At 41.5% G+C, this 57,635-nt stretch overlaps 1 protein-coding gene across 1 annotated transcript; it reads left to right on the forward strand.

The window, feature by feature from the left end:
* The first annotated feature begins 14,376 nt into the window (after positions 1-14,376).
* On the forward strand, positions 14,377-45,379 carry LOC121551289 (formin-binding protein 1-like). The gene is made up of 17 exons (XM_041863861.2): positions 14,377-14,651; positions 16,951-17,066; positions 19,267-19,323; positions 20,075-20,222; positions 25,554-25,616; positions 25,714-25,818; positions 29,048-29,062; positions 32,745-32,873; positions 36,408-36,554; positions 39,867-40,055; positions 40,578-40,760; positions 41,157-41,171; positions 41,435-41,544; positions 41,687-41,819; positions 42,117-42,244; positions 42,567-42,703; positions 43,100-45,379. Exons 1-17 carry the CDS (start codon positions 14,622-14,624, stop codon positions 43,276-43,278), a joined length of 1,884 nt encoding a protein of 627 aa, XP_041719795.2. The 5' UTR covers positions 14,377-14,621; the 3' UTR covers positions 43,279-45,379.
* Positions 45,380-57,635: the final 12,256 nt, after the last annotated feature.

Genomic DNA, 57,635 nt, shown 5'->3' on the forward strand with positions numbered 1-57,635 from the left:
TGCATTGTTTAAAGCCCTGTTCCTACATTCCTTTTAGAGTTGGCCGCTTTCAGGCTTTTCATAATAATAATATGCCATTTAGCAGACGCTTTTATCCAAAGCGAATTATGGTCATGTGCGCATACATTTTTACGTATAGGTGGTCCCGGGGATCGAATCCACTATCCTAGCGTTACAAGCGCCATGCTCTACCAATTGAGCTACAGAGGACCACAATGGAGGAAGTGGATTAGTTATTTTCAAGGAAGCAAAACTCCAACACCATGACAACCCAGATATCATAGGAAACTTTTGTAGCCTCCTCTGTGCAATGGCCCATTATGGTTAGTGTACACCAGGGTTCTCCAACCCTGTTCCTGGAGAGTTACCCTCCTGTAGGTTTTCACTCCAACCACCATTGTAACTAACCTAATGCAGCTGATCAACCAGCTAATTATTAGAATCAGGTGCGCTAGATTGGGGTTGGAGTGAAAACCTACAGGACGTTAGCTCTCCAGGATCAGGATAGGAGAGCCCTGGTGTACACCCAATGGAGTGAATTTGAGTGCCAACAAAATTGTATTTGAATTCCAATAATAATTAATTTAAATGTAATGTTTTTTTATTTGTATTTGTAATGCACAAATTTCATCATTGAATTCATACATTGAAATTGTATTTCATGGTTTGAAACAGAATTTAATGAATATTTTATTAAGTTTTCAAATTAAGTTTCAATGTATTTGAATATTCAAATTAAATATTTTATATATTCAGTTTCACTATGGTATTCAAGTTTATGAAAGTTTCATATATTCAATTTCTCAGATGCCACATTGGCTTCAGAAACCTCCAGAAGCTTTTGTTTACCACAGTGTTCTCCTCTACTTTTCCTGGCTGGCAAAGTGCCAGGATGCAGAGTCGAAGCCATGGCAGGGCCGGGCTGGTCAGCGACCCTGCCAGATTGAACACTGGCTCACCCAATCAAGCTGGCTTAAAATATATTTAGAAACATTTAAAATGAAATAAATGAATTTGATGTGTTGTTTGTATTATCTCCTGACTAATCAGAAATGTTGAAAAAGGCAGTCAGAGGTTCCTGAGATCTAATTGGTTATATTGCAATCATATTGGAACCACTACTAAATATGGTACCACTACGAATATGTGAGTGTTCCCCACTACAGTGATCAATGGAAAATCGCAGTGTTTATCATGGAAGTGGAATGGACAGTATTATTGGCTGGAATACAGTTGGCTGGGACGCTGTTTACTGTCAAATGTGTAGACATTTCCCAGAGGTCACTATGGAAGGCTAATTTGTTAGAGACAGATATAAGGATTGGAAGCACCTTCACAAGGCATACTTCAAGCACCAGGCTAGCAAACCCCATTATTTTGCACTGGATACATTTGAAGGCTACAGAGCAAGCCATAGCAATCAAAGCCAGGGTAATGTTTTAAATCAATTTAACTGCAAGCTCATGGATTATTAATTTGTAGAGAGGATTCGTGATCACGTCAAGGTGATTCTGGGAATGTTTATGCTATGCACTAAACAGGACATAGCACTATGTGAACATAGGGACAGTGAAGAGGCCCTTAATAAGATCACCTTTTTTGAGTTTTTTAAATTCATATCCAAATATGATCAAAACATTCTTAATAGTCTGACTGAGCTGCAATCCCGGTTCCAGGAGGTTCAATATGGAATAATGAGAGCAGTAGAGGCCTGTCTGCCAGTGCCTAGGACTTTTGCACGGAAATAATCACTGCTGGCCCCATGTGATCACTATCATATCTTTGTTGAGGATTCTGAATTAACCCTGTTTATTCAGCAACTGCTGGAAAGTGGGGGGGATGTCAGGAATTCCCATCCCTTATTGAAGTTTTGGACAGCTGCAGCCCTGACATTTTCCCTAATATCAATAGACTACTAAGGGCCATCATCACCTTTCCTATGACTTCATGTAGTTTTGAGAGACTCTTCTCCACTACAGGCCGTATCAAAAACATTGATCAGGTCTTGCATGCTGACTGCACGTCTCAACAATCTAGCCTTGTTGTCCTCTGAAAGCTAACTCAGTGACTCTTTGGACTATGACACAAGAAAGGTATGCCTGAATACTACTTATTTATGATTTAGCCTAATGTTTTCATGCCTGCCTAAGTAGGCCAGGCCTATATGTGTTTGATGTAAAGTGAGCTACTGTATTTATGCCTGCTGTGATATTATATTGTATAATGATTTCAGGTTTTCATGTCTGCCTTGGTAGGCCAGGCTTAGGTTTGCTGATTCAAGTGAGCTAGTGTATTCATACCCTCCATGGTATTATGTGTAATGATTTCATGTTTTCATGCCTGAATGTTTGCTTATTCAAAGTGAGCCTTTCATTTCATACTGTACCTGCCGTACAGTTGAAGATATAGGCCTAAAGTGTTTGTATTGTATTGTGTGTGGCTGTTTTCATATGGCAAAAAGTGTGCCATATGAAAACACTTTCAGGGCTTTCTATTGTACCTTGCTTCTTTGTGCAATAAGCTGTTTGCGCATATTCCAATCCAGTACCAAGCTGGTGTCCGGCCGATGTGCTGACCCTGGTCCTGAATCCACCTGTTGTGCCTGTATTGTAGATCGCTCCTTTGAGTGGGGAATCTGATCTGATAATATGTCGATTTTTTTTATTAGGTGGACTGTCGGACTGAACATCCATTGTCTGTATTTTGTGACGTCTGCTGCTGTAGAGCTTTTCCCTGTAAGTTTAAAGCGTTATACTGGCACCACAGTTGCAAGCTTAATAATGTAATTTTGCTTTACAGCAGAGATGCTGTAATATACTTTACTTTACTATTTCCCTAACTGTAGAACATATTACAGCATCCCTGCTGTAAATTTACAGGGATGGTGTAATTACAGTATTAAGATGGCAACTCTGGTGCCAGGATAATGCTGTAAATGTACAGTGCAATTCTCCCTGAACTCTAAATGTAAGAAAAACAATAAATGTGTACTTAAAATACATTTATTCAAATTGGTAACATTAACAACAAATTAACAACATAATTGACAATAGAAGTAACAAGAAGTTAACATATGTAACCAAAAAAGAGCATAATTACAACACTAATTTAAAAACGATATTGTTAAAATTGGGTTTGGGTAAAGGGGGTTCAGAGGCGGTTATGATTTGTCAACTCTTCTTACCCTTAGGGAAGCATAGAAAACTAAAGAACAGAAGAAAAGACAGAGAGCACCAGGGCTGTTACTCTGTGGGTAAAAAGACAGGTGACAAGGGACATATGGTGTTGTGTGTGTGTGTGTGTGTGTGTGTGTGTACTTACCTCACTAGAGGTCTTCATTCAAACTCAGTGAGCTCTTGGAAGAACGAGGCAACCCTCTGAATGGCACACACACAGTGCATTCGGAAAGTATTCAGACCCCTTGACTTTTTCCACATTTTGTTACGTTACAGCCTTATTCTAAAATTGATTAAATTGTTGTTTCCCCCCTCATCACTCTACACACAATACCCCATAATGACAAAGTAAAAACAGATTTTAAATACTGAAATATCACATTTACATAAGTATTCAGTACCTTTACTCAGTACTTTGTTGAAGCACCTTTTACAGCGATTACAGCCTCGTTTCTTCTTGGGTATGAAGCTACAAGCTTGGCACACCTGTATTTGGGGAGTTTCTCCCATTCTTCTCTGCAGATCCTCTCAAGCTCTGTCAGGTTGGATAAGGAGCGTCGCTGCACAGCTATTTTCAGGTCTCGCCAGAGATGTTCGATCGGGTTCAAGTCCAGGCTCTGGCTGGGCCAACCAAGGACATTCAGAGACTTGTCCCGAAGCCACTCCTGCGTTGTCTTGGCTGTGTGCTTAGGGTCGTTGTCGTGTTGGAAGGTGAACCTTCGCCCCAGCCTGAGGTCCTGAGTGCTTTGGAGCAGGTTTTCATCAAGGATTTCTCTGTACTTTGCTCCGTTCATCTTTCCCTCGATCCTGACTAGTCTCCCAGTTCCTGCCGCTGAAAACATCCCCACAGCATGATGCTGCCAACACCATGCTTCACCATAGGCATGGTGCCAGGTTTCCTCCAGATGTCACGCTTGGCATTCAGGCCAAAGAGTCCAATCTTGGTTTCATCAGACCAGAGAATCTTGTTTCTCATGGTCTGAGAGACCTTTAGGCAAACTCCAAGAGGGCTGTCATGTGCCTTTTACTGAGGAGTGGCTTCTGTCTGGCCACTCTACCATAAAGGCCTGATTGGTGGAGTGCTGCAGAGATGGCTGTCCTTCTGGAAGGTTCTCCCATCTCCACAGAGGAACTCTGGAGCTCTGTCAGAGTGACCATCGGGTTCTTGGTCACCTCCCTGACTAAGGCCCTTCTCCCCCGATTGCTCAGTTTGGCTGGGCGGCCAGCTCTAGGAAGAATGTTGGTGGTTCCAAACACAATCCTGTCTCAGAGCTCTACGGACAATTCCTTCAACCTCATGGCTTGGTTTTTGCTCTGACATGCACTGTCAACTGTGGGACCTTATATAGACAGGTGTGTGCCTTTCCAAATCATGTCCAATCAATTAAATGTACCACAGGTGGACTCCAATCAAGTTGTAGAAACATCTCAAGGATGATCAATGGAAACAGGATGCACCTGAGCTCAATTTCGAGTCTCATAGCAAAGGGTCTGAATGCTTATGTAAATAAGGTATTTCTGTTTTTTATTTGTAATAGATTTTCACACAAAAAAATAAACCTGTTTTCGCTTTGTTATTATGGGGTATTGTGTGAAGATTGATGAGGAAAAATGAATAATTTAATCAACTTTAGAATAAGGCTGTAACGTAACAAAATGTGGAAAAAGTCAAGGGGTCTGAAAACTTTCCCAATGGACTGTACACAATCCATGTCTCAAGGCTTATAAATCCTTTCACCTGTCTCCTCCCCTTCATCTACACTGATTATATGACATCAATAAAGGATCATAGCTTTCACCTGGATTCACCTGGTCAGTCTATTTCATGGAAAGAGCAGGTATTCATAATGTTTTGTACACTCAGTGTATATCCAATATATACTGAACAAAAATATAAATGCAACAATTTCCAAGATTTTACTGAGTTACAGTTCATATAAGGAAATCAGTCAATTGAAATAAATTCATTAGGCCCTAATCTATGGTTTTCACATGACCGGGAATACAGATATGCATCTGTTGGTCACAGATACCTTAAAAGAAAAAGGTAGGGGCATGGATCAGAAAAGCAGTCAGTATCTGGTGTCACCACCATTTGCCTCATGCAGCGCGACACATCTCCTTTGCATAGAGTTGATCAGGCTGTTGACTCTGGCCTGTGGAATGTTGTCCCACTCCTCTTCAAAGGCTATGCGAAGTTGCTGGGTATTGGCGGGAACTGGAACAGGCTGTCGTACACATCGATCCAGAGCATAATATAATATAATATAATAATATGCAGGCCATTTCAGCTTCCAGGAATTGTATACAGATCCTTGCGACATGGGGCTGTGCATTATCATGCTGAAACATGAGGTGATGGCGGCGGATGAGTGGCAAGACAATGGGCCTCAGGATCTCGTCACAGTGTCTCTGTGCATTCAAATTGCCATCGATAAAATGCAATTGTGGTTATTGTCCGTAGCTTATGTCTGCCCATACCATAACCCTACCACCACAATGGGCCGCTCGGTTCACAACGTTGACATCAGCAAACTGCTCACCCACACAACACCATACACGTGGTTTGCGGTTGTGAGGCTGGTTAGATGTACTGCCAAATTTTCTAAAACGACATTGTGTCTTATGGTAGAGAAATTAACATTCAATTCTCTAGCAACAGCTCAGTTGACATTCCTGCAGTCAGCATGCCAATTGCACGTTCCATCAAATCTTGAGACATCTATGGCATTGTGTTGTGTGACAAAACTGCACATTTTAGAGTGGCCTTTTATTGTCCCCAGCACAAGGTGCACCTGTGTAATGATCATGCTGTTTAATCAGCTTCTTGATGTGCCACACCTGTCAGGTGGATGGATTATCTTGGCAAAGGAGAAATGCTCACTAACAGGGATGTAAACAATTTTGTGCACAAAATTTGAGAGAAATACGTTTTTTTGTGTGTATGGAAAATTTCTGGGATCTTTTAGTTCTGCTCATGAAACACTTTACATGTTGCGTTTATATTTTTGTTCAGTCTCAGTTTATTTAATCAATTGAAGAACAAATTCAAATAATACAGCTAGATACACCTACTTCACACCCTAGCTAACTAATAAAACATTGTATTAGCCTACACAATAACACAGATTATTTTACCAGACTCACAACATTTTCCTTTCTTTCTGTGCCACCACGTTTGCATACTACTGGTAAAGTGAACAGGTTTAGCAAATACTGTAACATTAGTACTGTAACATCTTACTACACAACATACACTTAGTATTACTTTCTTAGCTACAGTATACATATCTCCCTGACATATTACTTAATTTATGCTCACTTGAATAGGAAAGTGGCGCGGCGGTTCTTTGTGGACAAATTTTGTAATCAAAGAAAGAGGCCGGGTTTACAATTCCGAGTTGGATGACTGTTCAAAACGTATTTTCCCAGTCGGAGCTCGTTTTTTCCCAACTTCCCAGTTGCATTGCTTGCAGTTAGCCACTGTCACCGATTCCTTCCAAACCTCTCATTGTCAAATTTGCGATTTCGACAACTTGTTGTGTAATGTTTATGACCAATGATGAGCACCGATACGTTTTATCTATAATTCCTCTTCATTATTTATCTTCATATGACAAGGATTTGCCAATAGATTGGACTTGATTCATGGTGATGACTGCTAGCTAAGATTTTGAAAGTAAGATGTTGAAATTATCAGTCCAATCAAAGCTACTGTACATATAACATGATTTGACGTCAATGACCTTAAGCCTTCTGGTAAGGGCACTTCTAATGTAACTCTATGGCAGCACCCAAGGGGCTTGAATTTTTTAGCTCTACCCTTAGACTTGGCGGTGACGTAGTGTCCCCGTGAGTGACAGAACACTGCTCCATATTTTCTGCTGGCTTGCCCCACCACCACAGATAGCACTGAGCTAGGCTGAAACACCTGCATTTTGGAGATGCCTTATTCAAGAAAAAAAAAAAGAGACCGTTTTTGTATGCGGCTTTATTAACTCTATTAAATATATATATTTTTACATTGTTTGCAAACTGATATGTGACACGTATTAATGCCAAAATAACATGTTTTTTTGTTGTTGTTTTTGCAAAACGTGGGGCTCAAAACAGGTTGAATGACGGGTCGCCACTGCTGGTAAGGTTGAACGCCTCCTCTCCTACTCAGCCTCCTGAAAAAAGCTTCTCCCAAGCGGGTGTGACACCTACTCCCACTGCCTGCTGCACTGCTGCTTGGATCCCACCCGGCGATCTGCTCCCCGTCGTCTGCCCTGGTCTTTCTCCCCCTGTCTGGTACAGGTACCCCCGCCACACTCCCCCCTCTCTCCAGAGCTTTCACTCGCCTCCAGCACACACACACATACACACACCGCAGACTTTGGACTGATCTGAATTTTATGTAGGCTAATTAACTTGTAAGGTTTATTATGTGAGCTTTACTCAGAATGAACTAGTATAGGCCTACTATTTATTTATTTTATCTCAGACTTTTATAGCCTACTGGACTCATAGAGAGCTACTCTTTCAAGTTATTTTGTTGGGGTGAGTGACTCTTGAACTTACAATGGTTAGCCCCAAGCTGTTTTATTTTTTTTATTGTGCTTTATATGCTATTTGCTATGAACTTGCTCGTTTACCCGACCGTGGGACAGACTGTTTGTTCCCACACTCGTGATTCTGACTCTGTTGGTTACACAGACTCTTGGCCTCCCATCCTATTCTAACCACATCTCGCCAGCTTTGTATTCATGCAACCTGATGACATTTCTGTACAATATGATCTTGTTGACATCTGATGCACATTCAAATGTAATAAAAAATCTACACTGCAGAGCTTTCCCTGTCCTCTGATTGTGGTCCTCTGTAGCTCAGCTGGTAGAGCACGGCGCTTGAAACGCAAAGGTAGTGGGTTCGATCCCCGGGACCACCCATACACAAAAATGTATGCACGCATGACTGTAAGTCGCTTTGGATAAAAGCGTCTGCTAAATGGCATATTATTATTATTATATTATTATTATTATATTACTGGTGATGATATCTGGAAACGTGCATGTGCACCCTGGCCCGTCTACTGTTGCTAGCCGCAATTCTGACTTGTGCTCTGATTTCTGCTTCACTGATTTCTGCTCTTGTAAAAGTCTGTTTTTTCTGCACGTTAACACTAGAAGCTTATTACCTCAAATTGATCAATTGAAAGTGTGGGTTCACAGCTCCAATCCATATGTGTTGGTCATTACTGAGACGTGGTTAAGAAAGAGTGTTCTGAACACTGACGTTAACCTTTCTGGTTATAACCTTTTTCGGCAAGACAGATCTTCCAAAGGTGGTGGAGTGGCAATCTTTACCAAGGAACACATTCAGTGCTTGGTTGTCTCCACCAAGTCTTTCCCCAAACAATTTGATTTGCTGATTTTAAGCATTGAGCTTTCAGATAGCTTTTTGTGTTATCGTCCACCATCAGTACCGGCCTGTACCCTACCTGCCCTAAACTCTCTCCTGGCCCCTTACACTGAGTCTGAATTTGTCCTGCTAGGTGACCTAAACTGGGACATGCTTAAACCACCTGACCAAGTCTTAAAACAATGGGACTCCCTAAATCTCTCTTAGATTATTACCTATCCCACAAGGTATGACTCCAAACACACAGAAAAGGCTACTCTCCTTGATTATCCTCACAAACAATCCTGATAGGAATCAGTCTGGTGTTTTCTGTAATGACCTTAGTGATCACTGTTTTACAGCCTGTGTTCGTAATGGCTGCTCAGTAAAACGACCGGTCCTGATTTGTCATAGACGCTTGCTAAAAATGTTTAATGAGCAAGCCTTCCTTCATGACCTGGCCTCTTTTTAAATTGGTATAGAATCAGCTTGATCCCCTCTGATTGGACCTTCTTCTTTTTATATTTTCAGTGGTATTGTTAACCAGCACGCCCCCATAAAGAAAATGAGAATTAAAAACAAGTTCAGCCCCTGGTTCGACCGTGATCTGGCAGAGTTACTCCACCTCAAGAACACCATTTGGTGAAAGGCTCGGCACACAAATACTCGTAATTCAGGCAAATTAGAAAAAAGTGCACTCAGGCTATCCGGAAGGCTAAAGTTAGTTACTTTAAGGAACAGTTCTCTCTCTGTGGGTCTAACCCCAAGAAGTTCTGGAAAACGGTGAAAGACCTGGAGAATAAACACTTCTCCTCACAGCTGCCCATGTCCCTTAATGTTGATGATGTGGTTGTTACTGACAAGGAGCGTACGGCTGAGCTCTTTAATCACCACTTCATTAAGTCAGGATTCCTATTTGACTCAGCCATGCCTCCTTGCCCGTCCAACATTTCCTCATCTCCCAGCCCTTCTAATGTGACTAGCCTTGATGCTCCTCCCTCTTTTTCCCCTGCCCCGCTACAACGTTTCTCCCTGCAGGCAGTCACTGAGTCTGAGGTGCTAAAGGAGCTCCTTAAACTTGACCCCAAAAAACATCTGGCTCAGATGGTTTAGATCCTTTCTTCTTTAAGGTTGCAGCCCCTATCATCACCAAGCCTATCTCTCACCTTTTTAACCTGTCTCTCCTCTCTGGGGAGGTTCCCCTTGCTTGTAAGGCAGCCACAGTGCGTCCTTTATTTAAAGGGGGAGCTCAAGCTGATCCTAACTGTCATAGGCCAATTTCTTTCTTGCCCTGTTTATCAAAAGTGTTGGAAAAACCTGTCACTAATCAACTGACTGGCATTCTTGATGTCTATAGCATTATCTCTGGTATGCAATCTGGTTTCTGCTCAGGCTATGGATGTGTCAATGCAACCTTAAAGGTCCTAAATAATGTCACCATTGCCCTTGATTCTAAGCAATGTTGTGCTGCTATTTTTATTGACTTGGCCAAAGCTTTTGATACGGTAGACCATTCCATTCTTGTGGGTCGGCTAAGGAGTATTGGTGTCTCTGAGGGGTCTTTGGCCTGGTTTGCTAACTACCTCTCTCAAAGAGTGCAGTGTATAAAGTCAGAACATCTGCTGTCTCAGCCACTGCCTGTCACCAAGGGAGTACCCCAAGGCTCGATCCTAGGCCCCACACTCTTCTCAATTTATATTAACAACATAGCTCAGATAGTAGGAAGCTCTCTCATCCATTTATATGCAGATGATACAGTCTTATACTCAGCTGGCCCCTCCCCAGATTTTGTGTTAAACGCTCTACAACAAAACCTTTCCAACAAGCTTTCTCTGTCCTTAACCTTGTTCTGAACACCTCCAAAACTAAGTTAATGTGGTTCGGTAAGAAAAATGCCCCTCTCCACACCGGTGTGATTACTAGCTCTGAGGGTTTAGAGCTTGAGGTAGTCACCTCATACAAGTACTTGGGAGTATGGCTAGATGGTACACTGTCCTTCTCACAGCATATATCCAAGCTGCAGGCTAAGGTTAAATCTAGACTTGGTTTCCTCTATCGTAATCGCTCCTGTTTCACCCCAGCTGCCAAACTAACCCTGATTCAGATCACCATCCTACCCATGCTAGAATACAGAGACGTAATTCATAGATTGGAAGGTAAGGGTGCTCTCAAGCGGCTAGATGTTCTTTACAATTTGGCCATTAGAGTTTCCACCAATGCTCTTTAAAGGACACATCACTGCTCTCTATTCTCCTCTGTAAACTGGCCATCTCTGTATACCCGATGCAAGACCCACTGTTTGATGCTTATTTATAAAACCCTCTTAGGCCTCACTCCTCCCTATCTGAGATACCTACTGCAATCCTGATTCGCCACATACAACACCCGTTCTGCCAGTCACATTCTGTTAAAGGTCCCCAAAGCACACGACTGGAATGAGCTGCAAAATACACTAAAACTGGACAGTTTTATCTCCATCTCTACATTCAAAGACTCAATCATGGACACTTATTGACACTTGTGGCTGCCCCATGTGATGTATTGTTGTCTCTACCTTTTTGCCCTTGGCGCTATTGTCTGTGCCTAACAATGTTTGTACCACGTTTGTGCTGCTACCATGTTGTGCTGCTGCCATGTTGTGTCACTAATGTGTTGTTGTCATGTTGTGTTGCTACCATGCTGTGCTGTCATGCATTGCTGCCATGCTGTGTTGTTGTCTTAGGTCTCTCTTTATGAAGTGTTGTGGTGTCTCTGTTGTTGTGATGTGTGTTTTGTCCTACTTTTTATTTTTTACCCCAGCCCCAGTCCCCGCATGAAGCCTTTTGCCTCTTGGTAGGCTGTTATTGTAAATAAGAATTGTTCTTAACTGACTTGCCTAGTTAAATAAATGTTAAATAAAATTACACATATACCATGTCTCTCCTGTTCTATTGGTTTTCATATCAACTTTCTTTCGTTGTCCAGAAGCCAAAGGCACAATCCTAGTCATTTTAGCAACCCATCCTAGTTGTTGCATCTTTAGATTCACCCTCTTTCTAAGCTTCTAACTGAGATGTTCATCTCTGTCATATACCACTGGCATCAATCAGGTGAGCTGTTTAGAATGGTGTTTTCCCGCGAATTGCATTTTAGCAAATGTTTGAAAATTACGTTTTTTGGCTGCTCCATTACAGGAGTTGGATGTTCTGTTAAGATGAATTACCATAATGTAAATGTGATTTCTGTCATTCTGAGCACCTTGGGTGGAAGCCCTAATGCAGGGTTCTTCAATTCCGGTCCTGGAGGGCCGAAACACCTCTGTTTTTCATCCTCTCCTTCTAATCAGGGGCTAATTCAGACCTGGGACACCAGGTGAGTGCAATTAACTACCAGGTAGAAATAAAAAAACAGAAGTGTTTCGGCCCTCCAGGACCGGAATTGAAGAACCCTGCCCTAATGGGTTACACACCCAATGCATATGGATCCGGTTGTGTAGTTGCGCACTTGTGCTGCCTACGTAATAATAACGGGCTTGTTTGTCAAGGGACATTTGTGGTGTTTTTTGTTCACATTTATCCTGTGTAATGTGTTAATTATGCAACGTGATTGCACTTATTTTTACTTAAATATGTCGGGGTATTTTATGCTGTATTTTTGTTGGAAAATGTTGGCCCAGCAACTTTTACTTATGCCCAGCCACACAGCAATTTCTGCCTACGACGATGGGTTATTGTCTCTGGTTTTGAATCTGAATTTAAAGAACTGAATGCAGTATTCATTCAATTCAGTTTCAAATAATGAAATACAAGTTTAATTTATGAATTCAATTATTCAATTTGTGCATTACAAATACAAAAATGTAAACGATAATACCATTTCTGTTGGCACTGAAATCGCTCCATATACACCCCCTTACCTTGAATGTATTGCTATAATTTGCAATTCAGAAAACCATTCTGGCACTGTATATGTAGTGGTCGTATATTCATGGGTGCCAAAGGAAGCCAGCCTTCCCGAAATATTTTATCAATAAAAATTATGAAATAATTAATGTTTCGTCTTTCTATGTTTTCAAAATGTTCTGTCAATTCGGAAGTGGCTGAATCTCACCGGAGAAATCATCCGAGCGAGGGAAACAGCGTCCCTCTGTCTCTGTATGTGTATGTGTAGCCCATGTATCTGATGCTGTATGGACCATGCATGTTGCCTTGCGCCATAGCATTTGATTGATTGATGCCAGCAAGCATTTGGCCTCCCTAGACATTTTTTTATATTTATTTTATTTAACCTTTATTTAACTAGGTTAAATAAAATAAATATTGGATTGGTGTGAAGACAAATCCAAACTTTTGTTTTACTTGCACACTCACACGCACACACACACACACACACACACACACACACACACAGACAGAAATCAGTACCATGGGCAGCCAAATGATATTTACCTAACTTGATAGGACTAAATTGTTTTAGGTATCTTTAAGTTTGTTTTCAGTGTATTAAACTAAGCATATACAGTATAGCCTTGTTGATTTGATGTGTAAATATTGAAGTTGAACTGGTGCTGGAATAGCGGAGTCAGTGCTGCTGTTGTCTTTGTGCTGACTTTTGGTAACTCGATTGTTCTAAATCAGTAGTTGTTTAGTAAACTGTTGAAAACATTTAACTTGCTTGACCATGCTGCAGGTGATATAACTGTTTGTTATTTGCAGTATTTGCATTGTGTACTTCACCGGACAGATGTTGCTCTCCGGTTTTGTAATGAAGCAAACGTATGTGTACTTGAATTTATTCTGCCACTGTGTGAATTGTCATTTTGTTGTCACGGCCTTATTGTATATCAAGGTGGCGTATGAATTAATGGGTTATAGAGCAAACAACGCAATTATTACAACATAGGTTGTAATATGGCTTTTTTACTGGCTTGGCTTTGCTTCCTCACTGATTTTACCCACACACCGCTACTGTGTATGTGACTGTTTTCCCAGGTGATGTCATACCTGAGTTAGTTTCTGAGAAGATACAAGATGTCTTGAAGCAGATTGTGAGGCCGTTTGCATTAAATAAGATAGGTCATTGATTGTGCCTAAAATGCAATTAATGTAGGCTAAAACTGATTTACAGGTAAATACAACACCCAAGTTAGTTTTGGGGGGGTTCAGATGTAGGTCTACTACACATGTCTGATCATTATTATTTCTTTATTGTATAATTGATCAGCTCAACCTCTGAATGACCTCTCAACTGGCCAAACATGCACTCCACAGGGCATCAAGCCTTGAAGAGTCAACATAACAAGCACAACATAATTCAAAGCGCATGTGTTTCATGAGCTGACATAGTGACAGTAAACATGTTGGTTATTTCAGTTGTTTTATTAGATGGAGTACTGTATAGTAAGCTTATCCAGATAAAGTTATTACCTTATCAATTCAACAGTTTTATTACATTAACCAAGTGATTTATCACATTATCCCGTTTTATTACATTACCCTATAAAATAAAACCATCACAGTAAGTTATTACAGTATCCATTGTTAATACGTTGTTATAGCCTACCAGTTGAAGGGCTACAGCATAGATATACATGTATGTTGGCCTTATCATATGTTTATTATTTATAATTATGTTCTACTGTATTTAGTTATATCGTCTACAATTTACAAAGCTGCAACTTTTGGAGTGCCTTACTGGAATTGAACCCTTAATAGTTTCACGTTTAAATGTACTGTGCAAACAAATATCCACAGTTTTGAGTATCACAAAGCCTATCCTTTCACTGTCCATCACAAAAAGCGCTCTAGACTCTACCGGTGAGCAGGGGCTCTAGCAAAGATTCCTCAGTGACAGCGCGCGTGCTGTCATCGGGCTAGGCGGGTGATGCCCCACATGTAGGAGCAGCAATCAACCTAATATCTGTGGGCAAAACAACGTTTGTTATGACTGAATGCGTCGGTGAAAAGCTACACAAACCTTGGGGGATCTTATGACATACGTTTGTACTCAGATATAGGCCTGAATAATATCATTGGACGCATGCATAGAAATCGTGGATAATTTGGAAGAAATTGCACTGAAACGATGAGTTGTAGATGGGGGACGGAGCTGTGGGTAAGTAGAACCGCGAAAGCACGACCGAGTGATAACGGCGCAAATATATTCGTGAATGAAACCTGTTTTAACCATTGCTTTAATTTGATGGACAACCTTTGATCTGTTCCGATACAAACGACATGTGGATGTCATTGTCTTGCAACAAGGTAGCGAGCTTAAAGCTACTGCTGCCATGATGCTTTTCTGCGCATGCATGCAGCCTTTATTATCGGAGGTATGGTGGCGGATTCTATACTGGATCGACTGTTAGGCTACACGGTTGGATACAGCATCAGATTTTACAGTCACGAATTAATATAGCCTACTTTTGTTTTTAACCTCAAGATCTATCCCGCCATACAGCCTACGTTAGAAGCAATAGGCTAGTTGTTTTCAATATCCTACCCTATTAGCCTATTACAATCACTAAGCCATTGCAAATGGGGTCCATACTGTGCACATACAGTAAATGCTACAGCTACATAGCGACTCTAGTAACGTTTAATTTGAAACATTGCCCCAGAGAGCGGTATTGTAGGCTACGCATTTGGGAATGCGTTTCCCCGCGTTGTCTGCCTTATTTCACCTTATAGCTGAAATAGCTATTAAAGCTAGGACAATGAATAACAGGGCCAGCAGGTTGAACGGATCCTCATACACCACGTTTTGTCGCTCATAGAAGGGCCTATTGCAAATATCAGGGAGGTGACGTCTAAAATAACGCCTTAAATATTTGTAACGTTATGGAATGAGTTTTTGTTTGGAAATGGAAAAAAGGCCTATAGTTGAAGAGGATTGTTTTTATTTTATGCCTACAGGTGTGCACAAATAGCCTATGCATTGCAGAGATTCAAAAGTAACCACATATGTTCATTTGAGTTCACAGCATATACTATTCCACCGCACCAACTGAATGTCAATAGTCTTATTATGTTCCCAATTTGCCTCCTGTAGCTTATGTTGTGGGCCTACATACAATGTACAGTAGTAGCTGTACAGCAGCAGAATGTAAAGAAGCAGCAGAGTTTGCCAGGTACCTCAACTCCTCCATGGAGTTGAGCACTGACTAGAGTTTTTGAAATGAACCTCTTGACTCCTACAAGTCCCTATGCGTCGATACTTAACAAATGTACATTCTTAAACCCTTTTCATGTACCTATGTTTGTCCTCTGTTGTTGCGTGCCTTTCTTTGTTTGCTGAAATCCATACTTTTAAATAAAACGTGAATAAAACACCTCATGGCTGTTGGTCAAAGATGGCAACTATTAGGGATTTATTATTCTCCTAAACTAATGGGATGACTAATTTAGAAATAATGCATTCTTGACTGGGCTAATGTAGGCTGTGACACCTGGCAAGGCTGTGATTGATGTGAAGAGAAGATAAGGATTGTGTCTTCAAATACAAGACTATAATGGTTTATTGTGATCTATGAGTCTTCCTTTGACATGGGAATGATGTCTAAGGGAGCTGGCTCTTCTCACTATGACAGGTTGTTATGATAATCTTGTGCCTGGATTATGTGTGTAACAAATGGCGCCGAAGAGATGAGACCAACCCCCTGCATCAACGGATTGGCTGAGAAAGTTTAAACCACTCAAGTCTTTACTCTAATTGGCCAGCAGAGAAGTGGGAAACTTCCTCTGTCTAGTATTTGGGTATTGTTTCTGGAGCAATGTGTTAGTTGTCTGGAATGTCCTGCGAGGCATATCAGAGAGCCCGTATATACGAAACATCATATTTACCATTGAAGGTTTTTGCATTAATTAAAATAACTAGTATACCTTAGAAGTCGTGTTGACCTCTTTTGTTCCTGATACCAGATTTGAATTGACGCGACTTTGACACAACTCAGCAGGAATGTGCATGTGCCAATTGAATCCTAACAAGGAAACAGTAGGTGGTTGTATTTGATTAACGTTTTATTAAAACGTGTGGATTTCAGCAAACAAAGAAAGGTACGCAACAACAGAAGAAAAACATAGGTACATGGTAATGGTTTAAAATGTACATTTTTTAAAGTATTGATGCATAGCGAGTCGGAGGTTAATTAAAAAAACAGCAGAGTTAGCCTACTGTTGCAACAAAGACCTACTGTTGCAACAAAGACTGTTGTAGACAGTCTATCCCTCTCATTTAACCATAATAGCTAATTTCTGTAAAATGTTCATGAACATTGCCTCATGCCTGCAAAATAAATGAATGTTCTTTAGGAAGAAAATACACAAATCAGAGGCGGTGTAACCTGGTCTACTTGGGAATATTGCTTTGTTTTGATAATTTATTCTTATTTTATTCTCAATCTCTTTTCTTATAGGACCAGTTTGACAACTTGGAAAAGCACACCCACTGGGGCATTGAGTTTGTGGAGAAGTATACAAAGTTTGTCAAAGAGAGATCTGAAATTGAAATCAGCTATGCAAAGCAAATCAGGTAAGGCTGGGAAAACATTCCCCTCTTCACTTCCCATTTTGCTATTGTCTGTCTCTCATGGCGAAGGCGTTGCAGTATGAGTAGCCTACAGTACTAATAAAACATATGTTTTGGTATGTTTTGTTGATTTCAGTAACTTTGATAAATACTACAGAGCCTGCATCACCAATGTCATCCAAGTCATGCCACGATCAAGTGCAATGCATGCCATGTCAACCTCCCGAGTGGCGCAGTGGTCTAAGGCACTGCATCGCAGTGCTAACTGTGCCACTAGAGATCCTGGTTCGAATCCAGGCTCTGTCGTAGCCGGCCGCGACCGGGAGACATGGGGCGGCGCACAATTGGCCCAGCGTCGTCCAAGGTAGGGGAGGGTTTGGCCGGCAGGGATGGCGTTTGCAATGCCAGGGTTGTGGGTTCGATTCCCATGGGGGGCCAGTATGAAAAAAATAATGTATGCACTCACTAACTGTAAGTCGCTCTGGATAAGAGCGTCTGCTAAATGACTAAAATGTAATGAGATGATGCTCACAAGTGACAAAATGATCTCTGGTATCCACATTTTCATATACATTTCAGACATGCATACACCAAGGCTAGAGGGTCCAGTGGTACATGTGTCAGCTGTCACTCTAGTGTATCACTACACCATCTTGTTCAGGTGGTTGTTGTAATTAAAAGAGAATGCCTTCTCAATAACCCCGGGTTAAACAAAGGTAAAAATAAAATGTATGAATTTCAGCCAGGCCTACCCAAAGGTGGTAGTTTATGTAGGAAGTAGCAACTAAGTGAGATAGATGAATACAGATACATACAGGCCTTTAACTACGTGCAACCGGAAGTGTAAGCCGGGTAGGCAATGCATTACCATGGTTACTAGGTTATCCACAGCAATGACCCACATTTGTTTCCCTCCAATGGTCTTGGGAGCTTCCCACTGTATAATATGGGAGTACTTGCCAGACAGTGATAGTCTCTGACAGAGCAGTCCCCGGGGACAGTGGATGAGTTGCATCGCTGTCTGCCGTGCACTCACCAAGGAATACACAGCAGCAAATTCCTGCATGCATAATCACCCAACATCAACCTTTTTTCTGGAGATCATATCAAGAGGTTTTCTGCCTCAGCAATAGTGCTGCGGTCAGCTCTGAACTAGATTATTCATTGGGTGTGTTATGTTCTCCAGCCAGTATCATTAATAGTGGCACCATTTTAAGTTGCATATGAAGTGTTTTGTTAAATTGTGATTTTTCATCACTAACCATAATAGATTTGTTTCTCTACATATGTTAGTTGATACTATAGTTGATGTGGTATATTGATTAAGGCAACCTTAGACTAAACACACCAGAATATGAAGAGCACGGATTGGACACTGAATGTAGGAATTAAGCCTTCAAAATTAGGCAAAAAGCCCCAAAAGACAAGCAGGTCCTTAAAAAACCAGAGAAAACAGACAGCTTGTTAGTCATTTTATTTTCAAAGTGTTAACATGAATCTGGGTGTATGGGATTTGCGCCATGTGTCAGGATCCAGATTTGTCATGTGGCTGCAAGTGGACGAAAAGAGGCAATCTGCCTAGCAACACATCCGAATAGATGGTGTGGCTCAGAGCACAGGGAGTGGAGGCTACCAGTGGAGGCTACCAGTCAGAGGGGGAGAAATGTATTCTGGATTTTTTTACCGCTGTGTCATTATGGTAGCCTCTGTTTCTGCTTATGATAGTCCACTCAGAGGATGCATAATTACAAATTTAATATTTTTTATTTTTTATTTTGAACCGTAAGCGTCATTGTACAGATAGTATGATGATATTTCAAGATTAATCTTGCACATACAGTTGTGCTTTCATAGTAAGCGTAGGCTCTAACTCCAGTTGGATTAATCATCCTGAGATTTACAATAAAGCTAAGGGATGACTTCCTGACACTGCCCCTCAGATGCTGCTCTTTCTTGTCCAATCACTCTGTTGTTTTTAGAGATGGGTACATATGAGGTCCAGATGCAGAGGTACACAGAGGATAATCCGTCAGTCAGCTTGTGCTTTTGACATCCTGTCACTGGGCGTCCCTTTCCCATGAGTACACAAACATACAATATTTGTGTTTACATGTCTCCTTCTGTATCTCTCCGCAGTCCCTGATTTACAGTGTACTGTATGTTTTCCACGCCTGTACTGAACGTTGTTCCCATTCCCTAACAGAAACCTCTCTAAAAAATATCAGCCCAAGAAAAACTCAAGAGAGGAAGAAGAATACAAGTGAGTGAAATGCATCAAGGATTAATGTTCACGATATCAGGTTGACCGTGTACATGAATGTGGCTATTATTTTTGTGATGATTGTACTGTCATGTTATTCATTAGCTGATTTCCATCTCCACTCATTACCGGCTGTTAGTGGGTAAAAATAGCTGTTTCAGATTAACAAGGCTGCACTTTCATGGCTTCCAGCGAAACACTCCATATCTGCCCGGAGAACACTGTGTAGCTAAAGCCAAGGTTATTTCCACAAGGATTGTCTTTTCGTCAAGGTGTTACCCTTCATCATATGTGCAAAACAGTTGGACAGTTCCAAGACACATGAACAGAGTGACCTTTTGAGAGAAAATTAGAGACGTTTCTTAAGGCAAGGGAGGAAGCCTTTGAAGGAGGTTGTGCCAGATGAGGGCTTTATCCATGTCTTATTTCCCGTCTTAGTCACGAAATCACAAAAATCTAATTCTAAGTATGTCCTATCGTTTAAAGACACTGTCGAAGTGGCCAGTAAATTATATAATTTCAATATTAACGGTTATATTCTCTAGTACCTATTAATTATTTCTTATGGTAATAAATATGACGCAAACATTCCTCTCAGATAATGTAATGTGCTGACGATCGTCAGTAACAGTATTACATTAATATTTCTCAGGATGCATAGGAATAAAGCGGTTGTGATTAGAGTAATTAAATATGAAATAAGTGAGTGTTTTTAAACACGTTTTGTGGTCACGTCTCGTCTTGTTACCAGGTACATGTCCTGTCGGGCCTTCCTGATGACCCTGAATGAACTGAACGATTATGCGGGACAACACGAGGTCATCGCTGAGAATCTCACCACTCACATCATCTGTGAGCTGACGCGCTACATCCAGGAGCTGAAAGCAGAGAGGAAATCGGTAAAACATCCCCTTTCCTGTGCATCGCTCACTTAGATGTGAATTCTACTCTCCCAGATCATGCTCATTGGCAGCTCAACCATTTTGCGGCTAGACTATCCAGAGATTATTGATATCACATGATCTGAGCCAAACCAGCCAATCCCTGGTCAACCAGTGGCGGCTCGATGCTTCCAAAAATTTTATCCCCACTCCCAAAAATCTAATCAGCAAATGCAATTGCTGGAGCAGATGCAATTATGTCATTGGTGATTTTCATTGCTTTGTACCACACAGCCAGGGATCAAGCTGAGAATCTGTCATGATGTTGCTCATAATTGTATACCGCCACATCCAATACATCCCAGGGATGGAACTGGGTCAAGTATCCAGGTCAATGTATTGGGAACAGGTTGGCCCTACTCCCCCCACCCATCCATAGTAGCCTCCAATATGGTGCTACTCATAAGTGGACCAGGCCTCTGTCTGGAGCTGGTGGCTGGAACTAATATAATGGGGGGAGGGGTGGAATGTATAGCAGCTCTTTTCTTCTCCCCCCCACACACAGTTTTGTAAGGCTTTGGTTGTGGCCTTTTGTCTGACAGCATGTCTTTGACAATGGCTCAGCTCAGAGCGAGAAGAGTTAATACTTATTAGTTTAATAAAACTTTTTTTTTTCTGGACTGCCATTTTTGTTGGATGGTTTTTATTTTCTAACCTGTAGTAAAGGTAGCTTTGATCGATAGCTCACTCCGATGTATGCTTTTTCATTCATTAAATTCCCAACCAGAACATGGTGTAAGTTAAATGAGGTCCTGCAACCAGGCATTGAACATAAGCTTTGTACACCACATGAACACAATAACATTTACTGCTCCAATAATTTAAATTAAACTTACAACAAAAGCAGAAGCGCCTTTGGGTCTTCATCTGTGAATGCCCTTTAAAGTTGTTTTATACGCTGTGAGCAGCATTGACTCAGTCAAGAATATGTGTAAGGGTTGGGGTGAGGTGTGACCCAGGTGCGGTGCAGGATATACAGTAGGCAGTAGGCAGAGATGGTGAAACAAGGATCTTTACTGGTGATCCCGAAGCCAAAATACCAAATAACGGACTTATCACAATAAAAGAAAGGCGTAGCAAATGTCTCCAAAAACCGTCTGACAGCCAAAATACCAAATACTACCTAAGACTGAAACAAATAACGAAACAGGGAGAATACTTCTCAAGTACCTGTACATAGATCTCCGATCAGACACTGAGTAGTACTGCTGGACATAGAGAAACTAGCAGAGAAAACTGAGCAAGGCAACACAGGGAAGTGAGGGCATAAATACACAGGTGAACCGATAGACACAGGTGACACCAATAGGATGATGATTAGTCCCGACTGTGAGTGAGGAGGTGCCTAAGGTTGTCGGAGGTTGACACCTAGTGGGTCGCTCCGGAACTGCGACCTCCTCCTGTAACAAATATGCACATCAGCAAGTCACATAAGTCAGTTTAGTTTTGGCTCAGTAGTTTTGCTTCCATGCAAAGGCTAAGGAGCAGATTTTATGCCTTTTTGTTAGGGATATTTTATTTTTATTTTTTTTCACCTTTATTTAACCAGGTAAGCCAGTTGAGAACAGGTTCTCATTTACAACTGCGACCTGGCCAAGATAAAGCAAAGTAGTGCAATAAAAACAACACAGAGTTACATATGGGGTAAAAAAAAAACATGAAGTCAGAAATACAACAGAAAATATATATACAGTGTGTGCAAATGTAGCAAGTTATGGAGGTAAGGCAATAAATGGGCTATAGTGCAGAATAATTACAATAGTATTAACACTGGAATGCTAGATGTGCAAGAGATTATGTGCAAATAGAGATACTGGGGTGCAAAAGAGCAAAATAAATAACAATATAGGGATGAGGTAGTTGGGTGGGCTAATTTCAGATGGGCTGTGTACAGGTGCAGTGATCGGTAAGGTGCTCTGACAACTGATGCTTAAAGTTATTGAGGGAGATAAGAGTCTCCAGCTTCAGAGATTTTTGCAATTCGTTCCAGTCATTGGCAGCAGAGAACTGGAAGGAATGGCGGCCAAAGGAGGTGTTGGCTTTGGGAATGACCAGAGAGATATACCTGCTGGAGCGCAGACTACGGGTGGGTGCTGCTATGGTGACCAATGAGCTAAGATAAGGCGGGGATTTGCCTAGCAGTGATTTATAGATGGCCTGGAGCCAGTGGGTTTGACGACGAACATGTAGTGAGGACCAGCCAACAAGAGCGTACAGGTCACAGTGGTGGGTAGTGTATGGGGCTTTGGAGACAAAACGGATGGCACTGTGATAGACTACATCCAATTTGCTGAGTAGAGTGTTGGAGGCTATTTTGTAAATGACATCGCTGAAGTCAAGGATCGGTAGGATAGTCAGTTTTACGAGGGCATGTTTGGCAGCATGAGTGAAGGAGGCTTTGTTGCGAAATAGGAAGCCGATTTATAGATTTAACTTTGGATTGGAGATTCTTTATGTGAGTCTGGAAGTTGAGTTTACAGTCTAACCAGACACCTAGGTATTTGTAGTTGTCCACATACTCTAGGTCAGACCCGTCAGAGTGGTGATTCTAGTCGGGTGGGCGGGTGCTAGCAGCGTTCGATTGAAAAGCATGCATTTAGTTTTACTAGTGTTTAAGAGCAGTTGAAGGCTACTGAAGGATTGTTGTATGGCATTGAAGCTCGTTTGGAGGTTTGTTAACACAGTGTCCAATGAAGGGCCAGATGTATACAAAATGGTGTCGTCTGCGTAGAGGTGGATCTGAGAGTCACCAGCAGCAAGAGCGACATCATTGATATACACGGAGAAAAGTGTCGGCCCAAGAATTGAACCCTGTGGCACCCCCATAGAGACTGCCATAGGTCCAGACAACAGGCCCTCCGATTTGACACACTGAACTCTATCTGAGAAGTAGTTGGTGAACCAGGCGAGGCAGTCATTTGAGAAACCAAGGCTATTTAGTCTGCCAATAAGAATGCGGTGGTTGACAGAGTCGAAAGCCTTGGCCAGGTCGATGAAGACGGCTGCACAGTACTGTCTATTATCAATCGCGGTTATAATATCGTTTAGGACCTTGAGCGTGGCTGAAGTGCACCCGTGACCAGCTCGGAAACCGGATTGCATAGCGGAGAAGTTACGGTGGTATTCGAAATGGTCGATGATCTGTTTGTTAACTTGGCTTTGAATACTTTCGAAAGGCAGGGCAGGATGGATATAGGTCTGTAGCAGTTTGGATCTAGAGTGTCACCCCCTTTGAAGAGGGGGATGACCGCGGCAGCTTTCCAATCTCTGGGGATCTCAGACGTTATGAAAGAGAGGTTGAACAGACTAGTAATAGGGGTTGCGACAATTTCGGCGGCTAGTTTTAGAAAGAAAGGGTCCAGATTGTCTAGCCCAGCTGATTTGTAGGGGTCCAGATTTTGCAGCGCTTTCAAAACATCAGCTGTCTGAATTTGTGTGAAGGAGAAGCGGGGGGGCATGGGCAAGTTGCAGCAGAGGGTGCAGAGTTGGTGGCCGGGTTAGTGGTAGCCAGATGGAAAGCATGGCCAGCTGTAGCAAAATGCTTGTTGAAATTCTCGATTATTGTAGATTTATCGGTGGTGATAGTGTTTCCTAGCCTCAGTGCAGTGGGCAGCTGGGAGGAAGTGCTCTTATTCTCCATGGACTTTACAGTGTCCCAACACTTTTTGGAGTTAGTGCTACAGGATGCAAATTTCTGTTTGAAAAAGTTAGCCTTTGCTTTCCTGACTGCTTGTGTATATTGGTTCCTAACTTCCCTGAAAAGTTGCATATCGCGGGGCTATTTGATGCTAATGCTGTACGCCACAGGATGTTTTTGTGCTGGTCAAGGGCAGTCAAGTCTGAGGAGAACCAGGGGCTATATCGGTTCTTAGTTCTGTATTTTTGAATGGGGCATGTTTATTTAAGATTGAGAGGAAATTACTTTTAAGGAACAACCAGGCATCCTCTACTGACGGAATGAGATCTATATCCATCCAGGATACCTGGGCCAGGTCAATTAGGAAGGCCTCCTCGCTAAAGTGTTTTAGGGAGCGTTTGACAGTGATGAGGGGTGGTCGTTTGACCGCGGACCCGTTACGGACGCAGGCAATAAGGCAGTGATCGCTGAGATCCTGGTTGAAGACAGCTGAGGTGTATTTAGAGGGTATGTTAGTCAGGATGATATCTATGAGGGTACCCATGTTTACGGATTTAGGGTTGTACCTGGTAGGTTCGTTGATAATTTGCGTGAGGTTGAGGGCATCTAGCTTGGATTGTAGGATGGCTGGGGTATTAAGCATATCCCAATTTAGGTCACCAAGCAGTACAAACTCTGAGGATAAATGGGGGCAATCAATTCACATATGGTGTCCAGGGCACAGCTGGGGGCTGAGGGGGGTCTGTAGCAAGCGGCAACAGTGAGAGACTTATTTCTGGAAAGGTGGATTTTGTAAAGAAACTGTTTGGGCACAGACCTGGATAGTATGATGGAGCTCTGCAGGCTATCTCTACAGTAGATTGCAACTCCACCCCCCTTTGGCAGTTCTATCTAGACGGAAAATGTTATAGTTGGGGATGGAAATTTCAGAATTTTTGGTGGCCTTCCTGAGCCAGGATTCAGACACTGCTAGAACATCAGGGTTGGCAGAGTGTGCTAACGCAGTGAATAACTCAAACTTAGGAAGTAGACTTCTGATATTTATGTGCAAGAAACCAAGACTTTTGCGATTACAGAAGTCATCAAATGATAGCGCCTGGGGAGTAGGAGTGATACTGAGGGCTGCAGGGCCTGGGTTAGCCTCTACATCACCAGAGGAACAGAGGAGGACTAGAATAAGGATACGGCTAAAGGCTTTAAGAACTGGTCTTCTAGTGCGTTGGGTACATAGAATAAAGGGGGCAGATTTCCGGGTGTAATAGAAAAGATTCAGGGCATTATGTACAGACAAGGATATGGAAGGATATGAGTAAAGTGGAGGTAAACCTAAGCGTTGGGTAACAATGAAAGAGATAGTATCTCTAGAGGCATCAATTGAGTCGGTCTCTGAGTGTATGGGGGGAGGGACAAAGGAGCTATCTAAGGCAGGTTTAGCTAGGCTGGGGGGTCTACAGTGATATAGTACAATATTGTGTGTTTTGTCTATCTTTTTCATTAATCATAAGGAGTATCGTAAGAGCTGTCGTAAGAGATGTAGAAGTCTCTTGACTGATAGTAAATTGATAGTAAATTGCTCTGCGTTCAAACCAGAAATGATTCTACTACTGTTTTAAGTGTTTCAACTTATTTTATTATGGGTTTTTTTTACTCAGCATTTCCATGATGGCCGCAGAGCTCAGCAACACATTGAGAATTCTTGGAAACAACTAGAATCCGTAAGTGTCCTCCTGACGAGTAGGTTTGAGTAATTGAAGAAATGAACGATACGCGACTGAACCATTCCCACTTGACATGTGAATTGCCTCTCCTCAGAGTAAACGGAGATTTGAGAGAGACTGCAAGGAGGCGGACAAAGCCCAGCAGTACTTTGACAAGATTGATGCTGACATCAATGTGACTAAAGCAGACGTCGAAAAAGTAAGTTATTGACTGACAATGGGTAGCAGTGTGTGTGGGTGCGTGCGTGTGTGTGTGCGGGTGCGTGTGTATGTGCGTGGGTGGGTGAGTGCGCGCGCCCTGCCTGTGTGTGTGTGTGTGAAAGTGCAGCTACTCTTAGTCACCACTCACCCACTCATGAAGCTGTTAGCATAGTTTGTGTGGCTACAGCTTCACTGTCAAGAGACTGCTGTGGCCCTGTTGGAAGTGAGGTTGGAGCCAAATATGAATCACTGCTGGTAGACAGTGGGACAGTGCTTCATGGAGCTCCAGCTATGGGCTTTTCTCATTGTTCCCTCTAAACGTAATGCCTCAGATGGTAACCAAGCTGTGTTACTGTACAAGTGTGCTGCTGATTCCAAAAATGGTGCTATTATTTCAGTATTGATTGCAAAAAACAGTGATATTACTTTGACATGTTTATCAGGTATCTGATCTGTCCAATGTACTGTAGAAACAAAGCTAACTCAATGTACAGGAGTGTCAACATGCAACATCCCTGAGCTCAGGAAGATTGATATCAACATTGCCCTATCTTTCTACAAGTCGTGAAATAACTTCCCTATAATGGTGTTGCTTAGATAAGTTTGGTATTGTAGACCTTAGAGTTTGATGATTCCTTACCCTGACAGTAGTCTAGAGACTGTAATCCAAGGTTTATAGTTTTTTAAACAACCACTACTAATCCAGCTAATTTAAGCCACCACGAACCAAAAATCAATGGGACAGATGGTGGCAAATGTGCAATGTAATAAATATTTGGCCAAATCACCTTTAAGTAACTTCAAACCAGGTAATTTAGTTGATTTCAGTTCATTTGGCCATGATATTTTGACATTGCACATTGCCTGTATCTGTACAAAGATGCAAAAAGTTTGCAAACCTTCTCAGGCGTTATTGACTTCACGCAGTGAAATGTACCAATGTACTAATATGGACTAAAATAAACAAAATCAATTATCATTAACCTGTTCAACTCTGAGAGGTTGTTTTGTTGGAGGGGGGTTAGTAAATACAAAGTGACATATAATTTGAAAGCTACAGCCCTTGTCTGTTTGTAAATCGAACTCAAATCTTACTGCTGACAATGTCATAAGAATACCCCCCCCCCACCGCCCCCCATAAAGGCCATAAATCATGCGCAATTGTCATATTCATAAAGTATGCATTGTAGGTCAAGTCATCAAAAGTGCAAACATGTAATATGCATGGAAAGGGTACACCCTGAAGGTCATTGTAAAGCAATGCATTTCCTTCTCCATCCACATGACCTTGTATGCTTCCTCCACATGGGCCGTTGATCTATCCCACTCGTTTACAATAGGAAAAGTGAATGGGAAAAGAAGGTAGAAATTTCCTCACCTGTCCGTGTCTTATTTAAAAAACTTGATAACTTGAAAGCCATGATTTCTAGGGTCATTTTAAGACGTCAGGCTTGAAAGTCCGTTCAGCCATTCTACCCAAACCAGACGCAACTGGCCAAGAGACGTCTTGTGATCTCCTAATGCTATCTAGTGGATGAATTTGGAATCAGACAGGGAATATATTTACATCAATGCATAGGTAGAGACTTCAGCTTTCTCCTCATATGTACAGTGCATTCGGAAAGTATTCAGACCCCTTGTATTTTTCCACATTTTGTTACGTGACAGCCTTATTCTAAAATGGATTAAATTGGTTTTTCCCTACACACAATACCCCATAATGACAAAGCAAAAACAGGTTTTTATAATATTTTGCAAATGTATTACAAATAAAAAACAGAAATATCACATTTACATACGTTTTCAGACCCTTTACTCAGTACTTTGTTGAAGTACCTTTGGCATGATTACAGCCTTGAGTCTTCTTGGATATGACGCTACAAGCTTGGCACACCTGTATTTGGGGAGTTTCTTCCATTCTTCTCTGCAGATCCTTTCAAACTCTGTCAGGTTGGATGGGGAGCATTGCTACACAGCTATTTTCCGTTCTTTCCATAGATTTCAGATAGGGTTCAAGTCCAGGCTCTGGCTGGGCCACTCAAGGACATTCAGAGACTTGTCCCAAAGCCACTCCTGCGTTGTCTTGGCTGTGTGCTTAGGGTTGTTGTCCTGTTGGAAGGTGAACCTTCGCCCCAGTCTGAGGTCCATGCGTCACCGTGGTAAGGGTGCCAGGTTTCCTCCAGACATGACGCTTGGCATTCAGGCCAAAGAGTTCAATCTTGCTTTCATCAGACCAGAGAATTTTGTTTCTCATGGTCTGAGAGTCCTTTAGGTGACCTTTGGCAAACTCCAAGCGGGCTGTCATGTGCTTTTTACTGAGGAGTGGCTTCCGTCTGGCCACTATACCATGAATGCCTGATTGGTGGAGTGCTGCAGAGATGGTTGTCCTTCTGGAAGGTTCTCCCATCTTCACAGAGGAACTCTGGAGCTCTGTCAGAGTGACCATTAGGGTTCTTGGTCACCTTCTCCCCTGATTGCTCAGTTTGGCCGGGCTGTCAGCTCTAGGAAAAGCCTTGGTGGTTCCAAACTTCTTCCATTTAAGAATGGAGGCCATTGTGTTCTTGGGGACCTTCAATGCTGCAGAAATGTTTTGGTACCATTCCCCAGATCTGTGCCTCGACACAATCCTGTCTCAGAGCTCTACGGACAATTCCTTAGACCTCATGGCTTGGATTTTGCTCTGACATGCACTGTCATCTGTGGGACGTTTATATAGACAGGTGTGTGCCTTTCCAAATCATGTCCAATCAATTGAATTTCCCACAGGTGGACTCCAATCAAGTTGTAGAAACATCTAAAGGATGATCAATGGAAACAGGATGCACCTGAGCTCAATTTCGAGTCTCATAGCAAAGGGTCTGAATACTTATGTCAATGTCATATTTCAGTTTTTTATTTGTAATACATTTGCAAAGATTTCTAAACCTGTTTTCGCTTTGTCATTATGGGGTATTGTGTGTAGATTGATGAGGTAAAAATTGAATTTTATCCATTTTAGAATAAGGCTGTAACGTAACAAAATGTGGAAAAAGTCAAGGGGTCTGATTACTTTCCGAATGCACTGTAACCACTATGTTGCTTATAGTTCAATACTTTTTGCAGCCTAGTAATTCATTCAGTACATAACTGATCATTTAAAAAAACGTTCACATAATTAGGACGTCTAAAACCTCTCTGTAGTGCTCTGAAACTAACTCAGTGTTTTTCTTTTCTAACATGCCTTAAAGCGGTGCTCTCTCAAGGTAGGTTTACGAGGTGTCTATATGTCTGTAAGGATCTGTCTCTATGTTAAATGTATCCCCATAGACATACCATTGCCTGTTTCACTCAGAACATAATTTCAAATTAAGATCTCCAAAGATCTTCTAAGGCTTGGATGGGACACAGTTATGGATTGGAATGGGTATTTACAGTAAGAAACTGCTGGGGTCTGTTAGTGTGTACAGGATTTCCAAATGATAATTGAGTGAAGACACATGTAAACATATTCATATATACAGTGCTGTGAAAAAGTATTTGCCCCCTTTCTGTTTTTTGTCATCCAAAACCTAATATTAGATCAAGGGAACCTGAGTCATTAAATAACACAACATTTGGATACTTATTTCATTTATTTAAGTTATGCAACACCTAATGCCCCTGTGTGAAAAAGTAATTGCCCCCTTATACTCAGTAACTGGTTGTGCTGCAACCAAACGCTTCCTTTAGTTATTGATCAGTCTCTCACATCGCTGTGGACAAATTTTGACCCATTCTTCCATGCAGTACTGCTTTAACTCAGCAACATTTGTGGTTTTTCCAGCATGAACTGCTCATTTCAGGCCCTGTCACAAGATCTTAATAAGGTTTTGGTCTGGACTTTGAGTAGGCCATTCCAAAACATGAAATGCTTTTCAGACATTCTGATGTAGACTTGCCTGTGTGTTTGGATCAGTGGGGAAAACCAAACACTGCATTCCACAGTAAGAGCCTCATACCAACAGTCAAACATGGTGGTGGTAGTGTGATGCTTTGGGGATGCTTTCCTGCCTCAGGACCTGGATGACTTGCCATCATTGAAGGAACCATGAATTCTGCTCAGTATCAGAGAATTCTAAAGGAGAATGTCATGCCATCCGTCTGTGAGCTGAAGCTGAAGCGCAGCTGGGTCATGCAGCAAGACAATGATCCAAAACATACAAGCAAGTCTACATCAGAATGGCTGAAAAGCAACACATTTTAAGTTTTAGAATGGCGTTGTAGCAGGACCTGAAACAAGCAGTTCATGATCGAAAACCCTCAAATGTCGCTGAGTTAAAGCAGTTCTGCATGGAAGAGTGGGCCAAAATTCCTCCAAAGTGATGTAAGAGACTGATCAACAACTACAGGAAGCATTGTACCTAAAGGTGGTTATTGAGTGTAAGGGAGCAAAAATTGAGAAAATTAGAAATGGGGCAAATACTTTTTCACAGCACTGTACACAAATAACAAATATAGACACAAATAAAATGCATAATTGCTTAGATTGTAATCTCTTGTGGACAGATACAGTGAGGGAAAAAAGTATTTGATCCCCTGCTGATTTTGTACGTTTGCCCACTGACAAAGAAATTATCAATCTATAATTTTAATGGTAGGTTTATTTGAACAGTGAGAGACAGATTAACAACAACAAAATCCAGAAAAACGCATGTCAAAAATGTTATAAATTGATTTGCATTTTAATGAGGGAAATAAGTATTTGACCCCCTCTCAATCAGAAAGATTTCTGGCTCCCAGGTGTCTTTTATACAGGTAACGAGCTGAGATTAGAAGCACACTCTTAAAGGGAGTGCTCCAAATCTCAGTTTGTTACCTGTATAAAAGACACCTGTCCACAGAAGCAATCAATCAATCAGATTCCAAACTCTCCACCATGGCCAAGACCAAAGAGCTCTCCAAGGATGTCAGGGACAAGATTGTAGACCTACACAAGGCTGGAATGGGTTACAAGACCATCGCCAATCAGCTTGGTGAGAAGGTGACAACAGTTGGTGCGATTATTCGCAAATGGAAGAAACACAAAAGAACTGTCAATCTCCCTCGGCCTGGGGCTCCATGCAAGATCTCACCTCGTGGAGTTGCAATGATCATGAGAACGGTGAGGAATCAGCCCAGAACTACACAGGAGGATCTTGTCAATGATCTCAAGGCAGCTGGGACCATAGTCACCAAGAAAACAATTGGTAACACACTACGCCGTGAAGGACTGAAATCCTGCAGCGCCCGCAAGGTCCCCCTGCTCAAGAAAGCACATATACAGGGCCGTCTGAAGTTTGCCAATGAACATCTGAATTATTCAGAGGAGAACTGGGTGAAAGTGTTGTGGTCAGATGAGACCAAAATCGAGCTCTTTGGCATCAGCTCAACTCGTCGTGTTTGGAGGAGGAGGAATGCTGCCTATGACCCCAAGAATACCATCCCCACCGTCAAACATGGAGGTGGAAACGTTATGCTTTGGGGGTGTTTTTCTGCTAAGGGGACAGGACAACTTTGCCGCATCAAAGGGACGATGGACGGGGCCTTGTACCGTCAAATCTTGGGTGAGAACCTCCTTCCCTCAGCCAGGGCATTGAAAATGGGTTGTGGATGGGTATTCCAGCATGACAATGACCCAAAACACACGGCCAAGGCAACAAAGGAGTGGCTCAAGAAGAGGCACATTAAGGTCCTGGAGTGGCCTAGCCAGTCTCCAGACCTTAATCCCATAGAAAATCTGTGGAGGGAGCTGAAGGTTCGAGTTGCCAAATGTCAGCCTCGAAACCCTGCAAAGAGGAGTGGAACAAAATCCCTCCTGAGATGTGTGCAAACTTGGTGGCCAACTACAAGAATCGTCTGACCTCTGTGATTGCCAACAAAGGTTTTGCCACCAAGTACTAAGTCATGTTTTGCAGAGGGGTCAAATACTTATTTCCCTCATTAAAATGCAAATCAATTGCTAACATTTTTGACATGCGTTTTTCTGGATTTTGTTGTTGTTATTCTGTCTCTCACTGTTCAAATAAACATACCATTAAAATTATAGACTGATCATGTCTTTGTCAGTGGGCAAACGTACAAAATCAGCAGGGGATCAAATACTTTTTTCCCTCACTGTATACGTAAATATAACTGGTACCCTAGAATCTGTCTGGAAAGAATGCGAAAATGAGCAGCAGTAGTTCCAGTGTTTGTGTTTTTCGCCAATGGTTATTTGGACATATCACGATTTCACAGGTGTTAGCATCTTTCGAATTTCGGAAGTGGAGGGGACATTCGGACCATAACTTGCAAAGAGAGAGAGTGGAGCTCCTCGTTCTAGCATCTCTTCATCTCTTCTCTTAACATGTATGGACCCAGAACTTATTCGAGCAGCTGATCAATTACCTGAGATTCTAGTTCAGGGTTAACCAAGAATATTAAGATTGCAACGTATACTGTTAGGCATACAAAATGTTACCGTTAAGTTTTATTTGTTTACTTTGAGTCCTGTGGTGTTATGGATACAGTCTTCAACTGTCTGCTGAAACAGCATCTAGATCTTGTTCTGTCAGTGTACAGTGTGTCTCAGTGCTCATACTATGTGTTTGTGGGTTATGTGCATGCAAAACTAACCCTTTTGTCTTTTTCTTTTGTTCTTGTTGTTGTTTATGGTTGATGTTTCCATCATTTTGTCATTGTAAACATTCAATGTGGATTGAGGTGTTGTATTACATGACACTAACCAATACTCTTGACTTCCCCCAGAAAATACAATAATTATGTTATTTTTTTGTTATAGTTTCGTGAGGAATCATCCGGATGTTGTTATGCGTGTTAACACAAAATGTGCCTTGTTAGTGTTCTGTGGATCTACGCAGGGTTTACAGTCCCACTTGTTGGTGTGTGAACCTTTAACCCATGTCTGAACCTCCTCTCTGTGTACAGGCCAGACAGCAGGCCCAGTTGAAACACCAAGTGGCAGAGGACAGCAAGAATGAATACCTCACCTACCTGCAGAAGTTTAACAAGGAGCAGAATGAACATTATTATAGCCTTATACCTCACATATTTCAGGTATTTAACCTCACTCACAGTACTAATTGATAGGTTTATATACAGTTCCTTCAAAAAGTATTCACACCCCTTTACTTTTTCCACATTTTGTTGTGTTACAGCCTGAATTTAAAATTGATTACATTTAGATTTTGTGTCACTGATCTACACACAATACCCCATAATGTCAAAGTAGAATTTTGTTTCTAGAACATTTTCGAAATTCATAAAGAAATGTAATGCTGAAATGTCTTGAGTCAATAAGTATTCAACCCCTTTGTTATGGCAAGCCTAAATAAGTTCAGGAGTAAAATGTGCTTAACAAATCGCATAATAAGTTGCATGGACTCATTCCGTGTTCAATAATAGTGGTTAACATGATTTTTGAATGACTACCCCATCTCTGTACCCCACACATACAATTATCTGTAAGGTCCCTCAATCGAGTAGTGAAATTCAAGCACAGATTCAACCACAAAGACCAGGGTGTTTTTTTAATGCATCGCAAAGAAGGGCGGCGATTGGTAGATCCAAACTCAGTTTTGCCAGAGAGAAAGGAAACTGCTCAGGGATTTCACCATGAGGACAATGGTGATTTTAAAACAGTTACAGAGTTTAATGGTTGTGATATGAGAACTGAGGATGGATCAACAACATTTTAGTTACTCCACAATACTAACCTACATGACAGAGTGAAAGAAGGAACCCTGTACAGAATAAAAGTATTCCAAAACATGCATCCTTTTTGCAACAAGGCACTTAAGTAATACTGCAAAAAATGTCCCTTTTTGTCCCTCATACGAAGTGTTATGTTTGGGCAAAACCAACACAACAAATCATTGCCTACCACTCTTCATATTTTCAAGCATGGTGGGGCTGCATCATGTTATGGGTATGCTTGTCATCAGCATGGACTAGGGAGTTTTTTAGGATAAAAATAAACTGAATACAGCTATAAGCACAGGCAAAATCGTTGAGGAAAACCTGGTCCAGTCTGCTTTCTAAAAGACACTGGCCAAATCTATACTGGAGGTGCATACCAAGACAACATTGAATGATCCTGAGTGGCCTAGTTACAGTTTTGACATAAATTGTCTTAACATTTTTCCAGTACGTCCAACTGACCTCACAACCGCAGACCACGTGTATGGCATTGTGTGGGTGAGCGGTTTGCTGATGTCAATGTTGTGAACAGAGTGCCCCATGGTGGCGGTGGGGTTATGGTATGGGCAAGCATATACTACGGACAACGAACACAATTGCATTTTATCGATGGCAATTTGAATGCACAGAGATACCGTGATGAGGCCCATTTTGTTAAGGTATCTGTGACCAACAGATGTATATCTGTATTCCCAATCATGTCGAATCCATAGATTAGGGCCTCATTTATTTATTAAAATTGACTAATTTCCTTATATGAACTGTAACTCAGTAAAATCTTTGAAATTGTTGCATGTTGCATTTAGTTTTTTGTTCAGTATAGTACAATCCAGGTGTGCAAAGCTCTTATAGACTTACCCAGAAAGACTCACAGCTGTAATCGCAGCCAAAGGTGATTCAAACATGTATTGACTCAGGGGTGTGAATATGTAAATGCCATAAAGTACCAGTCAAAAGTTTGGACACACCTACTCATTCAAGGGTTTTTATGTATTTTTACTATTTTCTACATTTTAGAATAATAGTGAAGACATCAACACTATGAAATAACACATATGGAATCATGTAGTAACAAAAAAAGTGTTAAACAAATAAAAATATATTTTATATTTTAGATTCTTCAAAGTAGCCACCCTTTGCCTTGTTGACAGCTTTGCACACTCTTGGCATTCTCTCAACCAGCTTCAAGAGGTAGTCACCTGGAATGCTTTTCCAACAGTCTTGAAGGAGTTCCCACATATGCTGAGCACTTGTTGGCTGCTTTTCCTTAACTCTGTGGTCCAACTCATCCCAAACCATCTCAATTTGGTTCAGGTCGGGGGATTGTGGAGGCCAGGTCATCTGATGCAGCACTCCATCACTCTCCTCCTTGGTCAAATAGCCCTTACACAGCCTGGAGGTGTGTTTTGGGTCATTGTCTTGTTGAAAAACAAATGATAGTCCCACTAAGCGCAAACCAGATGGGATGGCGTATCGCTGCAGAATGCTGTGGTAGCCATGCTGGGGTTAAGTGTGCCTTGAATTCGAAATAAATCACTGACAGTGTCACCATCACACCTCTTCCTCCATGCTTCACGGTGGGAACCACACATGCGGAGATCATCCATTCACCTACTCTGCGTCTCCCAAAGACACGGCTGTTGGAACCAAAAATCTCAAATTTGGACTCATCAGACCAAAGGACAGATTTCCATCGGTCTAATGTCCATTGCTCGTGTTTCTTGGCCAAAGCAAGTCTCTTCTTCTTATTGGTGTCCTTTAGTAGTGGTTTCTTTGCAGCAATTCGACCATGAAGGCCTGATTCACGCAGTCTCCTCTGAACAGTTGATGTTGAGATGTGTCTGTTACTTGAACTCTGTGAAGCATTTATTTGGGCTGCAATCTGAAGTGCAGTTAATTGCCGATTTCTGAGGGTGGTAACACTAATGAACTTATCCTCTACAGCAGAGATAACTCTGGGTCTTCCTTTCCTGTGGCGGTCCTCATGAGTGCCAGTTTCATCATAGCGCTTGATGTTTTTTGCGACTGCACTTGAAGAAACTTAGAAAGTTCTTGAAATGTTCCAGATTGACTGACCTTCATGTCTTAAAGTCATGATGGACTGTCGTTTCTCTTTGCTTATTTCAGCTGTTCTTGACATAATATGGACTTGGTCTTTTACCAAATAGGGCTATCTTCTGAGTACCACCCCTACCTTGTCACAACACAACTGATTGGCTCAAACGCTTTAAGAAGGAAAGAAATTCCACAAATTAAATTTTAACAAGGCACACCTGTTAATTGAAATGCATTCCAGGTGACTACCTCATGAAGCTGGTTGAAAGAATGCCAAGAGTGTGCAAAGCTGTCATCAAGGCAAAGTGTGGCTACTTCGAAGAATCTCAACTATAAAATATGTTTTGATTTGTTTAACACTTTCTTGGTTACTACATGAATCCATATGTGTTATTTCATAGTTTTGATGTCTTCACTATTATTCTACAATGTAGAAAATAGTACAAATAAAGAAAAACCCTGGAATGAGTTGGTGTGTCCAAACGTTTGACTGGTACTGTATTTCTGTATTTCATTTTTAGGAAATTTGAAAAAAATTCTAAAAACATGTTTGCACTTTGTCATTATGGGGTATTGTGTGTAGATTGGTGAGAAAAAAATATATTTAATGCATTTTGAAATCAGGCTGTAACACAACAAAATGTGGAAAAAGTCAAGGGGTATGAATACTTTCTGAATGCACTGTAGTCATAGCACTTGCAGGCACTCAAAGTGCTTCAGGGAGAACTTTATTCACCAGTACCCACCCTATTTACAATATAACTGATGTGTGTGTGATTAGCAACTCATAATCCTATTTGAAGGTACAGTAATCAAACAATGTTTTCTTTGTTTCAGAAAATACAGGAGATGGAGGAGAAAAGGATCGAGAAAGTGGCAGAGTCTATGAAGACTTACGCAGAGGTCAATCGGAAAGTGTTACCTATTGTTAGCAAATGTTTAGATGGCATGACCAATGCAGCAGCATCCATCGAGCCAACAATGGTGAGTAGGCCTAGTGCATGTGCGTAACATGGTTCTTGTTATGTACAGTCATTTTACATAGTGACAAACTGTGTGGAACGTGCACAGAAAAACCTGCTATACATTTTTGTGACATTTGACTGGAATTCAATACAAAAGTGTGGAGAGAATGTGATTGCGGTCGTCCATTGTTCTATTCGCTTAAGCAGTAAAGGGTTAGGAGCCCATAGGAGGACATAAATTATTCACACCTTTTATTAATGGCTGTCCAACTTTAATGAGATGTAATTGTTGCTAGGGAAAGTCGCACACAGGTGTCGTTGGGTGTTTTCACCGATAGTGACAGCGGACTCACCGATAGTGACAGTTTTATCCTATAACTCGAAGGAATCAAGATGTTGGGCATTCATTGACATATGCCTTACTGATGTTAAAAATAAATGCAGTAGCATGGACTGTATAAAGCATCTTCAGACTAAGAGTGTTGACCTACAATCAGGTCCCCTGTTCATTCATTAGAACTCAGCTAAAACTGATCCTAGATCAGCACTCCTACTCTGAGACGCTTTCTGTGGTGGGTTTCAAGAGCCATGCCTTTGCTATAATTGTGTCTTCCTACGCTTGAAAAGGGAGTTTAGGGCAATTCCACGTCAGTGGGAGCAGAACATTTTTTGGTATCTGAAATAGTTCTGGCAAAGGAAGTTTGACATGCTTTTTACATATGTATCACAAACCATTTTGGGGAAAATCATGATGAAAGTGGCAATTTTAGGCCCTTTTTAGACCTAAACATGCCTCCTGTAAGACCTTATGGTCCGTGAACCGTACATGATATATGCTCTAACATATGGAGAGAGCAGCTCGAACATATGGAGAGAGCATGTATGTCTAGATTCTGAAAATACACATTTTAACATACATGTATTAAACATAAAAATATTAATAGGAATATCTCAAAACTACACATTTTGATTTTGCTTATTTTTAGACATATTATTACTCTTCAAAACAGATCACAGCCCTCCTTTAGGATTGCACATTGAGCAAATCAACAGCAGAAGGAGTTCCTTTTACAAATCAATTTTCCCATTCACTGTGTTGGTGGTGCTCATAAAATGTATCCTAACTTCAGATGTAGCAGAGAGCCCACTCTGGAAATGTGATGTACTTGTAAAGTATATTGTTACAAACAATATGTCTTAAAAAAAGGGTAGTTTTTAGAGATTTATATTAGTATTTTTAATGTAGAATAAATGAATGTGAACATTTGTATTTCAGAACCTAGACATACAGTGGGGAAAAAAGTATTTAGTCAGCCACCAATTGTGCAAGTTCTCCCACTTAAAAAGATGAGAGAGGCCTGTAATTTTCATCATAGGTACACGTCAACTATGACAGACAAATTGAGAAAAACAAATCCAGAAAATCACATTGTAGGATTTTTAATGAATTTATTTGCAAATTATGGTGGAAAATAAGTATTTGGTCACCTATAAACAAGCAATATTTCTTGCTCTCACAGACCTGTAACTTCTTCTTTAAGAGGCTCCTCTGTCCTCCACTCGTTACCTGTATTAATGGCACCTGTTTGAACTTGTTATCAGTATAAAAGACACCTGTCCACAACCTCAAACAGTCACTTTCCAAACTCCACTATGGCCAAGACCAAAGAGCTGTCAAAGGACACCAGAAACAAAATTGTAGACCTGCACCAGGCTGGGAAGACTGAATCTGCAATAGGTAAGCAGCTTGGTTTGAAGAAATCAACTGTGGGAGCAATTATTAGGAAATGGAAGACATACAAGACCACTGATAATCTCCCTCGATCTGGGGCTCCACGCAAGATCTCACCCCATGGGGTCAAAATGATCACAAGAACGGTGAGCAAAAATCCCAGAACCACACGGGGGGGACCTAGTGAATGACCTGCAGAGAGCTGGGACCAAAGTAACAAAGCCTACCATCAGTAACACACTACGCCGCCAGGGACTCAAATCCTGCAGTGCCAGACATGTCCCCCTGCTTAAGCCAGTACATGTCCAGGCCCGTCTGAAGTTTGCTAGAGTGCATTTGGATGATCCAGAAGAGGATTGGGAGAATGTCATATGGTCAGATGAAACCAAAATATAACTTTTTGGTAAAAACTCAACTCGTCGTGTTTGGAGGACAAAGAATGCTGAGTTGCATCCAAAGAACACCATACCTACTGTGAAGCATGGGGGTGGAAACATCATGCTTTGGGGCTGTTTTTCTGCAAAGGGACCAGGATGACTGATCCGTGTAAAGGAAATAATGAATGGGGCCATGTATCGTGAGATTTTGAGTGAAAACCTCCTTCCATCAGCAAGGGCATTGAAGATGAAACGTGGCTGGGTCTTTCAGCATGACAATGATCCCAAACACACCGCCCTGGCAACGAAGGAGTGGCTTCGTAAGAAGCATTTCATGGTCCTGGAGTGGCCTAGCCAGTCTCCAGATCTCAACCCCATAGAAAATCTTTGGAGGGAGTTGAAAGTCCGTGTTGCCCAGGGACAGCCCCAAAACATCACTGCTCTAGAGGAGATCTGCATGGAGGAATGGGCCAAAATACCAGCAACAGTGTGTGAAAACCTTGTGAAGACTTACAGAAAACGTTTGACCTGTGTCATTGCCAACAAAGGGTATATAACAAAGTATTGAGAAACTTTTGTTATTGACCAAATACTTATTTTCCACCATAATTTGCAAATAACTTAATTAAAAGTCCTACAATGTGATTTTCTGGAATTTTTTTCCTCATTTTGTCTGTCATAGTTGACGTGTACCTATGATGAAAATTATAGGCCTCTCTCATCTTTTTAAGTGGGAGAACTTGCACAATTGGTGGCTGACTAAATACTTTTTTCCCCCACTGTACTTGTTAAGAGCACACTAAAAGGAGTATAATGACACCAATATGTTGTCTGTATCATGTACTGTTCACGGACCATAAGGTCTTACAGGAGGCATGTTTAGGTCTAAAAAGGGCCTAAAATGGCCACTTTCATCATAATTTTGGTTTGTGATGCAAATGTAAAACGTATTTCAAATCTCCTTCCTCCCAATGAAGTTTATATGTGAGAATTGCCAGAACAATCTGAGATACCAAAAATATTTCCCACTCCCGCTGGCGTGGAATCACCTTTTTATGTGCCGTTGTTTTGACGTTGGCTTCCGAGAGGAATACTTGCACTTTAAAGTGCAAATGATTTTCTGCTATTTGGTTCAGTTTGGTGCCTTCAAGCTGAAATACATTTGGTGAATATTCATAATATTCCAAATATTATATACGAATGAAATCACTTCCCCCAACAGGACACCAAGCAGGTGGTGGAATCCTACAAGTCTGGCTTCGAACCACCTGGCGACGTAGAAGTTGAGGACTATAGTCTGTCTATGAGGCGGACCGTGTCAGAGTCCAGCTATCTGAACTCGCGGGGGGAGGGCAAGCCCAGCCGCAGCAACAGCAGGGGCAAACTATGGCCTTTCATCAAGAGAAACAAGGTAAGGACAACACCTTCAGTCCACAAGACTGCCCTCTACCTACAGTACTGTAATAGCCAAGGCTGAGTTCGGCAGGGCACCACGTTGTGGAAGGTTCAGACAGAAATATATGTTGTAGATAGAACACACGTCTCTCTGACATGAAGAATAAGGAATCCTCTCCGCTCTCTTCATTACATTTCTATCTGAAATGTTCCACAATGTGAACTGAATGGGGCCCAGGTGTCTGCCTAAATTGGAGAGTGAACATCTTTGTAATATGAAATAAATGCTTATTTGGAAGCACAATTTATCTAAAAGCTCAACTCGTGCTGGACCCAGTGTTTTCTCATTGTCATACAATAACATGCTCATACTTTGTACATGCTCTCTTAATCGCTGCTGTCTTAAGTGTTAGTAACCAGATTCTTTCTGTCCTTCCATCGTTTCATTATTATTTTTGATTTTTTTACATTTTGGGTGTTCATTTTCCTAATTTCTTTATTGTTTTGTTCCATACCGCTCCATGACCCATACCCGTAGCTCATGTCTTTGTTAGCTTCCCCACGCCAACCACCCCCTCCCCCCCCTACCTCCCCATCACCCGGTGCCGTGCCCAATGGCCCCCAGTCTCCCCAGCAGCCCAAGGAGCCCCTCTCCCACCGCCTCAATGAGTTCATGACCTCCAAACATAAAATGCAATGTTTAAGGAGTCTGAAGCGCGGGGTAAGTTGATTTTGTATGGGCAGATTGACTCTGTGCTTAAGACATTGATATGGTGACTATGGCCTACTGATAGTGGCTCCTACTATTGCACATTCCCTTTGAATGGGATCCCTCTGGGCCTATTACATACAGACAATAATTTGGAAATTGTGTGTATTCTGGCACTGTGTTCTTTTCCAATCTACGATTGGTGTGTGTGTCATGTTCATTGTTTAACATTTGTTCATACTGTCGGTGGAGAAAATATAATGCTGCCAATGATGAACAAACTGTTCAGACTGACATGGCCCTTCATTGCGAGTTGTGCTTGTACAGTTTCATACATCCGTCTCAAAGTTTTGAACATATGTTGACATTGTGTCTTTTTCGTCCCATTGTCTCCCCTCACTTGGAAAGCTTTCTCTCAAGCTGGTAAGCACGACTGTTTTCACAACTCTTCAGATGGTTGATGACTATATTGTAGTTACAGGTACAATCCCTATAGAGGAATATTGCTAAAGTGTGTACTTTCAACTGAACACGCTCATCTCAGATCTCATTGTTGCTGATAACAATATGAAGTCAATATAAAGACATTATAAAAACATATATAAAACAAAATAAAGTCACTGCTCCATGGTGTTAGGCTTTTAATAGGAGTATGTATGTCTGGGTGTTTGTTTGTTTTCCCATAGGGTTCTGGCCCTGAAGATTGTAGTCACCTGCCTCCTGAACAGAGGAGGAAGAAGCTCCAGGCCAAAATCAATGACATCAACAAGGAGCTTCAAAAAGAGATGGATCAGAGGTAGAGTAAATGTGTGAAAGTCAAATTGTGTATCTATATGAGAAGTTTTAAACTATCTCTGGTCTATTTACAAACGGAACAGTTCTTCAGTATGAATGCGTGTTCATTCCGAATGTGACATGCTGTCCATTTTGTATTGTAGCGATGCTCTGACTAAAATGAAGGACGTGTACATAAAGAACCCACACATGGGGGACCCCAACAGTGTGGACCCACGATTAGAGGAGATCAGGCAAAATATTGACAAGTTAGAACTGGATTCAAGGAAATATGAAGTAAGTTGAAATGTTACACAGGGTTCATGTCAATGCTTGTTAGATATTTAATGTTTGCCAGAGTATGGTCTAGTGGTAGTGCTGCCGACTCCAGGCTCCGGACTAAAATCTGGGTTTGAATCCCGTGTCTGACACTTTCACCGCTATCTTTCCCCTCATCGATCGGCCTCTATCATTCCCAATCTCTATCAAAAATATTCCACTCTCCTTTGAAAAAAGAGACATGTAGCTAGTTCATGTATCACCATGTACATTTCAGGTATTGTTGAGTCAAAACCTTTTGATGTCTGTCCACAGGCCTGGCTGCTAGAGGTGGAGACCAGGTTAGCAGAAAAGTGTGACCCACACAGACGACAAAGTGGATTGTACGACTCCAATGCTACTACACCCGTCAACAACAACTGTGCACCTGTCAACCGAGAGAGGTAGAACAAATGTGCACATTACTATAGCTCAGAATCAGTGGACAAGCTGACAGAAAAACAGAAAAACCACAACCACACCTCGTACTAGCTATGTACCATGTGTTTTGACTGAAACTTGTTTGGGGGCTTATTGTACATTATTATTCTCTAAATATAACTAACGAGGACTGTCTATTGACTCAATGTATGCTTTTTAACACAGCTTTAAATGTATGGGTTTATGGATTTGACACACGTCTCACCATGGCCAAATGGGCAACCTTGGATTATATGATATTTGGGTTTGTTGGTCTTTAACTGTTTGTATTTTTTATGTGGTTAGCCCGGACGGCAGCTACACAGAGGATCATAGCACAGAGCATCACCTCAAATCTCGGAGCACCGACTTTGATGATGACTTTGATGAAGAGGACCCACTCCCCACTATCGGAACCTGTAAATCGCTCTACCCTTTCGAAGGTACGCCAATGCCCCCTCTGAAAATACGTGTTGTTGTTAGATTGGGGTTTGTTGTACTTTTCAGAACATATGTCTCACCTGGTTCAAATAACAGGAAAAGGGCTTCTTCCGTCATGGACAGTTGGGTTAAAACATTTCCCTGCAGGTAAAAATAAAGTGCTGCAAAGAGGATATGACTCATCGAGGCATATTCTGAAATTTCAACTATGTATGCCATTACATAGTTTATTGTTAGATGATTACAAATTAACTTGGTGCTTCGCATCACCCTGCTAGAGAGTTTGTCACATTAACTATCTACTGTTGGTGCAGCATAGGCTTTTTGTGAATGTAGCATTTTAACACACTCAAATGAAAATAACAATGACTTGACGTTTTTCTTTCCTGTCTCCTCAGGTCAGAACGAAGGCACCATTTCCATGGCCGAGGGGGAGCTGCTGTATGTCATAGAGGAGGATAAGGGTGACGGGTGGACGCGGGTGCGTAGGAACGAGGATGAAGAGGGATACGTACCCACATCTTACATCAAGGTCTTTTTCGACACAAATGCCAAAGGTGCTATGACATACATATAATTGTCATTTTATGAGAGGGGCAATGGGTGGACAAACATAAACAATCTCTTGACATTTTAAACGCCCTGAAGTTTCCGAAATATCCAAGAATAATTTGTGAGACGGAACTTGCAGAACAACGGACTGTATTTACATTTGTACTTGTGCTTTTTACTTTCTACCATCTTGCACCCGTTCAAACTAATTTTGGAGAAGTCTTTGTTTGTGTGTATGAACAGGTGTGGGTGTGTTAAGTTGTCAGAACCAACTCGACACCACTGTCGATATCAGCTACACCTTGCTTCTAGCGCTAATAGTAATAACCAATGTCAATATCTTGATTTATTTGACCAACAAATATAGATATGTACAGTACGGTTTCTCATATTAGTGAGCATTGCATCTAAACATATCGATTCCTATTTGGAATAGCTATTATTGCATGCCTAAAGACAGACTCATGTTATGCAAGTTATGCTCTTCCAGCCTCCACTGCGTTGCATGCACAGTACATAGTATATCTGCGCTTGAGCAGCAACCATCATTGCCAGGGGGTTGCTGTAAGCTTGCGAAGTTACTGTAATCTTGCGAAGTTACTGTAATCTTGCGAAGTTACTGTAAGCTTGCGAAGTTACTGTAATCTTGCGAAGCAGAGAGGCGAACTAAATCAGTTGTTGCATGTGGACATGTTTCAAAGTATCAAAGAGAGGACATGCCTTTTTACACAGTAAAGCAAAAAAGCAATGTGATATTTAGAAAAGGACACTGCTTGCATGTTATCTTGATTAGGAATAGTACGACAGATTAGTAGTTTATTCTCTTATACAAGTTGTTGACCCTCCTCCAAAATCTGACAAAGGGGCTTCATTGAAGCCCCTAAACTACTCAATGTCGTGCTAAGTTTACAGTGGTGTTCTCGACAGATAAACGTTCATTTCATTCTGAGACGCATGGTAATGCAACCACCACCATTCCATCATTGGCATGATATTCATTTATTGTTTTATAATGAACAATATATCCCTGCTTTGCTTTTTTATTTGATACTGAGTTGTTCTGAATGCTTGAACCAATTGATAAGACAAAGTCAAATCAGATGAACATAGTATTGTAACCAGGTGATATTTCTCTGTTTTTAAAATGATTAACACGTAGCCTCGAGCTTTCTGTTTTGATTTGCCATCGACAGTCAGAAACATGCTCTCAAGCAGCATAGACTCGACTGTATGCAAACGTAATCTGCCAGGATGATTGTCAGAATGTGAAGGAATGTCATGGAATTACTTTCCCTTGTCTTAATGCATCACCACTAACATGTCTTGTGTGATTTTTGTTTGTTTGTTTGCTTTTTTGTTTGCTTTTTTTCTTATTACAGATTCCTAAAAGTCTTTGGCTCGCACAGGGATGGCAGGGCACAGGTCCTTGCGAAAAGCGCCCTCCTCTTAAAACTGTAGTCAGAGAGACGACAGACTAAAAGGACAAGTTGCAAGGCAGTCCAATTTGCGACCCAGTACAGAAATCCATTGTGGGTTTCTATTGAATGGAACAAAAACAACACACATTGCGGGGCAACCACTATTTGTAGTCATTTTCCTCTTGATTGTTTCTGCAAGCTTGCTTCTTGTTTTTCTAACTGGAGATGAGTATCATGTTGTGGCTGCTTGGTGTTCTACTGTACCTTGCCCCCAGGGGCGGTACCTGTTTAAGGGGAGAGGAGTCTGAGACAGCCTTGTTACACTTTGGTGACTATTCTAAACCTGCATTCTATCTATCATCATGACAAACACTACACCGTAGGAAAATACTTATGGAAAGTACCGCTACACTTTGGCTGAAATTCCATTGGTTAATTCCCATGGTGAAGAAAAAAAAGCGATTGTGTCTGCGTCACGAAAAAGCAAGTTTACAGTAATGTCAGTCAGACAAAACAGAAGAAAACAAAGCTCATAACAATGAGACGTTTTTCTTGGCACTGGAGCAATGTTGCTGCTTGTTCAGATGGATTCAATTCCAGCCCTTATTCAACACAGTAATGCCTCACGATTACTGTACACACCCATGTATGTATTTTGGGGTATATACAGTGCCTTCAGAAAGTATTCAGACCCCTTGACTTTTTCCACATTTTGTTACGTTACAGCCTTATTCTAAAATTGATTAAATTGTTTTTTCCCCCTCACCAATCTACACACAATACCCCATAATGACAAAGCAAAAACAGGTTTTTCAAATGTTTTGCTAATTTATAAAATGAACAAAACTGAAATATCACATTTACTAAGTATTCAGACCCTTTACTCAAATCAAATCAAATCAAATTGTATTTGTCACATGCGCCGAATACAACAGGTGTAGACCATACAGTGAAATGCTTACTTACAAGCCCTTAACCAACAATGCAGTTTTAAGAAGTGTTGTGTTGTCTCTCTTGTTGTGATGTGTATTTGGTCCTATATTTATTTATAAATATATATAGGTATATATTTATTTTAAATCCTAGCCCCCGTCCCCGCAGGAGGCCTTTTGCCTTTTGGTAGGCCGTCATTGTAAATAAGAATTTGTTCTTAACTGACTTGCCTAGTTAAATAAAGGATAAATAATAATTATTTTATTTAAATAAGAAAGAATACCCAAAACAATTATCACACAAAAGACACAATATAAAATAATAACAAATAATAATTAAACAGCAGCAGTAAAAAGAACAATAGCGAGGCTATATACAGGGGGTACCGGTACCGAGTCAATGTGCGGGGGCACCGGTTAGTCGAGGTAATTGAGGTAATATGTACAGTTGAAGTCGGAAGTTTACATACACATTAGCCAAATACATTTAAACTCAGTTTTTCACAATTCCTGACATTTAATTCTAGTAAAAATTCCCTGTCTTAGGTCAGTTAGGATCACCACTTTATTTATGTCAGAATAATAGTAGAGAGAATGATTTATTTCAGCTTTTATTTCTTTCATCACATTCCCAGTGGGTCAGAAGTTTACATACACTCATTTAGTATTTGGTAGCATTGCCTTTAAATTGTTTAACTTGGGTCAAACGTTTCGGGTAACCTTCCACAAGCTTCCCACAATAAGTTGGGTGAATTTTGGCTCATTCCTCCTGACAGAGCTGGTGTAACTGAGTCAGGTTTGTAGGTCTCCTTGCTCGCACACGCTTTTTCAGTTCTGCCACAAATGTTCTATAGGATTGAGGTCAGAGCTTTGTGATGGCCACTCCAATACCTTGACTTTGTTGTTCTTAAGCCATTTTGCCACAACTTTGGAAGTATGCTTGGGGTCATTGTCCATTAGGAAGACCCATTTGCGACCAAGCTTTAACTTCCTGACTCATGTCTTGAGATGTTGCTTCAATATATCCACATAATTTTCCTTCCTCATGATGCCATCTATTTTGTGAAGTGCACCAGTCCCTCCTGCAGCAAAGCACCCACACAGCATGATGCTGCCACCCCCGTGCTTCACGGTTGGGATGGTGTTCTTCGGCTTGCAATCCACCCCCTTTTTCCTCCAAACATAACAACGATCATTATGGCCAAACAGTTCTATCTTTGTTTCATCAGACCAGAGGACATTTCTCCAAAAAGTACGATCTTTGTCCCCATGTGCAGTTGCAAACCGTAGTCTGGCTTTTTTATGGCGGTTTTGGAGCAGTGGCTTCTTCCTTGCTGAGCGGCCTTTCAGGTTATGTCGATATAGGACTAGTTTTACTGTGGATATAGATACTTTTGTACCTGTTTTCTCCAGCATCTTCACAAGGTCCTTTGCTGTTGTTCTGGGATTGATTTGCACTTTTCGCACCAAAGTATGTTCATCTCTAGGAGACAGAACGCGTCTCCTTCCTGAGCGGTATGATGGCTGCGTGGTCCCATGGTGTTTATACTTGCGTACTATTGTTTGTACAGATGAACGTGGTACCTTCAGGCGTTTGGAAATTGCTCCCAAGGATAGACTTGTGGAGGTCTACACATTTTTTTCTGAGGTCTTGGCTGATGTCAAGCAAAGAGGCACTGAGTTTGAAGGTAGGCCTTGAAATACATCCACAGGTACACCTCCAATTGACTCAAATGATGTCAATTAGCCTATCAGAAGCTTCTAAAGCCATTACATCATTTTCTGGAATTTTCCAAGCTGTTTAAAAGGCACAGTCAACTTAGTGTATGTAAACTTCTGACCCACTGGAATTGTGATACAGTGAATTATAAGTGAAATAATCTGTCTGTACACAATTGTTGGAAAAATTACTTGTGTCATGCACAAAGTAGATGTCCTAAACGACATGCCAAAACTATAGTTTGTTAAAAAGACATTTGTGGAGTGGTTGAAAAACGAGTTTTAATGACTCCAACCTAAGTGTATGTAAACTTCTGACTTCAACTGTACATGTAGGTAGAGTTATTAAAATTGACTATGCATAGATCATAAGCAGAGAGTAGCAGCAGCATAAAAGAGGGAGGGTGGGGGGGGGGGTGCAAAGCAAATAGTCTGGGTAGCCATTTGATTAGATGTTCAGGAGTCTTATGGCTTGGGGGTAGAAGCTGTTTAGAAGCCTCTTGGACCTAGACTTGGTGCTCCGGTACCACTTGCCGTGCGGTAGCAGAGAGAACAGTCTATGACTAGGGTGGCTGGAGTCTTTGACAATTTTTAGGGCCTTCCTCTGACACCGCCTGGTATAGAGGTCCTGGATGGCAGGAAGCTTGGCCCCAGTGATGTACTGGGCCGTACGCACTACCCTCTGTAGTGCCTTGCGGTCGGAGGCCGAGCAGTTTCCATACCAGGCGGTGATGCAACCAGTCAGGATGCTCTCGATGGGGGCGTGTGCCGTCCTCTTATTTTTCTTGTATTCCACAATCATCTCCTTTGTCTTGATCACGTTGAGGGAGAGGTTGTTGTCCTGGCACCACATGGCCAGGTCTCTGACCTTCTCCCTATAGGCTGTCTCGTCGTTGTCGGTGATCAGGCCTACCACTGTTGTGTCATATGCAAACTTAATGATGGTGTTGGAGTCGTGCCTGGCCATGCAGTCATGAGTGAACAGGGAGTACAGGAGGGGACTGAGCACGCACCCCTGAGGGGCCCCCGTGTTGAGGATCAGCGTGGCGGATGTGTTGTTACCTACCCTTACCATCTGGGGGGCGGCCCGTCAGGAAGTCCAGGATCCAGTTGCAGAGGGAGGTGTTTAGTCCCAGGGTCCTTAGCTTAGTGATGAGCTTTGAGGGCACTATGGTGTTGAACGCTGAGCTGTAGTCAATGAATAGCATTCTCACATAGGTATTCCTTTTGTCCAGGTGTGAAACGGCAGTGTGGAGCGCAATAGAGATTGCATCATCTGTGGATCTGTTGGGGTGGTATGCAAATTGGAGTGGGTGTAGGGTTTCTGGAATAATGGTGTTGATGTGAGCCATGACCAGCCTTTCAAAGCACGTCATGGCTACAGATGTGAGTGCTACGGGTCGGTAGTCATTTAGGCAGGTTACCTTAGTGTTCTTACTGAGTACTTTGTTGAAGCCCCTTTTGCTGTGATTACAGCTTCGAGTCTTCTTGGGTATGATGCTACAAGCTTGGCACACCTGTATTTGGGGAGTTTCAGGTCTCTCCAGAGATCGTGTTCAAGCCTGGGCTCTGGCTGGGCCACTCAAGGACATTCAGAGACTTGTCCCAAAGCCACTCCTGCGTTGTCTTGGCTGTGTGCTTAGGGTCGTTGTCCTGTTGGAAGGTGAACCTTCGCCCCAGTCTGAGGTCCTGAGTGCTCTGGAGCAGGTTTTCATCAAGGATCTCTCTGTACTTTGCTCCGTTCATCTTTGCCTCGATTCTGACTAGTCTCCCAGTCCCTGCCGCTGAAAAACATCCCCACAGCATGATGCTGCCACCACCATGCTTCACCATAGGGATGGTGCCAGGTTTCCTCCAGACGTGACGCTTAGCATTCAGGCCAAAGAGTTCAATCTCGGTTTCATCAGACCAGAGAATCTTGTTTCTCATAGTCTTTAGGTGCCTTTTCGCAAACTCCAAGAGTGCTGTCATGTGCCTTTTACTGAGGAGTGGCTTCCAACTAGCTAATCTACCATGAATGCCTTATTGGTGGAGTGCTGCAGAGATGGTTGTCCTTCTGGAAGGTTCTCCCATCTCCACAGAGGAACTCTAGATCTCTGTCAGATTGACCATCGGGTTGTTGGTCACCTCCCTGACCAATGCCCTTCTCCCCGATTGCTCATTTTGGCATGGCGGCCAGCTCTAGGAGGAGTATTGGTGGTTCCAAACTTCTTCCATTTAAGAATGATGGAGGCCACTGTGTTCTTGGGGACCTTTCAATGCTGCAGACATTTTTTGGTACCCTTCCCCAGATATATGCCTCGACACAATCCTGTCTCGGAGCTCTACAGACAATTCCTTCAACCTCATGGCTTGGTTTTTGCTCTGACATGCACTGTCAACTGTGGGACCTTATATAGACAGGTGTGTGCCTTTCCAAATCATGTCCAATGAATTAGATTTTCCACAGGTGTATTCCAATCAAGTTGTAGAAACATCTCAAGGATGATCAATGGAAACAGGATGCACCCGAGCTCAATTTCGAGTCTCATAGCAAAGGGTCTGAATACTTATGTAAATTAGGTATTTCTGTTTTTTAGCAAAAGTTTCTAAAAATCTGTTTTCGCTTTGTCATTATGGGGTATTGTGTGTAGATATTTTTTATTTTTTTATTTAATACATTTTAGAATAAGGCTGTAACATAACAAAATGTGGAAAAGGTCAAGGGGTCTGTATACTTTCCGAAGGCACTGTAGATTATATACCGATCATACATAAATTACACTGTTGTCTTGCAACACATCTGCACAAATTTGTTTAGCACCAATTTTACTTTTGACTTTTAGTTTGGATACTGTGACAAATGAGTGCATTGTGTAATCATCTGACTCAAGCACTCGGTGCAGGTTTACTGGTAAGCATACAATCTGAACGAAGATGACAGATCTCACTCATTTGCTCTCTCCTATTGTCTTGCAATACGCACATGAGTGACAGCTCCTCTCTCTGGCTACACCCCCACACAGGCAGTAGCCATGGTGATTATCTCACAACTCTCTTTCTCCGTCTCTCACCCTTCTCTCAGTTTTCTTTTTCTCTCTTTTTCTGGCTACTTGTGGTGGAGGTAGCTATTCTTCGGTTGGCGCTGTGTTTCTCTACACATGCATGCTTGCCCTGTCTTCTTGCCTGTGCCAGTCCGGGGGGGGGTCTCTATTACTCAATCTCTATTACGTTAACTCATATTTTGTGGTGTCCTATCTTCTTTCCTTCTTACCCTTACACATCTCTTGTTTGTGCCTGTGGTTTTGTGATTTTATATTTATTTTGTATTTTTGGGGTATTATTTTGTCAATGCATGACCAATTTGCTTTCCCCTTGAATTCTTGATATGTCCATGCAGTTTCGCCATCTTCCAGAGAGACACTGACAGTTTCATATCTCTCTTCTGGTTTTTAAGTTTAAAGCTTCTTTTAACTGAGGTTAATCTGGGAGCTGCTTCTCTTTACATTAGCTGATTACCAACTCAAACTGACAAATTTAAGTATTTGTATGTCCATTGATAAAGAGATGCAGTACATATTAGCGAACTGAAGTCTCAGTGTATTCTGTAAGTATTTTGTGCTTTGAATTCACTGTGTACCGTTCCTTTGAAAACGTACCTGTATACTGTACATAACTGGTGTGAAAGCAAAGTTTGTTTCTTGACTATTGATAGTAATGATGTAATTATACTCTGGTGTGTGTGATATGTGATAACTATATGCTAAAGCTTGGAATCATGTCTTCATTTTTCATTTATTTTATAGTAAAATAATGCCTGTTTATTTATTTTGAGAAGAACAATACCTCTTTGTTATTGTTGGGCTTTGTTTCTCCTGGAAATTTGTTGGAGTTTGGAAATAAATTGAAATATGAAGTGGGGAAAAAGGGACGTATTACTGTAGAAAAGCATACAACAGCTGCAGTAGTGATGTTTCGCTGACATACACTGTCTGTGAGGTTCTGCAGACTAAATGATGAATTTTACAGATACATACCATCACATCTTTCTGTCATTACAACTTGTTCTAACACTTCAGCCCACTAGATGGCATATTTGTCACAGCAAATTCTTCTGAGTTGCCGGTTCTTTCCCAGAGAGTGTGTCTGTGTGCTCACTTGCATGCTTACGTTAATGCTTAATTTGCTCAACATGCACATCACATACAGGTAGTACAGAATCTTATGACTGAAATACCGATAGTTCTCATGTGTCAATTCTCTTGTTGGATACCCTTTTCACGCTATTATGCCTGAACCATACTCTGCTGGCTTGGATATTTAGTTTTCACATTTGTATTTGTTTTTATCATGGGTCCCCATTAACTGCTGCCAAGGCAGCAGCTACTCTTCCTGGGGTCCAGCAAAATTAAGGCAGTTATACAGTATACAATTAAAAACATTACACTACATTTCACAACAGATTGGGCTCCCGAGTGGGCAGCGGTCTAAGGCACTGCATCTCAGTGCTTGAGGCAGCACTATAGACCCCCTGGTTCGATTCCAGGCTGTATCACAACCGGCTGTGATTGGGAGTCCCATAGGGCGGCGCACAATTGGCCCAGCGTCGTCCGGGTTTGGCCGGTGTAGGCCGTCATTGTAAATAAGAATTTGTTCTTAACTGACTTGCCTAGTTAAATAAATGTAAAAGAAAAAGAAAAAGATTTCACAACATATTAGGTGTGTGCCCTCAGGCCACTACTCTACTACCACATATCTACAACACAAAATCCATGTGTATGTGTGTGTGTATAGTGTGTATGTTATCACATTGTTCCTTTCCAGCACAGTTCCAATAACTATGGTGGCCGTGTAACCAGGCCTGTGCAGTACGGTAATTAGTTCAGCAGGTGACGACTGCTAGGCCACGATAAAGTTAGGAACTTCTTACATCACTTCCTTCATTTGTTCTCGATTTGATGCTCATGTTTTGGAATGCAATGGGCCTCAGGACTGGGAGCAAAGTAATTCAAAACAAGTTTAGTAACTCTCTCACACGTTAGCCAGCAGCCCTGGCATTCTGTTTGTGTGTGAGAATTAGGTTGTTTCTGCACCCCACCCCTTATACATCCTGTGCTTCTCCTGCCCCTCCCTCTTGTCCATTATTACCTTTTTTAGTATTTTTCGGTCCTAAACTACATGGATCATTAATACACTAGACAGCAGACCCTTATAGAATGCCTGCTTGTTCTACTAATGTACGATCACAAAGACGCAGAGCATGAATGAGCCACCATAACACAAGCTGTGCTATATTACGGGTAATTCTCAAGCAGATGCAGCCCTGGGGCAAGAATCCCCCTTCTGAACACTGAACTGTGTGTGTGTGTGTGTTGACAGTAATTTAGGGATCATAATGTTTGATGAGCTGGGGAATGTGCAGCCAACCCCCATACGAGGTCGCTCTGTGTTCTCCGAAGAGGAACAGGAGCCTTGCCCTTGGGAGCCAGTAATTCCTGTTTGGCTCCCAGTGCTGGAAATCATGTCACTGCTCTGGATTGAGACCCCACCCCCCTTTATTTGAAAGGGGTAATTTACACCCCCTCATACACATCTTTAACAGTGTCTAGAATGAAAAACATCTTTAACTTTGCTGATCTTTGCTGAAAATAAAAGCCATGCAAGACAATGTATTAAAACATTCAGTAGTTCTTCTTGATCCTTAAAATGTGTGGGAACCATTTATGTTGGACTTCGGTCATTGATGGACTTCAGTTATATCCTTAACACCGCAGACTTATTTAGACTCGTATGGATTTATGCATTGGAGACGTGTCTGCAGTTAGTAAAAATGTCCAAGAGCCTTCCATTTTGACCAAGACCACTCCCACAGACTAGTTGTCATATTACTAAGGTTACAGGCTGAAAATACCTTGCAAAAACAATGTATTGAACAAATTTAAACAGACTATAAAACCTCTTAGCTCATTATTCACAGTAAAATATCCTATTTACTATTTGGATATCATATGAATTATTTTGTTTTCGTCAAGAAATTATATGAATAGCCTAGTTTGCACCTGTTTATAGGAACAATTAGAAAAGTACAAAATTGGAAAGGTAAAAAAAAAATAAAAAATCAAGCTAGAGTGTACATGAACAGTGTCATCCCACTGGGTGAAAACTGGTTGAATCAAAGTTGTTTCCACGTCATAAAAACAAAAACAAATATGTGATGACATTGAATCAACGTGGAAAACGGATTGGATTTGCACAAAGTAATCAACGTGTAAAGGAATTTCGTCTTATTACCAAACGTTTAACCTAAATCCAATGACATGCTGCCATTTTTTGTTGATTTCACATCGAATTCACGTTTGTTGACAACTCAACTACACTGAACAAAAATATAAACGCATCATGTAAAGTGTTGGTCCCATGTTTCATGAGCTGAAATGAATGCACAAAAACCTTATTTCTCTCAAATTCTGTGAGATTTTCTTTTTACATCTCTGTTAGTGAGCATTTCTCCTTTGTTAATCCATCCACCAGACAGGTGTGGCATCTCAAGAAGCTGATTTAACAGCATGATCATTACACAGGTACTCCTTGTGCTGGGGACAATAAAAGGCCACTCTAAAATATGCATTTTTGTCACACAACACAAAGCCACAGATGTCTCAAGTTTTGAGTGAGCGTGCAATTGGCATGCTGACTTCAGGAATATCTATCAGAGCTGTTGGCAGAGAATTGAATGTTCATTTCTCTACCATAAGCTGCCTCCAACGTCGTTTTAGAGATTTTGGCAGTATGTCCAACCGGCCTCACAACTGCAGACCACCTGTATGGCGTGGTGTGGGCGAGCAATTTGCTGATGTCAACATTGTGAACAGAGTGCCCCATGGTGGTGGTGGGGTTATGGAATGGGCAGGCATAGGCTACAGACAACGAAGACAATTGCATTTTATCGATGGCAATTAGAATGCACAGAGATACCTTGACGAGATCCTGAGGCTAATTGTCGTGCCATTCATCCGCCGCCATCACCTCATGTTTCAGCATGATAATGCACGGCCCCATGTCGCAAGGATCTGTACACAATTCCTGGAAGCTGAAAATGTCCCAGTTCTTCCATGGCCTGCATACTCACCAGACATGTCACCCATTGAGCATGTGTGGGATGCTCCGGATCGACGTGTACAACAGTGTGTTCCAGTTCCCACCAATTTCCAGCATCTTCACACAGCCATTGAAGAGGAGTGGGACAACATTCCTCAGGCCACAATCAACACAAGCCTGATCAACTCTATTTGAAGGATATGTGTCGCATTGCATGAGGCAAATGGTGGTCACACCTGATAATGACTGGTTTTCTGATCCACGGCCCTAATTTTTTTTTTTTTCAGATGCATATCTGTATTCCCAGTCATGTGAAATCCATAGATTAGGGCCTAATGAATTTATTTTAATTGACTGATTTCCTAATATAAACTGTAACTCCATAAAATCTTTGAAATTGTTGCATGTTGCATTTATATTTTTGTTCAGTATAAATGTAAATCAAAACTATATGTTGAAATGACATCCCAGTGGGATGTTTCCACTTTTATTTTGGTGTTTATCCCTTGCTTGAAAAACTAGTGCAATCTATTCACCTGGTGCAACGCTTAGTAAATCTGTTCCAGGCCTAGGTGTACAGATGTAGGATCTTAATTTGACCAGTGTTGCAACAGAGAAATAATTCTGCAGCAACAGGATTTTAATATTTAGTCACATTCACACTTTTACACCAATCTAATGTTGCTTAATCAGGGGTTAGGCTATTACCTAGCCATAATTAGGGTACCTGAAAAGTGCAATATAGTGAATTTATGTAAATCCTGCAACAACAACAACAGAGTGATCAAATTATGATCCTACACCAGTATCAACAGACCAATCCCACTGGGCAAAAACTGGTTTAATCAGCGTCGTTTCCACGTCATTTCAATGAAATTATGTTGAGCCAACTTGGAATAGATGTTGAATTGACGTCTGTGCCCAGTGGAATGCTTACAATGCGAAACTCGTTTTACGGTCAATAGGTTCCAATAAGTCCTCTCCTCAAAATTGTACAACTAGCAGACTTGAATTTAAATCTGTAATATTGGTGGAAAATAGCAAGGCAGCATTTCCTGTTTGAGAGGAAGTGGGAAATGACTGGAGGATGGTGATACTGCACTCTGGGCCCTCAGAACAATACAATGTCTCCCTCACACAGGAAACGGATCTGCGTCAAAGTGGACCTGACAGAGTTTTATAAAGGCCAACGGCAAAGACCCTAAAGAGGCAGGATAAATCACTGTTTTCAATCCACACACTCTGACTTATACCCCAGTCTTGAAGTAAAAATATCCCTTCGAAACAATGACTGTAAGCAGCTAACTATATACAGCCCTCCATTTGTATTTGGACAGTAAAGCCCCCCAAAAATATTTCGCTCTATACTCCAGGATTTTGGATGGAGTTTGATATAACACGACAGTACAGAATGTCACCTTTTCTTTGACGGTATTTTCATACATATCTATTTTACCGTTTGGAAATGGAAGCACTTTATGTATCTAGTGAAGACATCAAAACTATGAAATAACACATATGGAAACTAAAAAGTGTTAAACAAATCAAAATGTATTTTATATTTGAGATTCTTCAAAGTAGCCATCCTTTGCCTTGATGACAGCTTTGCACACTTTTGGCATTCTTTCAACCAGCTTCATGAGGTAGTCACCTGGAATGCATTTCAATTAACAGGTGTGCCTTGTTAAAAGTTAATTTGTGGAATTTGTTTCCTTCTTAATGCGTTTGATCTAATCAGTTGTGTTGTGGATAGATAGCCCTATTTGGTAAAAGACAAGTCCATATTATGTCAAGAACAGCTGAAATAAGCAAAGAGAAACGTCAGTCCATCATTACTTTAAGACATGAAGGTCAGTCAATCTGGAACATTTCAAGAACTTTCAAAGTTTCTTCAAGTGCAGTCGCAAAAACCATCAAGCGCTATGATGAAACTGGTTCTCATGAGGACCGTCACAGGAAAGAAAGACCCAGAGTTACCTCTGCTGCAGAGGATAAGTTCATTAGAGTTCATTAGTTAACTGCAACGAAACCACTACTAAAGGACACCAATAATAAGAAGAGAATTGCTTGGGCCAAGAAACACGAGCAATGGACATTAGACCGGTGGAAATCTGTCCTTTGGTCTGATGAGTCCAAATGTGAGAATTTTTGTTCCAACAGCCGTGTCTTTGTGAGACTCATAGTAGATGAACGGATGATATCCGCATGTGTGGTTTCCACCGTGAAGCATGGAGGAAGAGGTGTGATGGTGTGGGGGTGCTTTGTTGGGGATGCTGTCTGTAATTTATTTAGAATTCAAGGCACACTTAACCAGCATGGCTACCACAGCATTCTGCAGCGATACGCCATCCCATCTGGTTTGCGCTTAGTGGGACTGTCTTTTGTTTTTCAACAGGACAATGACCCAAAACACACCTCCAGGCTGCGTAAGGGCTATTTGACCAAGGAGAGTGATGGAGTGCTGCATCAATGACCTGTCCTCCACAATCACCCTACATCAACCCAATTGAGATGGTTTGGGATGAGTTGGAATGCAGAGTGAAGGAAAAGCAGCCAACAAGTGCTCAGCATAAGTGGAACTCCTTCAAGACTGTTGGAAAAGCATTCCTCATGAAGCTGGTTGAGAGAATGCCAAGAGTGTGCAAAGCTGTCAACAAGGAAAAGGGTGGCTACTTCGAAGAATCTCAAATATAAAATATATTTTGATTTGTTTAACACTCTTTTGGTTACTACATGATTCCATATGTGTTATTTCATAGTTTTGATGTCTTCACTATTATTCTACAATGCAGAAAATAGTAAAAATAAAGAAAAACCCTTGAATGAGTGGGTGTGTCCAAACTTTTGACTGGGACTGTATGTACAGCATAATGGTGTAATTCATTTGTTTTTTATAAACACAGACAATTGATTTGATAAACCTAGCTGCTTTATACATGGACGCTAGACAGCATGTAGTTCTTTGAAGATGTCATTCATGAAGCATTTTCAGCAGGATGGAGTGTGTTTGCACTTCATAACTATTTTATCAGTTGGAAACACACACAGGAATTCCGGCTTGGGAATGACCATCCAGTTCCTGGCCACTACAGGAAGGTGTGCATAAAAAGCACTTCCAAAGCGGGCAGCCTGTACCATTCCTCTCCATTCAGTGAGGGAAGACAAGGGAAATACACATTTGTATACATTGATGAAACCAAAATTGGGAGATGGCCTAGATGGCAAAATAGGTATAA

The sequence above is a fragment of the Coregonus clupeaformis genome, chromosome 18, assembly GCF_020615455.1.
Source record: "Coregonus clupeaformis isolate EN_2021a chromosome 18, ASM2061545v1, whole genome shotgun sequence".
NCBI classification, from domain to species: Eukaryota; Metazoa; Chordata; class Actinopteri; order Salmoniformes; family Salmonidae; genus Coregonus; species Coregonus clupeaformis.

Excerpts from the sequence above, each read along its gene's own strand:
- LOC121551289 (XM_041863861.2), top strand. The coding sequence starts at position 14,622 with ATGAGTTGTAGATGGGGGACGGAGCTGTGG. Across the intron at positions 32,874-36,407 it reads TTATACCTCACATATTTCAG|AAAATACAGGAGATGGAGGA; the intron begins GTATTTAACCTC and ends TCTTTGTTTCAG. Across the intron at positions 40,056-40,577 it reads CTTTCATCAAGAGAAACAAG|CTCATGTCTTTGTTAGCTTC; the intron begins GTAAGGACAACA and ends CCATACCCGTAG.